At 40.1% G+C, this 51,727-nt stretch overlaps 1 protein-coding gene, 1 non-coding gene and 1 pseudogene across 2 annotated transcripts; 1 reads left to right on the top strand and 2 right to left on the bottom strand.

The window, feature by feature from the left end:
• Positions 1-8,540: 8,540 nt before the first annotated feature.
• LOC110594228 (cytochrome b5 type B) lies at positions 8,541-43,616 on the bottom strand. Its single transcript, XM_021705726.1, has 5 exons — positions 43,359-43,616; positions 23,427-23,555; positions 22,875-22,904; positions 13,025-13,053; positions 8,541-9,491 (listed from the first exon to the last, which is right to left on the bottom strand). The coding sequence occupies exons 1-5, from the start codon at positions 43,518-43,520 to the stop codon at positions 9,401-9,403; spliced, it is 441 nt and encodes a 146-aa protein (XP_021561401.1). The 5' UTR covers positions 43,521-43,616; the 3' UTR covers positions 8,541-9,400.
• On the top strand, positions 26,702-27,811 carry LOC110593669 (annotated as a pseudogene).
• Positions 35,708-35,792, bottom strand: LOC123323312. Its single transcript, XR_006539326.1, has one exon. It is a non-coding gene; the product is annotated as a small nucleolar RNA SNORA17 (small nucleolar RNA).
• Positions 43,617-51,727: the final 8,111 nt, after the last annotated feature.

Below are 51,727 nucleotides of genomic sequence, written 5' to 3'. Positions count from 1 at the left end.
TTTTTAGTTTTTATTTATTTATTTGACAGAGAGAGAGACAGCGGAACACGAGCAGGGGGAGTGGGAGAGGGAGAAGCAGATTCCTTGCCGAGCAAGGAGCCTGATGTAGGGCTTGATTCCAGGACCCTGGGATCATGACCTGAGCCGAAGGCAGAGGCTTAATGACTGAGCCACCCAGGTGTCCCGAACTACAAGTAATTGATGTAGATACTCCACCCTCAAGGGGTGGAACGAAACTCCCCGTTCCTGAAGTGTGGGCTGCCCATAGTGACTAACTTCCAGTATGCAGCAGTATGAAAAGTACTTCCAGTGAATAACTTGAGAGTAAAGAAACCTAAGATACACTACCTCAGACCATTGATGAAGGTCAACATCAATAGTCAGAAGTCCTATTGATAGTATATCCCTTGATGTGATAAAAATGGCAATTTACCGGGGCACCTGGGTGGCTCAGTTGGTTAAGCAACTGCCTTTGGCTCAGGTCATGATCCCGGGGTCCTGGGATCGAGTCTCACATTGGGCTCCCACTGCTCTGCGGGGAGCCTGCTTCTCCCTCTGCCTCTGCCTGCCACTCCCCCTGCTTGTGCTCACTCTCTCCCTGTCAAATAAAAAATTAAATCTTTAAAAAAAAATGACAATTTACCTCTGTAGCCTTCCTTCTACCTCCCACCCCCTCCCCCCCAACCCTACAGCCCAGTCTATTATAAAGAAAAATATCAAGTTCCAATAGAGGTCATTCTACTATGTACCTAACCGGAACTCATCAAAATTGTCAAGGTCATCAAAAACAAGAGTCTGAGAAACTGTCACAGTCAAGAGGAGCCAAGGAAAACATGACGACTAAATGTGATGTGCTATTCTGAAGTTTTTTTTTTTTAAAAAGACATTATGTAAACAATGAGGAAATATGAAGTATGGACTTTAATAAATTGATATTAGTTCATTAATTATAAAAATGTATCATACTAATAGAAGCTGTTCATAGGGGAAAACAGGTGCCCACTTCATGAGAACCCTCTGTACTATCTGCATAATTTTTCTGTAAACTTAAAACTGTTCTAAAAAATAAAACTTAAAATAATTTATATGAAACCAATACATACTGGCAGCTAAATCTATTTACAGAGAAAACAGGATGGTTTGTGGGCATGCAGGAGTGAAGGGGGTTTTGGTTGTTAGTGATGTGGGCAACATTGGGATTCATCTCAAAATTCTACTTGGGAGTCCTAGATAGCTCTTCAGCAAATCTGGCTATGGTTGTTTGTTCAGCCACAGTGTGATAACTCATACTGAATCTCCTTAGCCCTCCCTATGGCCTAGCCATGCAGGGTACCCTGAGAGATGCAGAAGACCCTTCCTTCAGAGGTCATAGTCCATAACTGAAGACACTTGAATACACACACACACACGCACACACTGTGTGTGATTATAGTATCTGCCTTAGGTCACTTCTTCCCTTATGATCCCCCTCCCATTCAAACCTGGGTCCCCATGCCCTTGATGGGACCAGAAGTAGACATTGGGATACTATCCGGCTTACTACATTCTCATTTCTAGGAATTAATTTCCATTAGGCATTTGGACTGGAAATTAATGTAGCCACTTTGATTGCTATTGATCTTCTGATTTCTAGTCCTAGTTCGTCCTGAAGTCCAGCTATGCTTCCTACCCTTGAGTTCCATCAGCTATTCATAACTGAGTCATAACAAGTAGGTTCCCTTCTACCTATAGTATCTTAAATAGGTTTCTTTATCTTATTCTATGAAAAAAATAATTGGGGCACCTCAGTGGCTCAGTCCATTAAGCACTCGACTCTTGATCTCAGCTCATGTCTTGATCTCAGGGTTGTGAGTTCAAGCCTGACACTGGGCTCTACAGTGGGCATGGAGCCTACCAAAAAAAAAAAAAAAGAGCACCTGGGTGGCTCAGTCGGTGAGGCCTCTGACTTTGGCTCAAGTCGTGATCTCGGGGTCCCAGGACTGAGCCCCATGTGGGGCTCCCCACTCAGCAGGGAGTCTGCTTCTCCCTCTCTCTCTGCTCCTCCCTCCGTTCATCCCTCTCGCTCTCTTTCTCAAATAAATAAATTTAATCCTTGGGGGAAAAAAAAAAGAAAAACGAATCTGGGTATCTTTTTTAAGTTAAGAGTATTTCTTCTTTCCAAAGATACTTAGCACAGAACAGAAAATGAGCTTCTGCCCTATGAGAGCTAGGGTATATACTTCAGAGAGGCAGAATCCTTACAAAGACATCATTACCAAGGCAGGCATTTAAGGTCAGATAAATTGCAGAGGCCATAGCGGTCAGTATATGGGTCTCAGAACCAAATTTGAATGAGCTTAAGACAAAAAACAAATTTACTGACTCATACATGAAAGGTCCAGAGGTAGAATTTAGCCTTAAATGAAGGTCAACAAAGATGTTCAAACAGAAGTGCACTAGTCTATATGGATGGTCCAGATCATAAACAAATGGGCTTTATTTCTTCCAAATGTTTTCTAGGACAGATTAAAGGGTACATTTTTGTACCACAATACTTTAAAACGGAAGAGAAGCATAGCTGAGGTGCTATCTTGTAATTATTAGTAAAACATAAGGCAAAGTCGCTCAATGAAGAGCAGGGCAGGGTTTAGGATAAGAACTAAGGAAAAACTCAAAAAAGATTTTTTAAAGGATTCAGGGGAAAAAGGGGGTCCGACTGGGAGTCTTGGAAAGCTCATCTTCCTGTGCTGTTCAGGGTGTAGCTTCCCCCATTTCTCTATTTGTTCCTGATTATCAGACTTTCTGGGTAGTTGCGTCAGTGGGCAGATTTGTGAGAAGCTTCATTTTTACTGTGGGCACCATCCTGTTGCTCTGTAAGGTAACACCACCTCCCCTTTCTGAAAAACTCAGATGAAGAAGCTAGGGGGAAAAAAATCATCTCAGAAGAAAGCTTCTCTAAGGAAAAGTGAAATTTAAGCACCTGGGTTTTTTTCATTTTTCTCTTTCCTGGTCCCTGTGGTTCTAAAGTTAACATCAGTGTTTCAATGACAGAGATTAGGACCAGGAGCAAACGAGAGGAAACTGCTTTGAGGCTGGCAAAAAACAACAACAAAAAACAAAAAATGCCATGTCACACTTGTAACAAACAGCATCTGTTAGTTGTGTTACGTGGTGCTTCCTTTAATCACACTTCAAGGTCAAACATCTTTTCATGATGTAACAATCTCAAAAGCTAGAAATGAGTTTTCAAATCTTTTGGTACATGGTGCGAAGTACAGGATTTCCACTTCTCAGAAGTCCACATGATTTGTAGAGAAGGTTCAGAAAAGGCTAAGTTCAAGCAAACCAATTATCAATTACTTCCCATTTAAAAACTATAAATTTAGGGCGCCTGGGTGGCTCAGATGGTTAAGCGTCTGCCTTCGGCTCAGGTCATGATCCCAGGGTCCTGGGATCGAGTCCCGCATCGGGCTCTCTGCTCCTTGGGAGCCTGCTTCTCCCTCTGCCTCTCTCTCTCTGTCTCTCATGAATAAATAAATAAAATCTTTAAAAAAAATAAAAATAAAAACTATAAATTTAGGGGCATCTGGATGGCTCAGTCAGTTGGGCATCTGACTCTTGGTTTCAGCTCAGGTCATGATCTCGGGGTCACGAGACTGAGCCCCACATTGGGCTCCACGCTCAGCATGGAGTCTGCTTCAGGATTCTCTCTCCCTCTGCCCCACCCCCCTGCTCGTATGCACATGCACGTTCGCTCTCTCAAATAAATGAATCTTTAAAAAAAAAAAGTTGTTTCTAATAACGTAGTTCAAATCTAAATTCTCACTAACTGTTTTTAAGAGACTGTTTTTAGGGGCGTCTGGGTGGCTCAGTCATTAAGTGTCTGCCTTCGGCTCAGGTCATGATCCCAGGGTCCTGGGATGGAGCCCCGCATCGGGCTCCCTGCTCTGCGGGAAGCCTGCTTCTCCCTCTCCCACTCCCCCTGCTTGTGTTCCCTCTCTCACTGTGTCTCTCTCTGTCAAATAAATAAATAAAATCTTTAAAAAAAAAAAAAGACTGTTTTTACAAGGGATGCAAAGATCATCTTATTTTATTTAAGATTTTATTTATTTATTTGACAGACTGAGAGAGAGCACAAGCAGGGGGAGAGGGAGAAGCAGGCTCCCCACTGAGCAGGGAGCCTGATGCGGGGCTGGATCCCAGGACCCTTGGATCATGACCTGAGCCAAAGGCAGACGTTTAACTGAGCCACCCAGGCACCCCTACAAGGATCATTTTAAATAAGTTGGTTCCAGTGAAACAACAGCATCTCTTCAACAACCAAGATTTTTCAGGGACTCCTAAGACAGCAGCTATTTTTTAGTAATCTACTAATTCAGAGAAAATGATTATTATCGATCCCATATCATTGACCATACACATAAACATCTGTATATGAGAATTAGTAGTAGATATACCAAGCATATTATTAATGCTTATAAAGTTTAAACAGTTTTTATATGAGAACCATCAATACAGGAAATGGAGAGTTTGGGGCTATATGTGGATCTAAGCTCTGGCTTTCATCTTAGCTGTGTGGCCTCAGGCAAGTCGTTGGTGAAGTTCAGATATCCCCATCTACCGTTTAAGGATGCTATAAGGGTAAGGATCAGAAATGCTATCAGAAGTACTGCATGGCATGTAGTAGGTGGCACATAAATGATAAAGAGTATTATAGCTGTATCCTCATGTTTCATTTGACAGCAACTCTAGTCTTTCCTGGATGCTTTATAAAAGAATTAAGGTTTTTAGGGGCACCTGGCTGGCTCAGTTGGTGGAGCATATAACTTTTGGTCTTGGAGTTGTGAGTTCAAGCCCCACACTGGGTGGAGAGTACTTAAAAAAAAAAAAAAAAAGGTCTTAAAAAAATTAAGTTTTTTAAATGCCAGAATATATGTGATTAAGCTGAGTGGTCCTTTCAATATACACTACAGATATCTATTAAGCTAATTATGTTAGGTTACCAAAAATACCTACAATTGCCAGCAGTTCAGTAGACTGTGTGGGTATTTCTTACCTTAAATTTACATAATTGGAATCACAATCTTCTACCTCAGGCTTTCAGGAATAAACCAGGATTTGTCAAGCACCTGCCAAATACTCGGTATCATGAAGAGTGCAGTCATATGAAGTATTAGGACTGGAGACTAAATATTAGATTCAAACACTAGTAGTAAGAATGGGCCTATCCTTTCTATCCTTTCCTGTTGGTAATTCATGTGACAGTGAAATAACCAAGCCCTAATGAACGATGTCTCATTAGTAATGTTAGAAGGCTATCAGTACGTTTTAAAGGTAATTATAAAAATTGTTTATTTCCCTTGTTTAATTAACACAGTCGCTAGAACTTCAATCTCAGTGTTTAATTTTCCCCAACAGTTTAGCTATTTCCAAGAAAAACAATCATTTGAAGACTGGAATTGCAGATAACAAAATATTATTACCTTGTACTGGCTTCTCTTTACCAGATCGTTTCAGTAAAAACAGAACTCCCAACTGGTCTACTTGGTTGCCACTTCATGTCCATTAATACAGCAAAAGTCTTGATTTTTGCCTCTTGTGATTATGAACCGAGCAACTAACTTCAAAGAAAGGGCAGCAGAAGGAATACTGAAGAACCACAGAACTGTCCAGCAAGTTACACTAAACACAGTATTAGCACAGATACAGGTAACTTTCATGCTTCTCAAATTCTTTTCTTCCAGAACACCTTAGGATTACAGAGCCAACACTTCTGCTTTAAAAAAAAAAAAAAAAAATTAATAACTGTAGTCAGGGCAAGAAAAGGAAAACAGTATCTTTATTGTGTGTAGCTAACAAACATTCACTGTGTGCACATTCCAGCAGAAAGAGACAAAGATCTTTGTTCAAAATATGCTGAAATAACATAGGTAAACAAACTCCATTATTGAATACACAAAAGGAATGTTAATATTACTTGTTCACAGTTGAGGGTAAAGTAAAAAGAAAGGAAGTTAAAGAATCATAATATTTTGCCCAACGAGCACACGTAGAATATAGGTACAGGAAAAGAGCAGTTCCTAAAACTTATGAGTAAGATGCTAGATATTGGGTAGGTAACTTGACAAATACCTCTCTGCTTTCTGGAACCTCCCTCTGAAATCACCCCCACAAATTCCAAACCAGGCCCTTTCAGAGAACAACAGCCAAATGTGAACTAAACTCCCCATTACTTTTGTGATATTTGGCAACAGAGTAAGATGGTTTAAAAAAAAAAAAAACAATCTCTTGTTGAGACAAGACATGTCTGAATCCATTTCTCTCAGGAAAGGAAGTAAAGAACATTAATGTTCTGCATTTCAATCTCCTAAAATGGAATTTAACCAGATAGGTATCACTTGAGATTTGAAGCACGAGATACCATAAGTAATGATATACCTGGCCTATAAATATAAAGCATTTCTCATTGCTCCACATCGGAACTCAATGAGTATAAACTCAACAATGCTCTTATCTCACAACATATGCATTTATGGCAACTGCTAAAAGAACTTAACAGGCTCAAATTATAGGTGCCAGTGGATTTTTGTTTCTGCTTAAGAGGTCGCAAAAGAACTAAACACAGCATCAACTTTGTCCCCACTTTATTGTCTTTACAAATGTGGAATTGTTTAGAAACCGAAACCAATTACTAAGGGACAGGGGCTAGGAAATTTTGGAGACCTGGTACTCATATCCCCATGTGGGTGGCACACGTTGTCCCTCATCTCCTCCTTTTGTGACCTCCAGCCATCATGTGTACAGCATAGTGTGCGGCCACAACTGGTCCTCCTCAGGAACGAACAAGCCACCACCCCAGAGACCAGCCCTCCGGGGCCCATCAGCCAACAGAGACTGGCTCCACTTACTCTCCAGAAGGGTTTTCGTGACCTACCGCTGTTGAGACTGTTAGGAGAATTTGAGTTTACCTCCTAAAAGAAGTCCTTTTTGATGGATTTGTATTATTGTATTATTCTACTGTTTAGAAAAACCTCTGCAAATTTGCACACTAGCTCTACCTTTCGTCTGGCTCAGCAGAGTAACAGTGAATGGACCCAAACGTGGTTTTTCTAGTACAAAGTGACATCAGGAGTAGATCAAAAGAAGCCCTGGGTGTTGGATGGATTTCATGGACAGCAGAGACAAAGTCTGAAAATCTTTTCCTCTGGCTCTGAGGAAAAACAAGTCCAGATATAAACAGGAAAAGAAAAACAATATGAAATAGAAAAGCTACCTTTTATGTTAGTGTTCACCCTAAAAATATATTAAAAAAAAAACAACCCACCAATTTTACTTAAGACTATAACTCTTTAACATTTCTTATCAGCCAGATGTTTTTCATTTAATTTTGGAGACTGCCAATATACTTTTAATTGATCCAAGTTATCTGCTGGCTTAGTTTCAGCCTCAATGTTCCCCTTCCAGTTCCTCAATAGTCCTTTGTTTGTCATTTCTACCCCAATGTGGCCCATGTAATCATGCAGCTTAATTATTACAGCAATTATATACCAATTCTTATTCAAGGCAGCCCTTCCTTATGCCTTCAAATGGGAGGAGCATCAATAGTCACACCACTTTTGTTACATAATCACCAAAGGTTTTTTTCAATAAATTGTCTAAAAGTGGCATCTTATACAAAATATTTTCTAAAGATAGAAGTTTGACTATTCCCACACCCCTGATATATAAAAGTCTGCCAAAAATCCCCTAAAATTTCTTTATAATATCATATCCAAGTGTGCAAATACAAGGTTAACATTATTTTGATGAATTCTGAATTCACGACAGGACCTGGGTTGAACCTTCTCTTAAATAGTCTGCAGGGGCAGACGCTGCTTTGCGGGGGCCTTTTCTGTCTTGTCAAGTCCGTGGCAAGTTGGAAGTGAAGGTGGGGCGGGGGGAGATACTGAGTAGTGTCCATGGTCCTTCTGGAACCAAGCTGCTCCTTGCTGCACAGGATAGTGGCTCAGAAGCAAACTGGTAATGCTTAAAAGATGGGGAGAAAAACTACCACAAACAATTGTTGGCAGAAAACAGCCCATACACTGTCTCCTCAGCTGCTTCCATAGGGGGAAAAAAAAAAGTAAAGTCAAATAAGCCAGAGAAATTCCTGAACCAATAAGGAACACTCACTAATAAATAGTATTTCTTCTAAATAATAACCTACTCTTCAATTAAAGGAATAAAAGGAACAAAACTTCTAGCTGGTTGTTTTTTTCTTTTCCCCATCAATGGAAAAACAACAAAACCACAAATTGGAGCCATGGAGGTAAAATCCGGACGAAATGGAAAACATTCTCTTGTCACGCTCTCCCCCTTTCGAAGGCCACTTCACTATGGAAGTTCTTTTACTGGGGCTAACAGAAGATCAGCTACTGTAGCTTTGATCAAGTTGGACTCTTGTTTTTGTAAAACGGGGAGTGAAAAAATTCACTAATCTTAATCTTAAAAAAATTTTGGTAAAGTTCTACAGATAGAATTATAAATTTGTATCTAAGCAGTAAGACAGCTGGGGGGAAAAGAAAGAAGATGGCTACAAAGTGGTGCCACACCAAAGTAGAGCATGAAGTCTTTGGGGGGGTAAAAAAAAAAGAAAAGAAAAGAATGAAGTCTTTGGTGCTTTCCCTTAATTCCCGTCCTAAGTAGTGTCTTCAATATTTTGCGAAACAAAGAGGACTAGGAATTCACCCTATCACTCACCCCAATTCATCTCTCCCCTTCCCTCTTCCTCTCTGCTCCCAAGACATACGACAGAAGCACAGTTCTGTCCAGCAGCACTTGGCGGACCTGGGGCTGGCAAGAGCTACCTCTAGCTACCCTAGCTCCAGAGGGAGGACAGGATTCATGGTCCTTCCGAATTTGAACAAATACAAACAAGGAACGAGATCATCTGGCAGTTGTGTTTTGTCACAGGTGTGCAACTTTACTTCATTAATTAAACCCCTTATGATAAATAATAGAATGAAGTCAGAAGAAAAATGGAAAAAGGAAAGCTTCAGAACCAGTGTGTTGCCCTGTTAAGAACATCTGATGTACATCAAGGAACTGGAAAGCAGGCATTTTCACCAAAGGACAATGTCACTAGGACATTCGGATTGTAATTATAAAACCAAGTTCAGAAACACGAAGGGGCTGGTGGAAGCCAGCAGAGGGAGGGGCATTGGCAGGGACACAGAACAATGAGCAGGTGCTTTGGGAGTAAGGCTCTGGGAAATGAAGGACACTGGCCCCAGGTCTGGGGTGGGCGTCTGGCCAACCATCTGGCCTCCAAGGGGGAAGCACACACCCAGCAGGATTCGAGAAGAGGGCATCGCTCTGCCTCCAAACGAGTCTCTAGCTCGCACTCCCAATGGATATGCTTTCCAACTTCCACATGGTCTCCTCAGGAGGATTTGCTTTCCGCCGTGTAGTAACGGTACAGGAAACCTAAGACAATAGCGCCTAGGATGGGCAAAATCCAGTACGACCAGCAACTAGAAGTGGGGGGAAAGCAATGAAGCTGTGAACACCTGATACCAAACATTTGCTATCTCTCAACACCCACATTTTCACATTTTTATGAGCAAAGAGTTTTTATTTACTTTGGGAAGTTTAACCGCTTTTAGCACCCAAGTAGCAGGAAAAAACATTCGGATTGGTATGATAATATTAAACAGTAAGTTTTAAAACATTAAAAACACAATGCATAGTATGATGAAAAAATATATACATACATATACAGTTCTTTATATGTTTTTACAAAGACAAGTAGTGGTTATATCTGGATTACGGATGGCTTAAATTTTTCTTCTTTGCGCTTTGTTTTTTACATATTTTATAATTAACATTTTTAAACAGGAAAAAAGCCACCATTTTATAGACATAATTACAAATTTAAAAGCAATACCATCTGATACAACTATTGGCAATGTTTTATCTGTCTCACATGTATTTTCTAAATTTAATCCTCAAAACCACCCTATGAAATAGGTACTACTATTACTCTCATATACACAGAGAATACAAGCCTTGTACCCAAAATCACAAAGCGAATTGAGTCAACCCGTCTGATTCCAGACCCATCCTCTTAGTCTCTAGTTAAGTTTGGACACTAACAAGGATACACACCCACATAGAACATATTGAAAAGTTAAATAAATAAATGGCAGTTGGCTTAAAAAAAAGTTGGGGTGCCTGGGTGGCTCAGTCAGTTAAGCAACCAACTCTTGGTTTTGGCTCAGGTCGTGATCTCAGGGTCGTGGGATCGAGCCCTGATTGAGCCTGCTTGAGATTCTCTTTCTCCCTCTCCCTCCTGCTCTCTCTCTAAAATAAATAAATAAATCTTTAGGGGGAAAAAATAAGGTCAAATAAAGTTAAATAAATCGCAGTTGGCTTGAGAAGTCCTGTAAGAGACTTTCCTTAGGAACTTCAGGATTGTCATCACTCTCTTTAAAATAATTCTTCTCTATTCAGCTCATTAGCACTGCTCATTTTAAAGTGTAATTTTTCCATGATCCAAATGACCTGCATGCCCCTCTACTAAGACATACGCAGCCTTGGTATTAAAAGGTTTTGAAGCCAATAAAACCAGCCGAGTTTCAATAACAAAAATGATTCTCCTTGCCTAAACATGCCTGGCACTTTGTACATTTAAGTATGGCAGAAAGCTGCCCCAGAGTTTAGAATGTCAGCCAAGGAGCTTAGTGTAAAAAAGCAAGCAAGCAAACTGGCATGTACAACAGCACTATGGCACATGGGAACTTTGAAGTCCAATGTCCCCAGAAAGGTAATCAATTCAGGTATCTTGGAGAACCACAAGAGACAAAAGTAGGGTCCTTGAGAAAACACTGAAGAGAAATTCTTCCGTGCAAAAGACTGAGAATGGTTGACCACCAGTTCTCATACAATCCTTTGTAATACTTAGCTGTCACTGGGGATAGAAGCAGAGGAAACGGATTTATGCTGCACCAGAAGAGTTTTAGGTGCAACAGTAACTTCCCAGCCACAAGACAGAACTCTGGTTTTGGAGATTTGCTCAGGTTACTGCATGTAGTTGTGACTCATTTGTTTTTATTGCTTTGTAGTATTACACTTTATGAATATACCAGAATGGATTCATTCCATTTTATTATTTTTTGGATTCATTTTATTAAGGAATGGTTATTTGGGTTGTTTCCAGTATTTTGCTATCTTGAATAATGCTGTTATGAACATTCTATGTATGTGTTTCCTGGCATACTTGTGCACACATTTCTCTCAAATATATCCCTAGAAATGGAATTTCTGGGTCAAAAGTTATTCATATTGCCAAAATTACTAGATAATGCCAAATTCTTTTCCGAAGTGATTGTACCCATTTATGCTCCCCTAAGAGGGCCTAAGAACCTTGGCGATCCACTTCCTCAACAACTTCTCTTATCTGTAGAATTTTCAATTTTTGCCCACCTGGTAGTTGTAAAATATATCTTATGATTTTATTTTATTATTTTTAAAATATTTTATTTATTTATTTGAAAGAGAGAAAGAGCACACATGAGCAAGCAGGGGGAGAGGCAGAGGGAGAGGGAAGGAATCTCAAGCAGACTTCCCACTGAGTGAGGAGACAACTTAGGGCTAGATCTCACGACCGTGAGACTATGACCTGAGCAGAAACCAAGAGTCCAACACTTAACCCACTGAGCCACCCAGGCGCCCCTACCTTATGATTTTAATTTGCATCTCTCTGATAACAAGTGAAATTAAACCTTTTTTTTTTTCATGTGCCTGTATTTGGGTTTCCTCTTCTGTGAAGTGCTTGTTTAAGTCTTTTCTCTCATAGTCTACTAAATTTTTTAAATTGATTTGTAGGAATTCTTTATGTATTCTGCATAATAATTCTTCTTTTTAAAGATGCATTTATTTATTTTAGAGAGAGAGAGAGAGAAAGCATATGAGTAGGGGGAGGGGAATAGGGAGAGAATCTCAAGGAGACTTCCCACTGAGCACAGAGCCCAACGCTGGGCTCTCAATCTCACTACACGTGAGACCATGACGCGAGCTGAAATCAAGAGTCTGTCCCTTAACCGACTGAGCCACCCAGGCGCCCCTGCATAATAATTCTTAACAAGTGCTATGTGTAGCCTAAGTCTGCTGCAAGTTTATGGCCTGTGTTTTCAAATTCTTTCCAGAGTATTTGGCTGAGCGTAAGATCTTAATATTAAGGAAGGCGAATTTATTAATAGTTTCCTTTAAGTTTAAATTTTTTAAATTCTCTGTCCTTAACCTCAAATTAAATTGAGGCAAATGTATACCTTCCAGAGCTCATACTATTGTATTCCTAAAACCACGGCAAGGGATATTTGAAGTAAACCTTTGAAAAAAAAAACCCCAAATCCCTGAATACGCATGCAATGCATATTTTTTCCTTCTATAAAATGCAATAATAGCACATACCTTACAGAGTGGTTGTGAGGATTAAATGAGATTAAGTTTTAAGTGGAAGTTGCATAGCGGGGCTGAGCTGCAGAGACTGTTGGCTTGACTTAACAGTAGTTAGCTGTCCATGCACTGGCCTCTCACCAAATGCGATTCCAAATTATGTCACAACATGATTTAAAAATTACTCAAAGCATGAACTTTTGAGATTACTCAAAACGATTCAAACTGTCAAAATTAATTTTGCTAATGGTAAGGAACCACTGAATTTGCAGTAATTTTGGCCAAAAAAATATACTAAAACCCCCTGACTGGTACTTTTTAAAAACTGAAATGTAGTTAACATATACTGGAAATATAGTAATACAATATTACATTAGTTTAAGGTGTACAACACAGTGGTTTGACAAGTTGATACTTATGCGGTGCTCACCACAAGTGTAACTACCATCTGTCACCATATAATACTTTCACAATACTCTTGACTATATTCCCTACTTTTCTTCCCAAGTCAAACTGTATTCTTCAATTATGTTATACATGTATATTTATGGAAGAACCTCTGGCCAGACATTATGTTGAACATAAGGAAGTCCATTAAGGGTATACTAACCTTTTGCATGGAGCATCTTTCGAAGGGTCCTGAAGAAGATGCATATTCAAAAGTTACCAAGAGAAACAAAGAAGATTAATAAGTATGTAAATCTTCCTGAATATCTATATAAACTTTGCAGCTGATAACAGAACTTCATCTTTCATGCAGTTTGATGTTTATAAACCTAATGCACTGGGAGGACCAAGAATTCTATTTCTGATAACATACTGGTACTCCCTAGTGAAGAACAAGTAAGGAAAGCATAGAAAAATGGCCTAAACTTTCTTAGATGTAGAAAAAAAAAAAGACTTGATACAAACTATACTGAAATGAACTAGCTGCAGTCACAATGACATGCCTAGTTCAGCTGGGCTTGCCACTGGCAGTAGCAAAGACCACATTTTCTGAAAACGTATTTTAAAAAATCAAAACTGTGTCAAAAAGATCAAATGTGAAATGCTCTAGAGCATGCAGATGATTGCTTTGTGGCTTATAGAAATGAACTGGTTACTCTCTGAAATCATAATAATTATGATTAGAAAGCCTAAGGCTTATTTAATAATGAAATGGGAAGAATGGAATTAAGGGGGGGAAATATCAAAATAACCTTAAAAGCAAATTTCTGGCAATAAAAAGTAATAAAGTACTGATCCATGCTTCAACATGGATGAACCTTGAAAACATTATGCTAAGTGAAAGGAGCTGGATACAAAACACGACATATTATACAAGTATTATAGAAACCCATTTGTATGAGAGGTTCAGCATAGGCAAATCTAGAGGCAGAAAGTAGATCTGTGGTTCCCTAGGGCTGGGGTGGGTGGCAACAGGGGAAGAGAAGTTGGAGGGGAACAGGAATGACTGTTAATGGTATGAGGTTTCTTTCTGGAATGATGAAAATGTTCCAAAATTATTGTGATTATGGTGGCACAGCTCTATGAATATACTAAAACCCCCTGACTGGTACATCTTATAGAGGTAAATTGGATGGTATGTGAATTATATCTTATAAAGCTGTTATTAAAATTTTTAAATCCAATTTAAGTAAATATCAAATGAAGTTCTAGAGTCCATTAATTAGCTGTATATACAAAAGGCCTGCTAACTTACTGCCAGAGGACAAAGCCATTAGCATAGGTTACTGCTGCCCAAAATATCCTCTTTGCCAATATGTAGAAGTATGCTAGGGTGTGAACACAGAATATTAACTCTGTTTAACCACAATTTTCAGTAATCACCAAGAATTTCGAAAAACCCTACATACTGGTCTAGATACTTTAGAGCAGATCATGAAATGAGTTTTAATTTCATATACCCAAACACTGCCATGCAAATGAATACATGCCCCAAACCCAAAAGAAATTAGCCTACAGGCAAGTAAAACTTTTAATAAAAAGTTTCAGATAAAGCACATAAATAAACTACTATACTTCTTTGAGACCTGGATGATTAACTGCTATCTGGGACATTTCTACTAGAATATCATCAGTCAGGTTAATTAAAACATATTACTAGTCGATCTTCGAGGAATACAGCAACTGTTTTATACATTTGGAAGGTGGTGGTTGTAGTAGTTATGGTAGTGTGTGTGTCAGATTAACTTATAATGTTGCCTTATAAAAGATTCCACTATAGTAGCCATGAAATAATTGAATTTCATCAAGAAAATGTCCATGGTCTTTTATGCTTTATCCACATATATACCAATGATTTTGGAACAAAAAATGTACAGTCAGTATTAAAAAAACTAGGACAATTTGAAAGGCTTACATGAAGGCATTATAGAGTAATGTATGTGTTATGTTTAATCTGTAATCATAGTAAAAGCCAAAGTTCATATTGCTGGATTCTCTAGATTTCAAACCTTTAGCCTCTTTTACAACTAAAAGCCTGGGATGTGTGCTAACTGGAGTGAAACTCAGACAATGCAGAAAGCAACTGAGAAAAGAAAGAGAAAGACCAGAGAGAAGACCATAATATGCTCCAACTGTAATAGTTTCTAATAAGCAATAAAAAATTTTAAAAACACTTAAAAAACAAAACAAAACAAAAAAAAAAAAACTAAGTACCTCAATTCCTGTTTTAAGATCATTCCATCCCTGGAGGCAAAAAGACCAATTTCCCTACCACTGGAGGAAAGAGAAGAGAAAGAAGTGGACCCTCTCTTTAAGACACTGACAGCTAAGTAAATGCCAAACTACAGTGACTCCACTTTTAATCAACTATAATGAAAGAGTTGTTTAAGGCACTGCTCTTAGAAGCCAAGTACCTCAGCCAAGTTTGGGACGAAGCCAAGTACATTATTTTTAATTTAACAAAATTAAAAAGAAAAGGTTTTGTTCACACAAAACCTTCCTTCACCCCCACCCTGCCATTCTTTCTATGCACAGCTCCCCAATTCCCATTTCCACTCCAAAGCTCTGTGCTCAATCTAATGGATGCCTAAGTGAAATTCCTGCAGTTTATGATTGACTTTAACTTACCCCTTTGTGTGTTCAGGCATATCTGGCTGGTTATGTCCTTGCCCACATCTTAATTTACATGCAAGATTTTTGGTCAGGAGAACAGGGACTGCTCAATTTTGGCATGGAAGGCTGTAATTGCAATACTATATGATTTCAGTTACAAGAGAGCAGATTAAATCCAGAGTTCTTCTACCAAAAGCCTTACCAAGTAATTAATATGCATGTTTCTGGAATACACTTCCGAACTACTAAACTGTTTTTTTTTTTAATTTTTAATTTTTATTTATTTTTTAAGATTTTATTTATTTATTTGAGACAGAGAGAATGAGAGAGAGAGAGCACATGAAAGGGGGGAGGGTCAGAGGGAGAAGCAGGCTCCCTGCCAAGCAGGGAGCCCGATGTGGGACTCGATCCAGGGACTCCAGGATCATGACCTGAGCCGAAGGCAGTCGCTTAACCAACTGAGCCACCCAGGCGCCCCGAACTACTAAACTGTTTTAAGCCTACTCTGATTTTAGTTCAAAATTAACAGAAATGAACTGTTTGAATAAACTGGTTTCTTAAGTTCGAGGTTCATTAAGGCGTTAATTCCCTCATAAAATAAATAAATAAACATGGACTCTGTAGGGTAAAAGGAAATATTTCCTAATATCTGAGTAGCCTTTTTATTAAGCTGCTCATAACTGAAACTATCTACAGCCTTCAAGTTCAAAGGTAAATCAGTTTCCTCACTTATAAAATGAAAGGTTCAGACCAGATAAACTCTAATTCTAAAGCCATATTTAATTAACTCAACACAATTTTCTGGCCCAAGGGCATTTCAGCAAAATCTACAATAGCAGCCTTCTAAAGGTTAGAGAGAAGGAAACACTATTCTCCCATGTCTGGAAAGACTGAAGGAGCACTACCCACATGTAGATTTTTCTATCTTATACCTGGTATACAGAGATATGCTCTTCTAGATACTATGATTCCAAGAGGCACTGTACCATAAGTATGGACTCTCTTTGATATGGTTAAGAGAATGACAAAGAAATGTAGTAATTGGCAAACATACATGAAAGGATTTAGGGGTCAGTGGGCATGGTTTCACCATGAAAACCATTTTTGAAAAAACATGGGAAAACACATGCTTAAGGAATAGTGTACTCTGTCAACAGAACATAAACATAGGAAACAATGCACCAGAATTATGATTATGATGCATTAAAGTATATAGATAGGGCATTTATAAAGTGAACCTTCAGCCTAAACAGTTTAGACTTTCAGAGATTTAAATAGAAGGGAAACCTACCGCAAGTGTATAAGGACCTTTTTTTTTTATGAGCTTATGTTTTATTTCCTAAATTAGATGCTTGCTATTCCAAGAGGATTCCAAGTATTTAAAATTGGAAAAAGTGGATTTTTAGCCACATGACACCTTCAGTGCAGCTCATGAGTATTTGGGTGGTCCGATAGTTTTTGCAGCTTTTTATTTAGAACACTGTGGTTTCTATGTGGCCAGTAACTTATGAAAAAACAACTTTGGAACTTTTGGTTTCAAACACCACTGGAAAGGATTTTCCCCCCATAATACAATGGACTTTATAGCATGAACTGTCACAATATGAATTTCAGTATTAATTTCTTAAAATCTAAAAAGTTTGACTATTAAAATACATGATTTCAACATTTTATAGTCCCAACTATGACATGGCCACGTGCGGATCTTTTTTTTTTTTTAAGATTTTATTTATTTGTCAGAGAGAGAGAGAGAGACAGAGCACAAGCAGGGGGAGAGGCAGAGGCAGAGGCAGAGGGAGAAGCAGGCTCCCCGCTGAGCAAGGAGCCCGATGTGGGACTCGATCCCAGGACCCTGAGACTATGACCCAAGCCGAAGGCAGCCGCTTAACTCACTGTGCCACCCAGGCGTCCCCCATGTGCGGATCTTGAGGACAGCCTTCTCAAGAAGCTCCAGTGTATTAATAATTACTGTCTTGTAAAGTATGTATCATCCCTAGAGTCAGCCCAGTCAAGTAAAAAATATCTCCCTGCATGTAAGGACAAAATTCAAAGATGAAAAACACCCTTTAAGACAAATTTCTGTATGACTCTCTCGAGAACCCACTGTGATAACATATATAAGATATCACTGAAGAAAAAATTTCAACATTCACAGAGTAATTTCTACTGGGACCAAAGAAGTGAAAAATTTGTTCTAACACTGGAGGACTAATTTGAAAAAGATGTTACCTTATCCTTCTAACACCTTCTTATGCAAAACTACACACTATTTCTAAATAAAGCATTATGAGAAGACAGTAATCCTTGAGATGCCTCAGCAATGGATATTTTGTTTTACAAGACGGATTTTGCCATTACATTCTATGCTTTATTTCAAAATAGTATGTTTCAAAAAAGAAATGTTAGACAAAATCAGGAACAGTGAATCAACCATGCAAAATTATTTGGTAAAGAGCAATCACTGCTCAGCTAAAGAGCACCTGCACAACCATTCCAAACATTAATGAACTAGGTTTTATGTATGACAGGAATATTAAACAATTCTTTGAAGGAAATTTTTGGTATGATGCAACTAAGTAACTACATTACATAATTATAAACAATGTATTCTTTTTAGTTTCTCTCCCATAAAAGAGAAGGTAAACTGATAATTATGTATGTGTTCTAGAAAACTATTGTATAACAAAAGTGAGTAGCATCAGGAAGAAAAATATGTATCTACTTTTAAATGCAACTTATAGATTGCTTCTAACATACATGGAATTTACTTAATTTCAAAAGTTAACTCTTAACCTAAAAAATGAAGTTTAAATAACACGTTAAGCCTTTATGGAGACAATCTTATTTGTTTTTATTTATTTATTTAAAAAGATTTTTATTTATTTACTTGAGAGAGAGAACAAGAGAGAAAAAGAGCATGAGGGGGGAGGCAGAGGGAACAGGAGAAGCAGACTCCCCACTGAGAAGGGAGCCGATGCAGGTCTCAATCCCAGGACCCTGGGACCACAACTCGAGCTGAAGGCAGACGCTCAACTGCTCAACCAACTGAGCCACCCAGGCGCCCCACAATCTTATTTGTTTTTTTAAAAGATTTTATTTATTTATTTGACAGAGAGAGACAGACAGCGAGAGAGGGAACACAAGCAGGGGGAGTGGGAGAGGGAGAAGCAGGCTTCCCACTGAGCAGGGAGCCCGAAGCGGGGCTCGATCCCAGGACCCCAGGATCATGACCTGAGCCGAAGGCAGACGTTTAACAACTGAGCCACCCAGGCACCCCTCTTATTTGTTTTTAAAAAACACATCAAATCCTGTTGCGTACGGCAAATGCCATCTCATCAAAATTCTTGTCTATGGGATACTGTTAAACAACAATCACTAACTGCACTGTATGTTAAATAACTAGAATTTAAATAAAAATTTTAAAAGAAAAAGTGGGTTTCTTGTAGGAAAAAAAAACAATCACTAAGATAAAAATTTTAAGTAAAAAGAAACAAGGTATAGAACAGTATGTGATTTTTTTTTAAGGAAGGGATGTTGGTCTGCTTATCAACTGATTGATCAATGGATCGATCTGTCTGTCCACCCATTTATATTTATGAATGCATAGAATCTCTTGGGAAGAGAAAACAAGAAAATGATAGCTGGCTACCTCTGAGGAAGGAGAACTGGGAGACTGAGAGTTGGAGATGGAAGGGAGTCATTTTATATATACGTAAAATATATATATAAATATATATTATTTATGTATTATATATAATTAACATAATTATACATAAAGGGTAGGTTTTATTTATATATAAAACGTATATATAAAAGTACACTTTTTTGCACTATTTCAATTTTTTGCCATGTACATCGTGTACTACCCATTCAAAAATTTAAATGGGAAAATGGTCAGGTTACTGAGTCTACTCATTGTAATGATACTTGGAGCCGCTGAACTGTCACCTAGATAGTATCTGCTGAATAAACGAATGAAATGGTACTGACTACTTCTGCCAGGTTAGCACGTGTATGTACCTCATCTCCTCAACTGCCGGCAGCTCAAACAACGAACCCACAAGTGGACGCATCATCCAAAGAGAAACATCATGGACCACAAATGTGTCTAGCTTACTCGCTCTACAGTAGACAGGCAGCCAAAATGACACAGAAAACACCAAGTGTTTCTTTTCTTTTTTTTTTTTTAATTTTTTAAAAATATTTTATTTGACAGAGAGAGAGATAGTGAGAGCAGGGGGGAGTGGGAGAGGGAGAAGCAGGCTTCCACGGAGCAGGGAGCCCGATGCGGGGCTCGATCCCAGGACCCTGGGATCATGACCTGAGCTGAAGGCAGACGCTTAACGACTGAGCCACCCAGGCGTCCCAACACCAAGTGTTTCTAAGTTGAGTTTCCATAATCCAAAGCAGACCAAAAAAATGTTCACTCAAGTAGGAATAGAAGACTGATGGCTCTCAGCATGGGGACTATTCCAGGGAGGAAGAGATTCACAGAGACAAAAAGGTTTGTAATTCTTTTTATTTTTTTATTATTTTTTTATTTTAAAGATTTTGTTTATTTTTATTTATTTGACAGAGAGAGAGAAACAGCATGAGAGGGGATAGGGTCAGAGGGAGAAGCAGGCTCCCCGCTGAGCTGGGAGCCAGATGTGGGACTCGATCCCGGGACTCCGGGATCATGACCTGAGCCGAAGGCAGTCGCTTAACCAACTGAGCCACCCAGGCGCCCAAAAGGTTTGTAATTCTAATCCATTATCTACGACTGAAGCAGGTGAGCAAAACATCTGCTGCCAGATCTGTAGTTTCTAAGCTTTTGCATTTTAGTTTTGTATATTTCAGGGCCTTGGACCTCAGACATTATCAATCTAACAAGAAAACAATGGTGACCATCAATTATTTACCTCTGTTGTAGCAAAAGGAGTGGGAAAGGTAGTTGCCAAAAAACTGGGGAAAGGTTTCTGATTTCTACTCTGGAATAGCACATTCTCAGTGGCTTTTTTTTTTAATTTTGCTGGGGGCGGGGCGGGGGGGGAGTAGTTTCAGGCAGGGAAGAGATGGGAAGCTGTGGGGGGAGGAGAGAAGTGGAGAAATGAAGGAAGGGAAAAGAAAGAGAAGGGAAATGAAAACTCCGTCCCCTGAGGCAGAAGTCACCTCTTAATTAGGCTTAAAAAAGAAAAAAAAATCACTTCTTTGTAGAGGTTTAGGAACCTGTAACCAGAAGAAAGTTGTTTTTTTTTTTTTAAGATTTTATTTATTTATTTGACAGAGAGAGACACAGCGAGAGAGGGAACACAAGCAGGGGGAATGGGAGAGGGAGAAGCAGGCTTCCTGCCGAGCAGGGAGCCCGATGCCGGGCTCGATCCCAGGACCCTGAGATCATGCCCTGAGCCGAAGGTAGACGCTTAATGACTGAGCCCCCCAGGCGCCCCCAAAAGAAAGTATTAATGAAATGAATTTTACATCCATTACTCCATGGTGAGTGAAGAAAAATTAAGAAAGGAGACATCTACATCCTAGATACAGAAGTGCCTATTTAAAATCGTTGTAAGAAATAAATCTGAGGGACCAGGACTTTCTTCCTGGAACCGGAATCAGGTTGGACTATAGCTCTGTGAAAACCTATGTAGATGGCCTTGAAATTTTTGCCAAAGGTTTTCTTGCCTGATCTGCCTAAAATACAGCAGCATGACTGGGAACACTCTATAACCTACTCTCCACTTAATGGAGACTGTCCTTTGGGTACAACAGACACAAGGAAAACAGCTTTGAATATACTGCCTTTAGCCACTGTTTATACCAGGCAGGGGCCAAACTACATTTGGAAACTTCTAAATTAATACAGAATTCAGTGAGTTGAAAGGGTTTCTTTTTCTGTATTTCTTACAAAAAGTCCAAGGCTCAGCAGATTTAATTTAGCTGAGACATCTCTAACTCATTCTTTGGCCTATCCCAGGTAGACCGTGCTTCCTGCAGGAGAGAATTAAAGTTCCCCAAGTTTTCAAATGGAAAGATGGGCACATCATTTAGCAAAAAGCCTGGTGCTTGGCTACCTGGGTTACTGCAAATGCAAATTCCCAAGTCCCACCTCCAAAGACTACGAATCAGTAGTAGTGGAAGCAAGAAATAGACACTTCAGAAACATGCCCAGGGATTCCAACACAGGTGGTCCAAGGGACAGAATCTGAAAAACACCGCACTCCATTCCCAAGAATGGTCCTCACCACATACTGAATCACCAAGGAAGAAAAATAGCAACAAGAAGCAATTTGTAGACTTTTAGACAATTATAATTCCCAAAATATTTTCTATTGTTTTAGTAAAGACGCTCTCATGATTGATGTGTGAAAGGGTTATGGCTCCTAGATACAACGTGTATCTCTGGCACAAATGGGAATATCCCTTGAATTAAATGTTTACTTTAACCAAGACCAATGTCTTCTAGACAGGTCCAATATATTCAGCAAGGCCACGCACAGCTCAAACTTGACCTTCATTACATGTGCCAGGAGGGGGAAGACAGACCAACCAACAGTGCTCCGGAAGCATTTAAAAGAATCATTTCACCCCCCCTCATAAACAATTCAACAATTCAGAATAGCAGAGTGTAGCAAGACGGAAGAGTTAATTTCCACAAACACTCTGGATTGCACAGCAACAGATTGCCGACATTGTCCAGCAATGATGTTCTGGTAGCAAATGAACTGCTGTCCCTTTAAGTGAAAGGGTAACCTGATAGCTGTCTGAAGGAGGAAGTCAAGAAAAAGCCTGAAGTAATAAGGGCAATGAAGAGCCCCGCTTGTAGGAAGCTAAAAGGCTTTCATATTTTATGCCTGGTATGTTATGCAGTGCACATTAAGTTTTTCAAATATTTACTCTTTCATTTTTGCTGTATCACTGAGTAAATGAAATGAGTATAGGCCTATGTGAGCCTATACGATAAAAGGATTAAATCTGGGTAACAGGGACAGAAAGGCCCATTCCAGTCAATTACTTCAATCTGTAACTCCTCAGACTTTTAAGTGAAAATCAATTTTCCAATGATTTTTTCCAACACAGAATTGTTATCACCTGTACTATTTAATGTAAGAATAAGAAATACTTTTCTACACTGAACCCATAAACTAATTTCTTTCAAAACCATACTGGCTTTAGAATTTCCTTTTTTTTTTTTTTTTTTTTTAAAGCAAATAGAAGCATGAACAAAATGTTTCCTACTGTTTAAGACTCAGCTATTCTTTTTTTCCTGAGATGGCACTCAGTCCAAATTCCTGAAAAAACAGGATTTTTGCTTGGGGGGAAAAGTAAACACTTCTCTTGTTAATTTTTTTAAAAGCCGTTCTATTTGAGTAAATAGAAATATAAACACTTGAAACACATAAGAAAAAGAGATGACTTCTTACCTTGCTACCACTTTCAGGTTTAAGGTCATTCTGTTAAAAAAGGAAAACAAGTAATATTTTAAGTCATATCCAAATGAATTCTCACCCTGGGCACTATGTGCTTGTTTCTAACCTTAGACCATGAGAATACATTCTGGTAATAGAGAATTCTCTGAGAGACATCAAGGTCTGTAGAAAGGCAGATGCTCTCCCTGCCCCAACTCTGGGCCTATCAGGGTCCCTTGTTAGAACGTCCACAGTTACCACCTTTAGCAAGGAATTTCCAAGAACCACCAAATCATTCTTTTAGGTAGAGATGTAATTGCATTACAAAAATCAATTAAAAAAAAAATTCCAAAATCACTTCCCTTAACTTTTCAGATAACTAACGGTGTTGCTTTACATACAAGAAGCTGTATCTTGGCACAGCGGGCAAAAGGATTTGGGAGAATATGTAGCCTGATGGCTGGGTTCAATGAGTTTCCGTTTTAATGATTCATTCCCCCTCCTTGTGTTCTGTGGCTGTTCAGCAGCTTCGTCTCTGTAAGCACTCCTAGCTCAGCTCGTTCTTACCGGATGCACATCACCAATATAGTACTGCTTTAGCATTTCTCTGGCATCAGCGGAGTGGCCGACATCTTCAAAGCTCTCACTTGCATCTGCACCAGCTTGTTCCAGCAGAACCTCTTCTCCCCCAGGATGCTACAAAGAAAAGATATTTGCTGAACATTGGGCCCGCGGAAATGAAAACTAATTTATGTTACTTTCCCCTCTTCTGCTTTTTTTTTCCTTCCTTAACGGGAGTCGTGGGACGATTCACCACCGTATGCCAGCTGATGGGATGCACTGGGAAGAACACAACATAACTGGTGATACTCGCACCAAAAGTGTATAATACTGGCCTAACTGGGGAGAAATCTAGGACAACAGCAAATTGAGAGAGAGTCTACAAAACGACCGGCCTGTGATCACCAAAAACATCAAGGTCACAAAAGCTTCAGAAAGCCTAAGAGCAGTTCCAGACTGAAGGAGGCTAGCAAGACAGCACAACTAGAACAACGTGTGCTCCCGGCTTAACTCTTTTTGCCAACATTACCCAGACGGCCGCAGAAACCCAAATGGAGACTCTGGTCAAGGAGTATATGCAATTCCTTATTCTATTCTTGCAACTCTTCTGTACGTCTGAAATGGTTTCAAGATAAAAAGTCCAATCAGTGGCACCAAAATGACTCCCTCTATACCTAGGAAGTAGATCCTGTCTATGACTGACGAGCTATGTGTCCCTGGACAAGGTACTAAGAAACAGAGAGGTCTTTGCTTTCTTGTTTATAAAATGGAGATAACAGGAGCACCTATCTTAACTACTATTGTATCAAATGACATAAAGATACGAAATACTTTGTAGAGGTGTAGTTTATATAATAGGCTACCATCTGTGACTTTAAAAAGCAGATACATATATGTGTGTGTATATATATACATGCATAAAATCTCTCTGAAAACAATGAAAAGAACCTGGGGGCTGGGAGAAAAGGTAGAAGGAAGATTTTTCACTGCAGACCCTTTTGAAATTGTTTTACCAAATAAAGTACCACCTGTTGAGAAAATAAAATATTTAAAAATTACATTTAGCACAGTCCCTGACTTAAATATTCAATAAACATTTACTTACAATGAGCAAATTTAGAATTTACATGACATATCTAAATCTGTATTTTTAAAATACCAGTGATGCTTTTAAGTAGTTTTTATTATAACAACCTTTTAAGCAGGAATAATATTATCATCCTTATTTTAGTTGGTTTTATTTCTTTATTGGGAGGGGGGAACAACTGGGGGAAGAGGCAAAGGGGGAAGGAAAGGGAAAGGGAGAGAGCATCTGAAGCAGACGCCCTGCTAAGCCCAAATGGGGGGGTTCGATCTCAACAACTGAGACCACAACCTGAGCTGAAACCAAGAGTCAGAAGCTTAACTGACTGAGCCACCGAAGCACCCCCATCCTTTTTTTTTTTTTAAGATTTTATTTGTTTATTTGTCAGAGAGAGAGAGAGAGAGAGCACAAGCAGGGGGAACAGGAGGCAGAGGGAGAAGCAGACCCCCCGCTGAGCAAGGAGCCCAATGTGGGACTTTATCCCAGGACCCTGAGAACATGACCTGAGCAGAAGGTAAACGCTTAACTGACTGAGCCAACCAGGTGCCCCCATCCTTATTTTAAAGATGAATTCAACTGAAGCCCAAGAACTCTTAACTGTAACCTCGCAAAGTCACTTGCCTATGAGCTCCCTAGGACAAGGATAAGTTCTCTATTTCTCACCTAAAAGGTCTCTGTCCAGTATCTCCCATTCCAGTACTTAAGCAGGCTGTTTTCAAGCAAGAGTAAGATAGCCATCACTCATCTGTCATTACAACTGAGCTCTCTCAGCTGCGGTGAGCCATTTGCTTTGGAATTGTGTCCCAATGTGCTCTGTAAGATTTTATTTATTTATTTGAGATAGAAAAGGGGAGAGAGAGAACACAAGTGGTGGGGAGGGGCAGAGAGAGGGAGAAACAGGCTCCCCGCTGAGCAAGGAGCCCCATGTGGGGCTTGATCCCAGGACCCTGAGATCACGACCTGAGCTGAAGGCAGGCACCCAACAACTGAGCCACCCAGGCGCCCCCCCCCCCCATTGTGCTCTATATACCTCAACTATGGAAGACAGTTTTTCCTTATGATACATCCCAACTATTATGTTGCCTTTCAGAGCAAAAGGATAATAAAATCTCTTAGCAGCATGAGATTATTTCAGGAAATGGCTGAATTTATGACTTCCTGCACCGCTCTATCTATAGCTACAAAGTATTTTCATTTTCACCACTCTCTCACCACTTATAAATAAATAAGAAAGTGCAACACTTGGGGTCCGTGGGGACTCTGCTGGTGATCTCAGAGTGGTGAGATCAAGCTCCCTGTCGCCCCATGCTGGCCATGGAGCCTGCTTTAGATTCTCTCTCCCTCTTCTTCTGCCCCTTTTCCCCACCACCAGAGGTGTGCGCGCACACCCATGTGCTCTCTAAAAAAAAAAAAAAAATGCCACTCTTAAACAATTATATAATATATATCCATTGTTTTTACTGTATATTCAATCATTTCAACCATTATGCTATAATTTTTATTGAGTACTTATTTGATAGAGTAGGCAGTGATAAATAAGTTTTTGTGTTGTTATCAAAATGAATTCATACGGTATACACTATCTTATAGCTTGATTTTTTTTCACTGAGGCAAGGGAGGTTGGAGTGGTCAAAAAAAACCTAGGTTTAGTACCTCTCACTTCAATATGTGGTTTTAATACAGATGGTTTAAAACAAGCAAGAGTTCAGGGAATCTTGATGACTGTTTTAGAACTCTATAAACTTCAGAAACTATTTAAAATCAAATGGCAGGGGCACCTTGGGTGGCTCAGTTGGTTGAGCATCCAACTCTTTCGGCTCAGGTCATGGTCTTGGGGTCATGAGTTCGAGCCCTGTGTGAGCGAGGAGTCTGCTTGAGATTCTCTCCCTCTGTCCCCACCCCCTACCCAGCGCTTGCTCTTTCTCTCAAATAAATTTTAAAAAAATAATAAAATAAAATGGCAGCCCAGCTGAAGGCAGCACACTAGGCCTGAGGCCACAGCACAGCCAGGGCCAGCTCTGGGAGAAGGTAATGCCCAGGCTGAGGGCCTGGCCTGCAATCCTGACTAGGCTGGCTCTCAATAAATTAAGATGGCGCGAAGGGCGCCTGGCTGGCTCAGTCAGTAGAGCATGTAACTCTGCAATAGGGTTGCACGCTGGGTGTGGAGATTACATAAAAATAAAATCTTTAGCGGTGCATGGACTGCTCTGTCAGTTAAGTGCCTGACTCTTTAATTTCAGCTCAGGTCATGATCTCAGGGCTGTGGGATCGAGCCCCAAGTCTGGATCCACGCTGAGCATGGAGCTTGCTTAAGATTCTCCCTCCCTCTCCCTCTGTCCCTCCACACCTCTCTCTCTAAAAAAATATAATAAAATAAAATCTTAAAAGAAAAAAAAAAGATGGCAGGGGCTGCAGCTCGACTCCAATGTGAGCCTCTGGGTGTTCCTGCCCATGTTTATCATCACCCTCTCTGTGGGCATGATCCACCATCCTGCTGCAGAGTGACAAGAAACTCACCCAGGAGCAAGTATTTGACAGATGAAGTCCTGATACAAAGCAGAGACCTCCGGAAAACACCCCAAAGGATGGATTTTTCAAAAAACTAAAGGGAAAACACTACTACCTTCTCTTATGACTGATATCATTATGCTCACAGACATGGTAAAAGGGAATTTAACAATGTCCTCCCAATTATTCTTACTTGTGAATGGGTAACATGACATGCTCAGGCTTTCTTACAACCAAAGTCTTATTTCCAATGACCCTGTTTTAAGCCTATGCTATAGCAAGGAATTCAACTATTCGCATTAGCTGCATCTGGGTAAATGCTACATCCTGGTACTTCTATGTATTTGGGATTCAGAGCATTTATTCTCTCATTCTGGGCCAAAATAAAGCCAATAAGCAGTCAAAAATTATCCAAGCAGGGGCGCCTGAGTGGCTCAGTCGGTTGAGCGTCTGCCTTCGGCTCAGCTCATGATCCCAGAGTCCAGGGATTGAGCCCCGAATCGGGCTCTCAATCTCCCTTCTCTCTCTCCCTCTGCTGCTCCCCCTGCTTGTGCTCTCTCTCTGTCAAGTAAATAAATGAAATCTAAAAAACAAACAAACAAAAAGAACAATCCAGGCAAAGATGACTGGAGCAGCCATGGCCATGCCCACAGAGAGCAACAAAGCTTTCAAGGCAAAGTGGAAAGTTCTAGAGCTAACAGATTGCCAGTGGGCACTTGATGTCAAAGAAGAGCTCATGGCCAAAGATCTCCACTCTGAAGGCATGTTCAAAAAAGAATTGTAGACCTCTATTTATTAAAGCAGGGATTAGCTCTGTTGGGAACAAACAGAGTAGCCCTTAACCTTGTAAGCTGTTTGAGCTGGGGCCTCTCAGAATAAAAAGGAGAACACGTGAGCCCGTGGACGTGCAACAAGGATCATTCTTGTCTGAGCCAGGTTCCCTTATGTTCGAAACTGGAGGAAATGATTGTGCTCGGGGTGACTTACAGGGAAAGAACTATTTTTAAAATGTTTAAAAATTCCCTTCTGGTGACAACAGAAATGAAGGCAGAGAAAGGGGAAACTCAAGCTAGTGATAATATATATATGAAAATTTAGCGAAAATTCTATCTTTGGAAGAAACATTGCCAATTATAATAATTACCATGTACAATTAGCCTGACATCTAAACCACAGTAAACTCCTGTTTTCCTGGGATTCAAATACCCTGAATTTTTACATCTAATTTACGTGCTCGTATTTCAGTAACTTCCTTTACAAAAGTAGTAATTTTTATTAATGAAAATTCACTATGTATAAGCAAAACAAATATCATTGTATTGTTCATTTTGAGCCTACAGAATGATATAAAGAACAAATGTATCAAAACTTTATTCAAAGAAATTATTTTTCGGAGTGAATACTCAGGGCCAAGGAAGACTTAACAAACCTTCTATGTCTCTTAAAACTGTCCAGGGAAAACTGGTGACCCTAAGACACTGCGGAATTCTCAAGCACCTTAAGGAATGATCACCTATAGGTTTTTTCATGTGCAGTTCAAAATACATCAAATCAGCTGAAAAAAATCAATGGCTCTGTACTGTACTACGGTGACTCGACTGAACTAAAGACCCAGTTAGTCTGGATAAGAGTTTACATATCATTATAAGAAGGTAGAGTTGGCAAGTGCCGGAAGATACACAGAGAAAAGTTGCCCAGGAATAACTGGATTAAATGTCCTAGGGAAGTGGCAAGGTGCCATTTCTGTATCAAGAGGTAAATGTAATCTGCATGTTGAGTACTGTAATCAAAAGTGAATGACTCTTGACTCTACAAATTAAAGCACCTTGTTTTCTCTTTAAAAGGTAAATCAGGGGCGCCTGGGTGGCTCAGTCGTTAAGCGTCTGCCTTCGGCTCAGGTCATGGTCCCAGGGTCCTGGGATCGAGCCCCGCATCGGGCTCCCTGCTCTGCAGGAAGCCTGCTTCTCCCTCTCCTACTCCCCCTGCTTGTGTTCCCTCTCTCGCTATGTTTCTCTCTGTCAAATAAATAAAATCTTTAAAAAAAAAAAAAAAAGGTAAATCAGTTTTATAGAAGTAAAACTGGGGAGGTCAGAATAAGATCTGTGGATGCAACTAATGTCAATATCTGGGTTGTGGTATTGTACTACAGTTGTTTTTTTAAAGACCTTATTTACTTATTTGAGAGAAAGAGTGAGAGCACGCATGCCCATGAGTCAGGAAGTCAGGTAACATTTTACAAAACGTTACCATTGGGGGAAATAGGTAAAAGATACAAGGGATCTATTATTTTCTTACAAGTACATATGAATCTACAATTATTTCAATAAATTTTTCAATTTATTGAAATCAAACTCAATTCCCTAGTATAGACCCAAAAGAAATGTGTATAGATATATGAACTTATATATACACACAAATAATCAGAGCAGCGTTATTTGTTATGACCCTAAACTTGAAAACCCAGTGCCTGGGCCGCCTGGGTGGTGCAGTCCATTAAGTGTTGGACTCTTGATTTCAGCTCAGGTCATGATCTCAGGGTCGTGAGATGGAGCCCCACATGGGGCTCTGCACTCAGCAGGGAGTCTGCTTGAGATTCTTTCTGTCCCTCTCCCTCTGCTCCACTCCCCTGCACACTCTCTCTCTCTAAAATAAATAAAATCTTAAAACAAAAAAAAGGAAAAAAAAAGAAAACCCAACGACCATAAGCAGAGTATGAATAATTATGATATAATCCTACAGTAGAATCCTAATCAATAATGAAAAAGAACAAACCACTGCAATATCCACAACACGAAAGAATATAAATGGTGAACAAAAGATACCAGGCATAAAACAATATAAACTGTGACACTCTCGGGGCACCTGGTGGCACAGTCAGTTAAGCGTTTGCCTTTCGCTCAGGTCGTGATCTCAGGGTCCTGGGATTGAGCACCGAGTCCGGCTCCCTGCTCAGGGGGAGTCTGCCTCTCCCTCTCCCTCTGCCCCTCCCTGCTGCTCATGCTCTCGCTCTGGCTTGCTCTCTAATAAAAAAATAAAATCTTAAAAAACAAAACAAAAAAACTGTGACTCTCTCATTTGTAAAAAGTTCAAAAACAAAACAAATCTACAGGATTAGTCAATAGGTGGGTACCTCCAGGGATGAAGAAAGCAGTGATTAGGAGGAGGCACAAGGAAAGGTTCCAGCATGCTACAAAGTTCTTTTTCTTTTTTTTTTTTGAAGATTTTATTTATTTATTTGAGAGAGAGAGAGGGAGAACACATGAGCGGGGGGGAGGGGCGGGCAGAGGGAGAAGCAGACTCCCTGCTGAGCAGGGAGCCCAACACATGGCTCAAGGGATCATGACCTGAGCTGAAGACAGATACTTAACTGACGGAGCCACCCAGGCACCCTGGGTGCTGTAAAGTTCTAGACGGTGGTTATCCAAATGTGAGTGATGCCATATGACTAAATTTCAGGGATTTATAATTAACGGGAAAATAATTTCCAAAATATCACATACATAACTACCCTTGTATAATATATATAGTCAAATGATCTTCGACAAGGGATGCCAGGACCACTCACAATAGGGAAACGGCAGTCTCTTCAACAAATAATGTTGGCACAACTGGATATCCACATACAGAAGAATGAAGATGGACCCTATCTTGTATCATAAGACAAAAATTAGCTGAAAATGGATTAAAGATCTAAACATAAGACCCAGAACTATAAAACTCGTAGAAGAAAATATAGAAGAAAAGCTTTAGGACATTGGATTTGATAATGCTTTCTTGAATATGACACCAAAAGCATAGGCAAAAAAGTAAAAACTGACAAATGGGAGTACATCAAACTTAAAATTTTTTATGCACCAAAGGACACGATCACCAAATTGAAAAAACCTACAGAATGAGAGAAAAGATATGTAAATCATAAGAGGTTAATATCCAGAATATATAAAGAACACCTAAAATTCAACAACGAAAACATCAAATAATGTGATTAGAAAACAGGCAAAGGACTTAAAGAGACATTTCGCTGAAGATGATCTACAGTTGGCCAGCAAGTATATGAAAAGATGCTCAACATCAGTAGTCACTGGGGAAATGCAAATCAAAACCACAATGAGGCCACATGCAGAAGAATGAAACTGGACCATTTCCTTACACCATACACAAAAATAATCTCAAAATGTATGAAAGACCTAAATGTGAGACAGGAATCCATCAAAATCCTAGAGGAGAACACAGGCAGCACCCTCTTTGACCTCGGCTGCAGCAACTTCTTGCTAGACATGTCTCCAAACGCAAGGGAAACAAAAGCAAAAATGAACTATTGGGACTTCATCAAGATAAAAAGCCTCTGCACAGCAAAGCAGTCAATAAAACTAAAAGGCAACGTACAGAATGGGAGAAGATATTTGCAAATGACATATCAGATAAAGGGCAAGTATCCAAGATCTATAAAGAACTTATCAAACTCAACACCCAGAAAACAAATAATCCAGTCAAAAAATGGGCAGAAAACAAGAACAGACATTTCCCCAAAGAAGACGTACCTGGCCAACAGGCACATGTGCCTGGCCAACAGGCACATGAAAAAATGCTCAGTTGGGGGGGGTGGGTCTGCTTCTCCCTCACCTCCTGCTTGTACTCTGTCAAATTAATAAAATCTTAAAAAAAAAAAAACACTAAAGTGAGTCTCCTATAGACAGCATCTTGTTGGATCCTCTATTTTTATCCATTCTGTCAACCTCTGTCTTTAGATTTAGGAATTTAATCCATTTAGGGGCTCCTGGATGGCTCAGTTGGTTGAAAGTGTGACTCTTGGTTTTGGCTCAGGTTGTGATTTCAGGGTCCTGAGATGGAGCCCCGCATTGGACTCTGAGCTCAGTTGGGAGTCTGCTTGAGATTTTCTCCCTCCCATACCCTGTGCCCCTCCCCGCCCCGCGGCCCCCCATGCACGAGCATGTCCGCTCTCGCTAATAAACAATCATTTTTTAAAAAGGAATTTAATCCATTTATATTTAAAGTAATTACTGATGAGGAGGGACTTAACTCTCTCAAAATTAAAAATCTCTGTATATCAAAGGACATTATTAGACAAGATCGGGCACATTCAGGGTGGTAGGGCGTAGACCAAAGGACATTATCAGGAAAGTGAAATGACAAGCTACAGAAGGGGAGAAAATATTTGTAAATCAAATATCTAATAAAGGACTGATATCCAGAATATATAAAGATCCACCTTAAAAGCAAAAAGACAAACAATTCAACTGAAAAATAGGCAAAGGACTTGATTAGATTATTTCTCCAAAGAAGATACACAGAGGACCAGTAAATACATGAACACCATTAGTCATCAGGGAAATGCAAATCAAACCACAATGAGATACCACTTTACACCTGGCTAGGATGACTAGAAGTGAAAAAATAAAAAGTGTTGGAGACAGTGTGGGAAAACTGGAACCCTTATTCACTGCTGGTGGAAATGTAAAATGCTGCTGTGGAAAACAGTCTAGAGTTCCACAAAAAGCACAGAATAGCCGTATGACTGAGCAATTCCACTCCACGGTATATATCCAAATGAACTGACAACAAGCACTCTGATAAATACTTGTATACCAATGATCACTGCAGTATTGTTCACAAATAGCCAAAAGATGGAAACAATCCAAGTGTCCATTGATGAATGGTTGAATGGACAAACAAAATGCGGTATATATACATATAACAGAATATTATTCAGCCTTAAAAGGAAGGAAATTCTGACACATGCTACAACATAGATGAACCTTGAACACATTATACTAATTGAAATACAAAAGGGCAAATATCGAATTAATCAATTTATATGTGGTACCTAGAATAGACAAATTCATAGAGACAGAAAAATCCAACAGTGATTACCAGGGGCTGGGAGGAGGGGCAATGGAGTTATTGTTTAATGGACAGAGTTTCACTTTGGGATGACGAAAAAGTTCTGGAGATAAATGGTGGTGAGAGTTATACAATGATGTGAATGTACTTAATGCCACTGAACTGTACAATTAAATATGGTTAATCAAATTTGTTATGCATATTTTACCACAATAAAAATTTTAAAAACCAAAACATTATGTTAAGTGAAAGGAACCAGACACCGAAGGACAAATATTGTATGTTTCCATCTACTTGAGGTACCTAGAATTAAGTAATTCTAGAGAGACAAAGCAGATTAGAAGTTATCAGAGGAAGAGTGATGAAGGGGTAGTTTTTGCCTAGTGGTTACAAGAGTTCTGCTTGAGGTGATGAAAAAGTTTTAGGAACAGTTATCAGTGTTGGTTTGTTGTACAACACTATGAATGAAATTAATGCTACTAAATTGTACAACTGATTAAATGGCAAATTCTGTTATATATATATTACCACAATAAAAAATAATAAAGCTAGGTATATATACCTGTAATTAATATTAGCCAAAAACTTACTTTTGTCTGAATTAGAGCAAAATAAAACAAATGAGACCATAAGAGTTTCAGGGATTAACCTGAATAATCTAGGTTGGGGGCCTACACTATTCAAATCTCTTGAAAAACTGTAAATTTCTCCTGATTTTTATTCAGTAAATCTAATATAAGGTAGTGCATATTTCCCACTTTTTCTAGGACTTGCTGTGCTTTTAAATCTCGAATGAATTTACCAAAAATTTATTTTGACTTGGACAGCCTTTGTGTTTTAAGACTAATGCACCTTGTCCCGGCTTTTACTATGTAAGCAGTTACACAATGTTACAAAGAAAATGTCTTAAATAAACGACACTGTAACCAAGATCATAAACTTTCAAAAGGGATGAAACAATGACTGTGATCCATTCATTTCTCTCTCAGTCCGGCAATGATCAAGTGAAATACTTCAAAGATACAAAGGAAATTTTGTAATGTCCCCTGGTGAAAGATTTCAGTCAGTTCATCTGTCCAAAGCATTATGTGGTAGGGAGGAAGCCTTTTGGTTCTTCCTTAAGTTCATTTACTAAGTATTATTGCAAAGAAGACAGAAAACTTATGTTTTAATACGGAAAAGAGAGAGGACAAATTAGTAACGGAAAATAAACTTCCAGATTACTAATACCATGCAAAGGACAGGGGTCAGATGGCAGAAAAGAAGAGAATGCGAAGAATGACAGGGAATAAAAATCTTTTTTTTTTTTAAAGCTTTTATTTATTTATTTGACAGAGAGAGACAGCGAGAGAGGGAATACAAGCAAGGGCAGTGGGAGAGGGAGAAGCAGGCCTCCCGCTGAGCAGGGAGCCTGATGCAGGGCTCAATCCCAAGACCCTGGGATCACGACCCAAGCTGAAGGCAGACACCCAGCGACTGAGCCACACAGACACCCGGGAATAAAAATCTTAATGGGAAAACATTACACAAATTCTCTGTGAGTGGAAATCCCATAATGATGTAATAAAAATGTAACAATAGGGATATGCTAGAGACCACTAAGCTTAGAAAATAAAATCTAGAACATTAAAATTTTGGAAGCTGCAAAATTAAGCTGGGTGATGAAAAGAAGAAACTCTAGCCAAACAGATGGGCAGAATACCTCATCAAAATGAGATATGGAGATTGAAATTCTGGACAGGACAAAATCCACTTTCTTTTTTTTTTTTTTTTCTTAAAGATTTTATTTATTTATTCATGAGAGACAGAGAGAGAGAGAGAGAGGCAGAGGGAGAAGCAGGCTCCCAAGGAGCAGGGAGCCCGATGCGGGACTCGATCCCGGGACCCCGGGATCATGACCTGAGCCGAAGGCAGACGCTTAACGACTGAGCCACCCAGAAGACAGTCTGACAAGGCAGAAAAAGATGACAGACCTGAGTGGTGAACAGGAGGAAATGGTGTAGGTCCACAGGTATTCATTCGCGTTTAGATTAGAAAGAGCGGAATAAAGAAGGTATCATCTAGGAGAGGCTAACTTGATCGCTGCCAGAAAGGCTGTAACCTTGGCAGTCACCATTGCCCAGGGGTCAAATCTCAGGTCTTCAGTTCCAAACATAACTTACCCCACCAGATTAAATCCCACTGCCATAGATTTTCACAATTCCTTAGGTACCTTCATAGTATTCACTTATGACAACTGCCATTATTTATTTGATGTCTTTGTTCACCTGCTAGACTATAAACTCCATAAGAACAGCAACCGTGGTTGTCTTTTTCATGGCTGTATTCCAGAACATAGCATGCCTGGAACATAGTGAGATCTAAGAGAGCTCACTCTGCCCTCCTTCCCTCCTGTTTGCCCCCCACCTCTCATGCCCACATGCAAAATAAATAAATGAAAGTCAGTTTGTTCATCAGAGCATCTCACCTGGACAGTACTGGAGGTTAAATTTTGCCTCATTTTATTTCTAGCTTTCCCTAGGACTAACCATTTGTAACTACTCAAGGAAAGAAAGTATTCTTGGGGCGGCTCAGTCGGTTAAGCATCTGCTTTCGGTTCAGCTCATGATCCCAGAGCCCTGGGATCGATCCCCACGTCACGTTCCCTGCTCAGCGGGGAGTCTGCTTCTCCCTCTGCCTCCCCCTGCTCACGCTGGTGCGCTCTCTCTCTAATAAATAAAATCTTAAAAAAAAAAAGTATTCTTCCTATAGATTTGTTAATTTCAAAAGCTAGATGACAATCAAATTACACTTTATTTTCACCAGCCTTAGAGAAATCCAGTAAGAATTGTTATTAGTCAGGCTCTGAAGCTTTTAGGGGTACCGTCAGTACCCTGATATCAAACAGAGCCTGTGTTCTGTCTTTCTTGCATGACAATTACTTGTGCACAAATCTCATTCTCCCTCACAAGTCCAAGACATCTAATTCACCTTTACATGTTCAGAGCATCTGTCACTTAAGCACTCAAAATATGCTCCAGGGAACAAGTAAATTTTATTATTAATAAAAATAACTTCAATCAATCATTCAATGGCCCCTAACACTGAGCTCTTTATGCCAGGTACCATAAGACTTTATATGCATTATCTATATTAATTGTCCTAACAACTCTGTGGAGTAGGTACAATTATCTCTATTTTATAGATGGGAAAGGGCCTTTACAGAGCTATTTGCCCAAGGTTATACAACTATTAGGTGGTAAAGTGGTAACCTGAACCAGACATTTGGACCCCAAAGCCAGCACCCAGACATTAGAATTGTATTTCATTTAGACAAGGAACCAAATTTTCTTTAAAAAACACTACTAAGTGGGCCCTGTGTGGCTGTCAGTTAAGCAGCCAACTCATGGATTCTGGCTCAGGTCCTGATCTCAGGGCGTGGGATTGTGCCCCGCCTCAGGCTCCCGGCAGTCTGCTTGGGATTCTCTCTCCCTCTACCCCTCCCATTTGTAAGCACGCTCTCTCTCCCCCTAAATAAAATATATTTTTATTTTATTTATTTGAAAGAGAGAGAGATTGAGAGAACAAGTAGGAGGAAGGGCAAAGAGAGAAGCAGACTCTCTGCGGAGCAGGAAGCCCATCTCGGGACTCGATCCCAGCACTCTGGGATCATTACCTGAGCGGAAGGCAGACACTTAACCGAAAGAACCACCCAGGCACCCAGTATACAAAATCTTAAAAAACAAACAAACAAACAAAATCCCACTATTAAGAAAATGAAAAGGGGTGCCTGGGTGGCTCAGTTGGTTGAGCGACTGCCTTCGGCTCAGGTCATGATCCTGGAGTCCCAGGATGAGTCCCGCATCGGGCTCCCCGCTCAGCGGGGAGTCTGCTTCTCCCTCTGACCCTCCCCCCTCTCATGTGCTCTCTCTCATTCTCTCTGTCTCAAATAAATAAATAAAATCTAAAAAAAAAAAAAAAAGAAAAAAGAAAATGAAAAGGCAAAATACAGACTGGGAGAAAAAAGTCACAATACATATAAGATTGACCCTTAAACAATGTGGGGGTTGGGGTACCACTGAACCCCATCCTCTACACACAGCTGAAAATCTGTATATAATTTTGGACTCCCCAAATATCTAACTACTATTAGCCTCCTCTTTACCGGAAGCCTTACCAATAAAATAGTCAATTAACACATATTTTGTATGTTATATGTATTATACTGTGTTCTTAGAATAAAGTAAGCTAGAGAACAGAAAATGTTATTAAGAAGATCATGGGGTGCCTGGCTGGCTCAGTTGGCAGAGCATGTGACTCTTGATCTCAGGGTCAGGAGTTCAAGCCCTACGTTGGGCGCGGAGCCTACTTAAAGAAAAAAAAAGAAGATCATAAGGAAGAAAAAATACTATATTGAAAAAAAATCCATTTGTAAATGGACCTGTGCAGTTCAAACCTGTTATTCAAGGGTCAACTATATCTGAAAGGACTTGCATCTAGAATGTATGAAGAATGTTTTCAAGTCAATAAGAAAACAATTCAATTATAAATGGCCAAGATAAAACAGACACTTTACAAAAATCCATACAAATGGCCAGTCATACCATGATGATACTCAGTATCACTAGTCATCAAGGAAAATAAGTTAAAACCATAATTTATATACCAGCACACACCCATTAGAACGGTTAAAAATACAATGACAGATACTGTGTGTCAAGGAGGGTGTGGAGAAACCGGAAAACCATATATTGCTGGTGGGAGTATAAAATGATACAGACACTTTGAGAAAAGGCCTGAGAGTGCTTAAAAAGTTAAAAAAAAAAAAAAAGTATGACCCAGAAATCTCACTCCTAGGTATTTAACCAAGAGGAATGAAAACATTATGTCCACACACAGATTTGTACATGAACGTTCACAGCAGTTTTATTCATAATAGCCAAAAAATGGAAAACAATGTAAATGTCGATCAACAGGTGAACAGATAAATTTCAGTTCAATCATACAATGAAATAAATACATAAAATTAAAATAAAAGAAAATAAATAAAAAGCAACAGGAACAAACTGCTGATACATAGGAAAAAAACAAAGACAAGTCTCAGATATGTGAAGCCAAAGACACTAGACACAAAAAAGTGATACCGTTGTTCTATAGGGTCAGAAATAGGGCGCTTGGGTAGCTCAGTCGGTTGAGCGTGTGACTCTTGATTTTTGCTCAGGTCATGATCTCAGGGTCGTGGGATCAATCCCCGAGACGGGCTCCCTGCGACGGGCTCCCTGCTCATCGAAGAGTCTGCTTGAGATTCTCTCCCTCTCCCTCTACCCCCCCACCCCATGAAATAAATAAATCTTAAAAAGAAAAGGGATGGGTTGTTAGAAGTTAAAAGAAAATTACAGGTAAAGCACGCAGAATAATAAGCACCCAGTAAATACTATTTGTACTACTAAAACAAATCAATGAATAGATACTATAATTCAATTAAGGAGTACTATGATGGGGTGCCTGGCTGGCTTAGTCAGAGGAGCCTACAACTCGTGATCTCAAGAGTTGGGAGTTCAAGCTCCGTATTGTGTGATTACTAAAAAAAACAAAATCAAAAACAAAACAAAACAAAAGGAATACTACAATTCTATTTCCATATTTATTTGTACACATTTGTATATATTGGTATATACATGAAAGATGTAGAAAGATCCAAACAAATCCTTGGGATAGAGTTTTACTTTCTTCCATCCTGTATCGCTTTTCCCTCCAACCTATTCCCGACGTCTAGGCCAAAGTAATCTGCTAGAAAAGCAAAGTGCTTTAGTATCACTCCCACCTTAAAAGGCTTCAGTGGTTCTCTAATACATTTAGGATCAAATCCATACGACCTACCCTGCCTTCTCCGGCCTGGCCCCCACCAAGCTCTCTGGCCATTCTTGATCTTCACTGACTATACCACATCCACAGCTGCTTTCAGTCCCACTGATGGGCCAAACTCTTGCTTGACTCTGCAAATGCCGTCGGAATGCACTTTTCTCTAGTCTTCCTGAAGCTAGTTCCTTCTCCTTAGCTCAAATAAAAGTCATCTCACAGCAGCTTTCCAGATCACTCTTATTAAAGTAGATCTTGGCTCAGTCGGTAGAGCATGCGACTTGATCTCAGGGTTGTGAGATCAAGCCCCAAATTTTTATTAAAAAAAAAAATTGGGGGGGGCGCCTGGGCAGCTCAGATGATTAAGCGTCTGCCTTCGGCTCAGGTCATGATCCCAGGGTCCTGGGATCGAGCCCCGCATCAGGCTCCCTGCTCAGCAGGGGGCCTGCTTCTCCCCCTCCCTCTGCTTCTCCCCCTGCTCATGTTCTCTCTCTCTCTCTCTGTATCTCTGTCTCAAATGAATAAATTTAAAAAATCTTAAAAAAAACAAAATTGGGGCACCTGGGTGGCTCAGTCGTTAAGCGTCTGCCTTCAGCTCAGGTCATGATCCCAGCATTCTGGGATCGAGCCCCGCATCGGGCTCCCTGCTCGGCGGGAAGCCTGCTTCTCCCTCTCCCACTCCCCCTGCTTGTGTTCCCTCTCTCACTGTCTCTCTCTCTGAAATAAATAAATAAAATCTTTAAAAAAAAAAAAAAAATCAAACCCTCCTTTTTCCTTTTCTACTCCTGTTTTGTTTCCTTCGCAGAAAGCACCATCACTGATCATTTTTCTGCTTTTGTTTTCTATTTTCTTCCCTCGAAGAGTAGGTTCAAAAGGACAGGACCACGTTTTTATATGCCACCAGGGCCTAGTACCACAGCACTAGATAGCACCTAACAAATACCTGTTGAATGCTATCCCATTTGTGAGGCAAGCCCTATGGTAATATTCCCACTTATGCCCACAGTCACTAAAAAGTACCTAGAAAACTTTAAAATATCACAATGTGTTATTTTAAATTATTCTTTTCAGAAATGGTTATTTAAACATAAGATAATGGCTTCCAAACTTCTCTCAACAGTAAGAAAATTACAATAGTAACTGAAACAAAGGTTCACAAAATCATACTTACCCTTGCTAAGGGAGCTGCCCTTTGATATTTTCTAGTCCATGTCATAAGACAGTATAACCATTTTTATGTGCTTTTTCTAAACTATTAAAGTGGAAAGACAATGACGAATGATGTGTACTGCTGCAAGGTTTTGGTTTTTCATTCATGACTTCAATAAATTAAATCAATACCACTAATTCGAAAATGCAAAATTAACGTTAGGGGAAAGGTAATTCAATTACCTTACCAATTCAAAATTATCACATTCAAACTCTAGAATAACATTATAACCATATTCATTAAAAAAAAAAAGCAACCTACAGACACAGGATTTTCAGATTAGGAACCCCTTTCTAAGGAGGAACCCCAAAGTGATTTCAGATTGTAAAGAGAAGAATGAGAACCAGCGTAGGTCTTCCCATCTCATCTAATAGCAATTCTATTCCTCCTGACCTATAGGCCAAAAACCTTGGTGCCATTTTTTATTTCTCTCACTCCTCAAATCCAATGCATCATTAAATCCTATTGGCTCTACCATCAAAACACATCCAGGGGCGCCTCTTGGTTGGCTGGTTAAGGGATGAACTCTTGGTTTCAGCTCAGGGCATGATTTCAGGGTTGCAAGTTCAAATCCCACATCGTGCTCTGCTTAAGACTCTCTTGCCCTCTCCCCCTGCCATCCCCTCTCTCCCCCACCGCCAAAATAAATAAATCTTGGGGAAAAAAAAACAAAACATACATCCAAAATCTGATACTTCTCACCACCTCTCACTGCCACCAGCCTGGTCCAAGCCACCATCACCTCTTGCCCAAATTACTACAACAGCCTCCTATAACTAGGCTCCTCAATTCTCCCTTTGCCCTCCTCCAGTCTCTTTTAAACCATGCAGAGAGTGATACTATTAAATCATTAAGTCACATCATGACACACCCCTGCTCCAGCGTGGGTTCCTAGCCTACACAAAGTCAAAACCCTTCCTAAAGCCTGCAGAATTATACTTGATCTGCCCTCACCTAACCATGCTCACCTCATCTACTACCATCCGGCCACTATGGCCTCCCTCACTTGGCCTCAAACAACACCAGACAAACTCCCACCTCAAGGCCTTCAAACTTGCTCGCTCTGACAGGAATGCTCTTCCTGCAGATATCCACATGGCTAGCATCTTTAACTTCCTTCTGGCCTTGACTCTAGTCATGTTCTTAATAAAACCAACTCTGGCCATCATACCTAAAATTTCAACCCCTTACCCTTACACCCTCATTCCATATACGTCTACAGTCCTCTTTGCTGCTTTGTTTTTCTTCTTAGAACCTACCACTACCTAACATAGCATATATTACAGCTATTCACTCAGCTTACTGTCCACTCCCCATAGATTAATCTCCATGAAGGCATAAATACAGCATATCCACTGCTGTATCCTAAGCACCTAGAACATAGAACAGTATGTCAACACACAATAGACACTTGATAAATATTTGAATGAGCAAGTGAATGAATGAACAGGCTTGGAATGAACAAGAAAATAGGAACTGAGATGACAGAACACGTTAAGTAGGAAGAGCTTAGGTAAAGAGCTGCAGGTAAAGAGCTGTGGCTCAAGCTTCATGGGCAGCTCTGGCATACCTGTGATGTCTCTGGCTCTACCAACATGTGTGAACCAGGTTAGCAACCACTACTCAAGATTGAATGAAGGTCCACTACAAGCACTGAGTGTTCCTTCCAAGTTCATTATGTATTCTAAGTCAATCAAGTAGAAATTCGGGGGAAATGAAACCACAAACGAAAAACATTACCTACCATTACGAACTATGCTTTAACAGGCTACAACCCACAACTTTAACTTACAATGAGGTACATATGCACCAAAGGACTAGCTAAGGCTAGAATTCTGAAGTAATGCTATGTACACAAGAGAAATCAAGGGATCTACCTAAACCAGATTCTGCCACTCATCAACCGTACAAGCGAAATCTCTGTGAACCTGTTTCTCATCCTGTTAACATAGGGATCACTACATCCAAATCAGATGTACCCTCAACTAGTAATTCAAGGATGAAATAATGGGAAAGTATTTTTAAAGTACCTTTTAAAAGCATAAAAGGCCATACCCCATTCAAATACAAGTTACTAAATTCTAAGATGTTAACTTACTGGCCATTAGGAAGATTTATTAAAAACATTGTCCTTGGGGTGCCTTGGTGACTCAGTCGTTAAGCATCTGCCTTTGGCTCAGGTCATGATCCCAGGGTCCTGGGATGGAGCCCTGCATCAGGCTCCCTGCTCAGCTGGAAGCCTGCTTCTCCCTCTCCCACTCCTCCTGCTTGTGTTCCCTCTCTCGATGTCTCTCTCTCTCTCTGTCAGATAAATAAATAAAATCTTAAAAAAAAAAAAGTCCTTTTGGGAACCTTTACATTTCGAAGCATTTTATAGATTTATTAATCAGAATGTAGAAAAAGTATTTTACGAGTATATTTGATTCACAGAAAGAACAGAAATTTCAGAAATTTTTTTTTCAGTTACAACAAGGTTATATTGTGCAGGAATTTCCAAGGAATTCACCACAAGATTTCATTACTCAAAATGATACACAAATAAAAAATATATATGTTAATATGTGTATATACATAAATACCTCAAAGCCTCAGGGACTGGGGTGGGTGGACTGTCAAGGAGCAAGAGGGAAGTTTTTAGGGTGATGGAAATGCTCTGTCTTAATTGGGAGTGTGATTACATGGATGAACACATTTGTCAAAACTCATCAACCGTACATTTTAAATGGGCACAATTTTTTGTATGTAAAGTACACCTCAATACGTTTGTTTAGACAAAAGTCTATCCTGTTTCCTTAAATTAAAAAAAAAAAAAATCACTCGGTTGCACCATGGCCTCAAGAACTTGCATAATGAGATCTAATGCAACAGGTTTGAAGATTTAACAAGGAAGATGAGTCAATGACCTGAAAAGTTAACTCATGACCTTCTGGGCTCAAGGTCAACTCCAATTAATAGAAAATAAAGGCAGCATAATCAGGGGGTAAAAAAAAAATCTGTTTCTTAAGAAAACCAGAAATGAATTACTTCAGAGAGCGCGGTGGAAAGAGCACAGATTCAGAGCCCTTCAAACCTAGATTGGAAGGGTTATAGGCTGTTAAGCGTGTGACCTTGAGAATCCTCAGTCCCTGAAGCTGTTTCCCTTTCTGTAAAATGGGGATAATGATGGCTTAAGAGTTTGGCCTAGCGTACAGTTAAGTACCCAATATATGAAATGCAATTCATGACATTATTGAAGACTCCGGAATTTAGTGCTGGTTAGAAATGCATGCAGAACAGGCCCCTCAGTTTCCGTCTAGGGGAGTTGTGGTCCCTTTCGTACGCCTTATCGCCCTCAGCCAGGCTTCATTTCCCTCTTACACACACCCTGCAATTTTTCCGGTCCGGACCACCCCTCACCCGCGCAGCTCGCAGGGGCCGCCCACCTCCCGGGCCCCACCTCGTTAAGGAAACGGGTAATATCGTAGACTCGCCCGTGCATCACCAGCCATATCTCTTTCATGGAGTTGCGCTTCGCCACCTCCTCCAATCGATAATATGTGACGGAGGTCTCGGCCCCTTGCCCTTTCCCATCGCTGTCGCTTGCTTCCACAGTCGCCATTGGGCCTGAAATAGCTCTTCTCTACCACTATCCCGGCTTCCGAGGTTAACTTCCTCGAGGTAGACCTTGTGCTCAACCCTCCCCGGCTTCCGTAACTAAGGCCCCTACGGCCGTCGGAGGGATCCTGGCAACAGCCAATCACGCTCCCGAATAGTTCCTGGTTCGTTTTTCTTCTCACCAATGAAACAACGGATTCAGTTTCAAGTCCCGCCCACCTCTCGCCCGATCCTTGGACCGTAGGCCTGGTTCGAGGTCCAACTAACCAATCAGGATCGTCTATCCCTCCAATCTCGCCAACCAGGTACCGTGATTTTGGAAAGTCGCCTAATGGAGACGTGTTGACAGGTGTTATGCAAGAGAGGTTTCCCCTTCACTCAATGAAGCGACCTGCGGAGTCCTGGAAGATGGGGCCGAGTCTCTTTTTTCCCGTTTCCCTTCCCTTCGCCATGACCTCTCCACGCGAAGCTTCTTTTCCCCCACCTCCTGTGCGGCCTGTATTCCAGCCCGGGTTTACATCTTTTTTTGCAACCTTCGGGCTGTGACGGGACGAATCACGACTGCCTCATTTTCCTCACCAGTAAAATGGGCGAGATAACTTTGTTTGGTCTATTAAATGAGAGAGTGTATCTGCACAGCGCTTGGCACATAGTAATCAAGGCACGAACGACAGCGGTGCTAAAAAAAAAAAAAAGCGGGGGCGGGGCGGTGCCGTAATTCGCCTAAGGCCATGGACAGGTACTTTCTCAAGTCTCTGCCACTACTGAGAATCTGATTTTGTTACACGTCAATTATATTTGAAGTTGGGAAAGGGGAATCTGATTTTTAAACGAATTATTTGGTGATCAGAACATAGTATGCTATTTTCGTTTCTATGTGTTCTAAAATAAAATTCACCTCAACTATTCCCAGCTAGAGATCCCAGCATTTTGGAATTCCAAGCTTGGCTGATGTGCAGTGTTGTAAGCTCCTCATTTTTAACTGCCATTACAACTGACAGATTGACATGTAATGTCCTTTTCATCCTGTCACTCTCCCAGACTCTCCACAATCCATCCCCAACCCCTTTTACTAATATTTTCCACCATTCCTTTTATAAGACTTGTGTACCAGCCACTGACTCCTAAACCTGCTGGTAATAAAACCACTTCTGCGATCATACCAGGTGCACCGACCCTCTTCCTTCCAGTGCCTACTCATTTTCAAGCTCCTCCTGAAATTCTTTTTCACAAACTCCCGACATTCCAGCCTCCAGTGGTCCCATCTCCTACAGCACCAAAGCATATTACTATTTCAGGAAACCCCCTGTATCTGTAAATCTTAACTTCCCATATCTTACCTCCCAAATGAGACTGAAATTATGAGAGAAATTCCATATGATTCTTAGGATATTCCACAAACTAGATTCAAATACTTATGTTCATTTACTGAACATTTACTGTGTCACAAGTACTGTGATAGGCTCTGTGATTGAAAAGTAACATAAAAAATAGGCGTTCTGAGGGCACCTCAGTCGGTTAAGAATCTGCCTTCAGCTCAGGTCATGATCCCAGGGTCCCTGCTCAGTGGGGACCCTGCTTCCCCCTCTCCTGCCCCTCCCCCTGCTTGTGCTCTGGTATCTCTCTCTCTCAAATAAATAAAATCTTAAAAAAAAAAAAGCCTTCTCAAAAACATTTATATATATATATGAATTTAAATTCTAGAAATAGAGATTTGTTCCAAATGTAATGGGACACAGCTCTGAACACATATTTGTTAAATGAATAATTCACACTTAACCCCAGTGTGCATGTGTCATCTGAGGAGGCTGTTTTAAAAATACAGATTCTGGGGTGCCTGGGGGGCTCCGTCAGTTAAGCGGCTGCCTTTGGCTCAGGTCATGATCCCAGGGTCCTGGGTGGGGGGCGGGGGGGAGAGTGCTTTTCTCGCTCCCTCTGCCCCTCCCTACTGCCTGTGCTCTCTCTCTCTCAAATAAATAAATAAAAATCTTTAAAAATACAGATTCCTTCCTGTCCAAACAGGGGAGTCTCCTCCTCACCTTGAATCCTGGCTTGCCTTATTAGTTACTCTGACCAATTGATTGTGGCAGAAGTGATGTTGTGCAAGTTATGAAGTTCAGACTTCAAGAGGCCTTGAAGTTTCCATCTTCACCACGTAGGAACACTACCCCGACAGAGATCAAGATGCTGTGAAGAAGCCTGGGATTAAAGATCAGCCATTTAAACTCTCAGCTGAGCCCACCCCTTCATCAACTTGTCAGCTGAGTGTGAACACTGAGTGAGCCCATGCTTACTCAGCAGAACTGCCCAGTCAACACACAGAATTGTGAGAAATAATAAAACATTGTTTTAACACAGTAAAAAAAAAAAAAAAAAAAAAATGCAGATTCCCAGCCCCACCTCCAGAGGTTTAGGCCCAGTGGGTCTGGATATAAAACCAGAAACGAACATTTTTAGCATGTATTTGTGATGACTGATGCAAGTGATTTGTGGATAACTTTGGGAAACCCTGAACTTTTTCTGAAGCATATATGTCTTTATCTCTCATACAATAAATTAGTAAAATTACACAGCATTTCCTTGACTATTTCCACTTTTAAGAAACTGAGTCCAATAGTGTTTTAAAAAACCCTAAGATGGTAGTATAGGAGAACTCAACAAAGGGAAGGGTTAGAGAAATATATTTGGAGTACCATAATACCAACAGCAGGTTTTCTGAGACTGGGAAGAGAAAGTGGTTTGGGATTCCTCCAGTAAGAGTAACAGGAAACCCACAAGTTTCCTGAAAGGGATGGAGGGAGGGGAGCGGTAGAGTAAGAGGACGTCAGAGGGGAAGGACTACATAATGTAGGCAGGGAGATCAGACCTTCTGTGCCAGGGCTCCCACCTAGCAGACTACTTGAGACCCAGCGCAGAGGCTGTCAGCTCTACAAAAGATCTTTTGGGAAGTGAGCAATGTGGCCTGAAGGCTCGAGGGCCCTTCCCGAATGTTTTGAACTATGTAAAACCCCTGGGAAGGAGGGGAACTGCTCCCATAAAATGACTAAGATTGAATTTGTTGTCATCATCCTGGCAAGTGGAATTAGGATCACATTAAAGTGTTTTTTGGTTTTTTTTTTTTTTTTAAGATTTTATTTATTTTTTTGACAGAGATAGCGAGAGCAAGAACACAAGCAGGGGGAGTGGGAGAGGGAGAAGCAGGCTTCCTGCAGAGCAGAGAGCCCGAGGTGGGGCTCCATCCCAGGACCCCGGGATCATGACCTGAGCCGAAGGCAGACGCTCAACGACTGAGCCACCCAGGCGCCCCTAAAACTGTTTTTTTTTTTTTAAGATTTTATTTATTTATTTGACAGAGAGAGAGACAGCGAGAGAGGGAACACAAGCAGGGGGAGTGGGAGAGGGAGAAGCAGGCTTCCCGCGGAGCAGGGAGCCCGATGCGGGGCTCGATCCCAGGACCCTGGGATCATGACCTGAGCCGAAGGCAGACGCTTAATGACTGAGCCACCCAGGCGCCCACATTAAAGTGTTTTTTAAATTAATATTTAAATTCCTTTTTGAGAATTTCAAACAGATACATTGAAAGAATAATACAATGAACTCCCATATACTTTTAACTTAGATTTACTGTGAATGTCTTTTCATATTTGATTTCTTCCATATATATTTATTATTGCTGTTGTTGTGAATAATGTTAGACCATTTCAGAACAAGTGGTAGACATCATGACCCTATACCTCCAAATAATTATGTATCTCCTAAGAATGAGAACAGACTCTTACATAACCCCAGTATGATTTTCAAATTCAAGGAATTTAACATTCATACGAATCCAGGATCATGCATTGCATTTACTTATGTCTCCTTAGTCTCCTTGAATCAGGTACATTTTTCAGTCTTCATTCTACTTTTAAGACTTTACATTGTTTAGGGGCGCCTGGGTGGCTCAATCAGTTAAACATCTGCCTTCGGCTCGGGTCATGATCTCAGGGTCCTGGGATCGAGCCCCATATCGGGCTCCCTGCTTGGCGGGAAGCCTGCTTCTCCCTCTTCTCCCCGCTCCTGCTCTCTTGCTATCTCTGTCTCTCTCCCAAATAAATAAATAAAATCTTAAAAAAAAAAGAAGACATTTATATTGTTTAAAAGCATGACCTCAGATTGAATTTTTTTTAAGATTTTATTTATTTATTTGACAGAGGGAGAGAAAGAGAGCGAGAGGGAAAGAGAGAGAGCACAAGCAGGGGGAGCGGCAGGCAGAGGGAGAGGGAGAAGCAGACTCCCCGCTAAGCAAGGAGCCCAATGTGGGGCTCGATCCCAGGACCCTGGGATCATGACCTAAACCAAAGGCAGATGCTTAACCGACTGAGCCACCCAGGTGCCCCTTCAGATTGAATTTGATTCAGAAAAAGATTGTAGCCTAAATGTACTGATAATTAAATTCATATTCACAATTACTATGCGTTAGCCAGAAAGTCTAGCTTGGAATCCCCATCCCTGCCACTCACAAGCTTGGTTAATATTAGGTAGCTTTCTTGATCTCTTTTTTTTCCAAGTGGATACCCAATTGGACCAACACCATTTGATGAAAACATAATTCCCCAATGAATTATATTCATGTCTTTCTTGAAAATGAATTACCCATATCAATGTGGGTCTTTCTCTGAACTTTCTATTCCATTCCAGTGATTTGTCTGTTCTAAGGCCAATACCACACTGTCTTGATTATTATAGTTTCGTAGTAAGGCTTGAAGTCAGGTAATGTAAATCCTTCAGCTTTGCTCTTATTTTTCAAAATTGTTTCTGCTATTTTAGATCTTTTGTATTTCCAAATAAATTTTAAAATTATCTTGTTGAACCAAGTAACCAAAGTTAACATCAGTGATAAATCATATTGGTAGCATGGTATGTGATGAGGAGAGCACTTCATCACTATGTAGTCTTCCCCAAAACCCATAATCCCAGTGGAAGCATGAGAAAAACATTAGGCAAACCCAAACTGAGGGGCATTCTACAAAATGCCTGACCGATATTCCTCAAAACTGTCAAACTTATTAAAAACAAAATTAGGAAACAGAAACTGTCACAGACCCAAATGGACTAAAGACGTAAGACAACTAAATGCAAAGAAATATCCTGGACTGGATCCTACAACAACAACAAAAAAGGGACATTAGGGAAAAAACAGTGAAATCCAGATAAAGTAATTGTAAGGTGCCAGTGTTGATTTCTTAGATTTCTTAGTTTTGTACTTACAGTACCTTGTACTGTAGTACAAAGGTACTACAGTAAATATAAGATGTTAATGTTATGGGAAGCTGGGTGAGGGGTATATAAGAACTCTCTGTACTATTTCTGCAACTTTTCTGTAAATCTAAAATTATCCCAGAATAAAAAAGGTAATTTTAAAATCAGCCAGTTAATTTCTAAAAAAGAGCTTATAGATTAATTTATAGAGAATAAACATCTTAACAACCTTGACTCTCATAATCCACAAATATGGTATACTGCTCATTTATTTGAATCTTATTTTAATTTGTAGTTTTCAGCATAAAGGTCCTTCGCATTTTTGTTAAGTTTATTCCTAAATATTTTATGATTTTTATGCTATTATAAATGGAGTTATTTCAGTTTTCACTTGTTTGCAGCTATAATAGAGAAATATAATGGATTTTGTACATTGACTTAAGTATCCTATGACCTTGCTAAATTCACTTAGAGTTCTAGTGGTTGTTTTGTATATTTCTTAGAATAACCTATATAGCAATCATGGCATCTGCTAATAGAGACAATTTACTTCCTCCTTTCCAATCTGTGTGCTTTTTCTTTTTTTCTTGCCTTACTTCACTGGCTGGGACTTCTAGTACAACATTAAATAAAAACGGTGAAATGAGCATCCTTGCCTTGTTTCCAAACTTAGGAGGAAAGCATTCAGGTTTTCATGATTAAATATGATGTTGTCAGGATGCTTGGGTGGCTCAGTCGGGTAAGCATCTGCCTTCGGCTGGGGTCATGATCCCAGGATCCTGGGATCAAGTTCTGCATCGGGCTCCTTGCTCAGCAGGGAGCCTGCTTCTCCCTCTGCCTGCTGCTCCCCCTGCTTGTGCTCTCTCTCACTGACAAATAAGTAAATATTTAATGAATACATAAAGAAATAAATAAATAAGATGTTGTCTGTAGATTTTTCAGCTGATGCCCTTCATCAGATACAAGGCAGAATTCCCCCATATTCCTAGTTTCCTTTTTTTAATCATAAAAGGATACTGAATCCTGTCAAATATTTTTTCTGTATCCTTTGAGATGACCATTTGATTTTTTTTTCCTTTATTATGTTAAGATGGTGAATTATTTTGAATGGTTTTCAAAAACTTAACCATCTTTGCATTCCTGGAATAAACTCCAGTTGGTTATGATGTAGCCTTTTTTATATATTGTTGGATTAATTTGCTAGTGTTTTTTAAAGATCTTGGCATCTATATTCATGAGGAATATTGGCTGTAATTGTCTATTCTTGAATGCCTTTGATAGTTTTTTCCAAGCTTTTTGATAAATATTTACTGAGTAACTACAGCTAAGTACTGTGTCAACATGAGTATTAAACAAAACTCAGCACAGTGCCTGCCACAGACAGTCCTCAGTAAATGCTGGATATTTTGGAGTTATTACTTCTAGATGCTATAAATGAGACCCACCTCCTAAAGAAACTTACTAAGAGGAAGATGGCACCTACCATATAAAACTTTTTTATTTTTTTTGGTAGTCTCCATGCCCAATGTGAGGTTTGAACTCATAACCCTGAGATCAAGAGTTGCATGTTCTACCGACTGAGCCAGCCAGGCATCCCACCATATAAAACATTTTTTACATTAACATTTTACTTTTGCTGTTTTTATGTATTAGAAAATCTCCCCCCCGAGCTGTCCAGGAGCATGCTCTGAAATTTGTCTCAGCTACAGTGGGATCAGCGTGTGAGAATCTGCTCCAGGGAAATCGTTATTTACCTTGCAACCTCATTCTACTGTTTTTGTATAAATAGTGGAATTGGAACAGGAAACAGTCAAGGAAAACACTGTGCATGCTCCATGAAAATAGAGTAAGAAATAAGGATTCTGTCTCATTTTTTGCAGACGTCAAACACACCTCCTGTGTTCTCACACCTTTTTGCAGGGGGAGGGGCCCCCTTTCCTGTTCCAGGAACGGAATACAATGAGGTAGCCCTCAAACCTGCTCTCGCCCTTCTCAGGGTATTATGTCCCCTGGCAACCTATTCTCTTTCCCCGCCAGAAGGAAGACAAACTCTTAAAGCCATCACAGTCCAACACTCTCCTTCCCTTCCTAGGGCCAAGCCCAGGTCATCCAGTGTCAGGGAAGCTTCAGGAAGTTGATGCAAAGTGAGAAGCCCAAATTCTCCAGGGTATGGCCTCATGGAGGGTTTGGTTGCAAGCATCCTACAGTTGTTCCAACCCTCAGGTCAGCCAGACCTCCCTGGCCTGTTGGGTGGATTCTTCTGGAGCTTCCCCCAAGACTATCCTATTCAGTCTTTTATGCCAGTGGGGCCCAACCTCCAACAGCCCAGCCCAGTTTCTTTTCTTTTTTTTAATTTTATTTATTTATTTGACAGAGAGAGTGAGTGAGCACACAGAGGGAGCAGCAGAGGGAGAGAGAGAAGTAGGCTTTCCACTGAGCAGGGAGCCTGATGCAGGGCTCGATCCCAGGACCCTGGGATTGTGACCTGAGCAGAAAGCAGATGCTTAACTAACTGAGCCACCCAGGCAGCCCCCCAGCCCAGTTTCATTTCCAGAAATGAAAGAAAGTATCACTGTGTAAATAGCTATTAATGAGGATGGTTTCTACCCTGGGTTGGTTTTCCTGGCTTCAGAACACCCACTTTTTTTTTCCTTCTGATGTTTGTTAGCTTACTCTTAACAGGTAAATACACATGTTCCAAAAAGAAAATATATGTGTGTATAAATATATATGTATGCCCCTTTATATATATATATGTATATTTATTATTATTATTATTTTTGGTGGGCAGCAAAGCAAAATTTACTGAGTGATAGTAAAAAGCTCCCGATGAGGGAGGGGACCTGAGAGGTTGCCCATGTGTCCCTTTATATTTATGTGTATATAAATATAAGCAAATTACCCTTCATATGGGATGTATTGATTTACACACCCTCCCACGAGGTGTCAGGGTGCCTGCTTTTTTTTTTT

This window comes from Neomonachus schauinslandi, chromosome 16 (assembly GCF_002201575.2).
Source record: "Neomonachus schauinslandi chromosome 16, ASM220157v2, whole genome shotgun sequence".
In the NCBI taxonomy this organism is placed as follows: domain Eukaryota; kingdom Metazoa; phylum Chordata; class Mammalia; order Carnivora; family Phocidae; genus Neomonachus; species Neomonachus schauinslandi.
The sequence above is the reverse complement of the archived record's forward strand: the minus strand, read 5'-3'. Positions and strand labels throughout refer to the sequence as shown.

What these genes read in the sequence shown, in the direction of transcription:
- LOC110594228 (XM_021705726.1), bottom strand. Translation starts at nt 43,520, where the DNA reads ATGGCGACTGTGGAAGCAAGCGACAGCGATGGGAAAGGGCAAGGGGCC. An exon ending in TTACCCGTTTCCTTAACGAG is followed by an intron (nt 23,556 to 43,358) that starts GTGGGGCCCGGG and finishes TTTTCTTTGTAG; the next exon opens with CATCCTGGGGGAGAAGAGGT. An exon ending in AACCTGAAAGTGGTAGCAAG is followed by an intron (nt 13,054 to 22,874) that starts GTAAGAAGTCAT and finishes CATCTTCTTCAG; the next exon opens with GACCCTTCGAAAGATGCTCC.